Source organism: Castanea sativa, chromosome 12 (assembly GCF_040712315.1).
Source record: "Castanea sativa cultivar Marrone di Chiusa Pesio chromosome 12, ASM4071231v1".
Taxonomy (NCBI): domain Eukaryota; kingdom Viridiplantae; phylum Streptophyta; class Magnoliopsida; order Fagales; family Fagaceae; genus Castanea; species Castanea sativa.
The window spans coordinates 8,651,398-8,723,486 of record NC_134024.1 but is presented as its reverse complement, the minus strand read 5'-3'; the positions used below and the strand labels follow the sequence as shown (position 1 = coordinate 8,723,486).

At 32.6% G+C, this 72,089-nt stretch overlaps 3 protein-coding genes, 1 long non-coding RNA gene and 1 pseudogene across 5 annotated transcripts in view; all 5 read left to right on the top strand.

Annotated features, from left to right (window-relative positions):
* Positions 1-2,403, top strand: part of LOC142621269 (uncharacterized) — a 2,422-nt gene extending 19 nt beyond the window's left edge. Inside the window, exons 1-2 of the long non-coding RNA XR_012841739.1 lie at positions 1-196; positions 2,186-2,403. The exon at positions 1-196 is cut by the window's left edge and continues 19 nt beyond it. This is a non-coding gene — a long non-coding RNA (uncharacterized LOC142621269). The remainder of the gene's footprint in view (positions 197-2,185) is intronic.
* A 12,360-nt stretch (positions 2,404-14,763) lies between these two features.
* LOC142621326 (cyclic nucleotide-gated ion channel 1-like) lies at positions 14,764-21,673 on the top strand. Its single transcript, XM_075794644.1, has 6 exons — positions 14,764-15,204; positions 16,591-16,803; positions 17,225-17,508; positions 19,240-19,351; positions 19,727-19,975; positions 20,986-21,673. Exons 1-6 carry the CDS (start codon positions 14,797-14,799, stop codon positions 21,454-21,456), a joined length of 1,737 nt encoding a protein of 578 aa, XP_075650759.1. The 5' UTR covers positions 14,764-14,796; the 3' UTR covers positions 21,457-21,673.
* Positions 21,674-24,104: 2,431 nt separating this feature from the next.
* Positions 24,105-56,168, top strand: LOC142620129 (cyclic nucleotide-gated ion channel 1-like; annotated as a pseudogene).
* Positions 47,626-50,379, top strand: LOC142621223 (uncharacterized). The gene is made up of 5 exons (XM_075794543.1): positions 47,626-47,837; positions 47,956-48,048; positions 49,170-49,271; positions 49,343-49,795; positions 49,896-50,379. Exons 1-5 carry the CDS (start codon positions 47,661-47,663, stop codon positions 49,914-49,916), a joined length of 846 nt encoding a protein of 281 aa, XP_075650658.1. The 5' UTR covers positions 47,626-47,660; the 3' UTR covers positions 49,917-50,379.
* A 3,203-nt stretch (positions 56,169-59,371) lies between the features above and the next one.
* Positions 59,372-69,505, top strand: LOC142620018 (cyclic nucleotide-gated ion channel 1-like). 2 transcript variants are annotated; one of them, XM_075793455.1, is made up of 8 exons: positions 59,372-59,572; positions 61,050-61,182; positions 62,018-62,462; positions 64,286-64,495; positions 66,054-66,331; positions 66,565-66,676; positions 67,825-68,112; positions 68,714-69,505. In XM_075793455.1, exons 2-8 carry the CDS (start codon positions 61,142-61,144, stop codon positions 69,227-69,229), a joined length of 1,890 nt encoding a protein of 629 aa, XP_075649570.1. In that variant the 5' UTR covers positions 59,372-59,572; positions 61,050-61,141; the 3' UTR covers positions 69,230-69,505. The 2 variants fall into 2 exon arrangements, with proteins under 2 accessions (XP_075649570.1, XP_075649571.1); XM_075793456.1 differs by lacking the exon at positions 59,372-59,572 and having other exon boundaries at positions 59,701-61,182.
* Positions 69,506-72,089: the final 2,584 nt, after the last annotated feature.

Sequence of the window (72,089 nt, the reverse complement as noted above, 5' to 3'; positions counted from 1 at the left end):
TTTTTTTTTTAGCGTGTTTCTTTGCCTTCTTTCTTTTCATTTCCCATTTCTCTCTCCCCTCACACCTCTTCTCTCCCCTCACGCCACCACCCCTAGCCATCGATCTGCTCTCTCTCCCATCACGCCGGAGTCACAATCCCAAACCACCACCGACTTGTAAAGCCCCTCACAGCCCAATCGATTTCAGGTTGTTCAGGTAAGTTGAAAAACAGCGTTGTCATTGTCTCTGAAACTTTTTACAGTTCTTCTCAGTTCTGATTCTAATGTTGTTATTATATTTGATGATATCTGGTTTGTCTTTGTTTTGTTTGGATCTGAATAAATGTATTATAAGATTTTGTTGGCTTTAGATGATACGCTATCTCTGAATGTGTTTCTCATCTGATTAACTGTTGTTTTGTCTTCCTAGATTTGCTTTCTGGGTTTTGTTTGGTTTTGTCTCTCTTAGTTTTTTTTATTTATTTCCAAAGTTTATGCGGTTTGTAATTTGTGACAACGTTGTTTACTATGTCTGTCATATATGTATTATTGGGGTTTATTGGTAAGATCTGCTTAGGTTTGATTACGATGAAGGCCTTAGGTGTAAGGTCAATGAGTTGTGTAGTAAACCATAAAATCGTGTTATTGTTATGAGTTTGTTAATGGGATCTTGATCTGGTGGCTAGTGTGTTTTAAGTCCTTTTGACCTACTCAATTATATGATAATGACTTGGTGCTTGTGTATACAATTGTCTTTGAACTTGTTGATTGAAGAAACCTGATGATAGTTTATGGTTGTGGGCCTTGTGGCATGTTTTCTTAATATCAATATTCACTGGAATGGTATGATTGTTGAATTTCATTGTGTCTGCCAGGGATAAGTTTGCTTAATTCATATTTTTTGGTCCCATGGATTACCAATACATCTTTTTACCTAATACAATTTTCATTTCAACTTTTGTTTATTCTCATCATCATTATCAACTATCAATTACCGTAGATTTATTATGTTGTGCTTTTATTTTATTTTTCTTATTCTTATCAATGCCATAACATACAAAGTTTAACAATATTTTCTTTTTTTGTTTGATGTTTCGAGTGCCCACATGTTGTTTGTCAAAAGTTCTGTGAATAAACCTATGCCATTTACTTTCAAATGTACCATGATTATTTTGCTTCTTACAAGAACTTGTGATGGCAACTGACTTTACCATTTTTTACTACCTCACTCTGCCCGAGTACATTAAGTTTGGCAATAATTAAAGACGTTGAACAAGTTTGGAAAAAAAAAAAATTGAAGCTTGATCTATAATGGGATCAGTTTCAATTGATACCCTAGGATACTAGTAGTATGCCTCATATATCAACTTCTCATTTTTATGTATATTTAAATTTCATTAGCACTTGTTACTTTCAGAATCATGTAGACCATAGGGGTGATATAATTTATGCACACCACTTGTTTGACTCTCACAGACTTTTTGGGCTCCCTCATGTTCTTATGATTGCCTCTCTCTTGAATAAGACCGTAGGAATTTTTTTTTCTTGACCAAAATATTTAACTGATTTCAATTTATGCAAAATGTTTGTTAAAGTTTCTGATTAGTGGTGTTTAGAATTTACAAGTCATAATAATATTATATACTAAATTACATGTCCCTGTGTATGCAAAATGTTTGTTAAAGGTTCCCCTCTTTCTGGGGATTCTGTTGACTGGCCTGAATTTATGAGTTCTAAGCTGGTTCAATAAAATTAGGCTATAAATATTTCACCTCATTTCCCATGGACACTTCACAAACATGGGATCGACTGGTTCTCATGTTTTTTAAAGTTCTTGCCCCCACCTAGAATGATGCCTAATTGCATATATTTTATGTCATTAAAGAATGATTGGTTAGTGGTGACAAGTGAGATTTACTTTTCACATTATTTCTTCATTATTTGTGGTTTACATTTTTCACAATTGTTATATTATTTTAATTTATATTTAATTTTGATAGTGGTTTAAGTAATCAAATTAAGTTATTATTAATGTTAAATTAAAAAAAAAGGTTATTACAGTTGTTTATGATATATTATATGATTATATTTGATATAGTAATATGTGTACTTATTTATTGAAGTATTGATACAAATACAAATTCACTTTAATTGTTTCATTTTAACTCATGTTTAATGCTTTTTTTATTTTTTTTTATTTTTTAAGGACTAGCAGAGATGAAGAGGGCAACTCAAACAATAACATGGAGGTCGAAAACAACTTGGAGGATGACTTAAAGGAAAACTAATATAGATTTTGTCATAATTTTAGTTGTTTAAGTTTAAAACAATATTTTTATGTCATGGTTTAATTTCAAGATTTCTTTGTATATTCTATATTTTAAAGTTTGAACTTATAAGAATTTTTATGTTTCGATGGTTCAATTTTTAGTAATCATTATACTATTGTAATAGGATAATTAAACAAAAATAATATAAAATAACTTAAAAATAAATAAATAATAAAATATTATCACTGATGACATAAAAATTTAGTCATAAATAACTTTATAGTGACGGCAAAGTCCCTTGTAATTTATAAAATAGCGACGCCACTTAATTCCTTGCAAAAACATTTTAAGTGATAGCTTAACGTGGTCACTATTATTTCTAACTAATTGTGAGGGGTTAAAAGCCCTCACAAATAATTTTAACGACGACACTATTTGTCTCTAAAAAGTGTCATCAATTTGAAATTCACAAATAATTAATTGTGAGGGTATGAAGGTCTTCACAAATAGTTGTTAACGACGACTTCTTTCCCTCACTAAAAATAAGTCGTCAACTTTCTCGTCGTTTGGTAATATATTTGTGAGGGTGGATTTGTTCAAAAATGACGGTGAATTGCTCTCGTAAATTATCTATTTGTGAAGGTATGGTCGCAAAATCTCTTTTAACAACAAAAGCAAATACGACGGCCTTCGAGGGCCATATGCCCTCGCTAATAATCTTTTGCGACGATATTTGAATTTTTGCGAGGGCATTTTATCCTCGCTAGTAGACTCTTTTTTTGTAGTGAGAATATATTGAATTTTTTTTAACTGTGTTCATTCTAATTTTATTTTTTGTATTTTGTTGTACATTCTTTTATGTAGGATCCATTACAACAATTCCAAGAAAGTTGATGTACAAACAAGTTTTGTGTCCAAGAGAATGGATTTAGAAGTAAATATTTTTTGGTTATATAATGTTTAAATTGTGGTGGATAGACATAAAACCATCTTCCTTTTTGTATTCCCAACGTAGAGTCCTCTTCTTTGTATATTGAACTATGACAGGTTTTATCCTAGATGAATGTATTCTCAATTAGAAATTTCACAAAAGAATTGTGACAAATTTTATTTCAAGATGCATGGTCAATCATATGATCTTTTATGAATTGAATTGTAACAGGTTTTATTTCAGGTGAATGTATTCTCAATTAGAAACTTTTCTAAAAAAAAAAAAATTTAATTGTGACAGGTTTTATTTTAGATGTCTTTGTAATCTTATATTTCTCTTTTTGTATTCTAAATCATGACAGGTTTTATTCTAAATTAAATTGTGACAGGTTTTATTTCAATTTTTATTCTAAATTGAGTTGTTATTATGTCAAATTTTAGTTTGTATGGTACAGAAGTATTAGTTGGCTTATATTATTTGGAAATTCATGACCTGTCTATGAATCTAAACAAGTATCCATGTAATTTTGATTCTATAAAAGAATTGTTAAAATGTCTTTTATTTTGCTTATTTTACCAAATTTCCGTCACAATAAGTGCACAATTAGTGATACAAAGTCTAGTAAGTGCACAATTAGTGATACATATTTAACAAGTGAATGATCTCATGTTGAATTTCTTTTGCAACTTTTGTATAAGTGATAAGAGGTTTTTATGAATTTAACAAGTGAGATTTTTGGTAGTAACTTTTGTAAGCTCTGAGGCCTCTTTGTAATTAAGTCTAGTTGTGGTTTAGATTGGTGCTAGTCCTTTTATTTTTCCTTGCTTCTGAATCTGCTGTGTTGACACCATCGCACACTTTTGGTGTAGTGGTCACTCCACAAATATAAGTGCTTGTGGGGTGTGAGGGGTAAGGGCCGGGGTTCAAGTCTCTAGGAGGAAGTTTCACACACATATACACTTAGATTAGGTTAGAGTAGAATTCTATCTTATATAATAAAAAATAAAATCTGCTGTGTTGACTAGTTTTGTATTGTTTCTTTGCTGCTGAATAAAATTCAGTCATATCTCAAAAAAAAAAAAAAAATTATGTTGTTTCCATTCATGATTTGCATTGAGATTTTTCTTTTTATGATCTTTTGCTTCAAAACAAGCTATGAACCTGAAATGTATCCTAGTTCCATATATTCAAATGTACAAAGTATACTCAAAACACTAGTACACCATTACCAAACCAATTGATATATAAATAATCATTAAAGCATTTGTCCACAACCTATGTCAAAGATTACAAAACATGAATCTAAATTAGAAAACATGTCAAAGAAGTTATAAGAATCAGAAAACCAGACCATAAGAAGAAATGATAAGAGCACCTTCTGTAAGCCTTATTATTTGACATGTGATACAAATTTTTTTTTTTGTGGAGGTTAAACAGCATAAATTTTTTTCAAAACAAAGCAAACTATACACTAGGAGCAAACTTGCTCAATACAATATAAGACACCTCCGATTGAAAGGCTTTTGAAACAATATCAAATCTCTAGCATACAAGACATGTTCTAGAGCATATACAATATCTTCCTAGTCTACCATATATTTGTCTATCTATACAAAATTAAGAATGAAAGGGGGCATTCCTCCACCCAAATTCCCTTAGAATTTCTCTTGAGAGCTTCCTTTTCTATTACATGAGCTGCTTGATGACATAAAGAATTTGTAAAACAAAAAACTTTTCTGAAGTGTGATGCCATCCACTGGATCTCTTCAACCAATGTTCCAAAAGGGGTAAAGACATTTCTTTGGATTTTGTAGAGCTAGGAATAGATCAGTAGTTACCTTCAAGCATGAGATCATACAAACTCAAGTCAGCAGCAAACTATATTAGTAAACTTATTATTTGACAAGTGATACAAACTGTATTAGTAACAAGAATATCTATATAAAAGCAACATACATTTTTTTTGGATAAGTATATACAAGCACCATACATAGACTCCCTCTAAATAATCACAAGCTAAAATTCAAATTATTAACAAAGTCTACATAGGAAGGGATACAAACACCACAAAATCTAGTAGAATAGTTATACAATTACGACAAAAATAAATATTTTAGCTCAAGAATTGATAACTCAAAGCCATTAAATGTGTGGTTACTTATCTCTATTGTTATTGTCCATTTAAGCAAAGGGTTATCCTAATAAGAAACAATTATATATGAAAGCTCATTCAAGTTGCAACTATGATTCTGATGATTACCAAACTCACATTAGGCATTTAAATCAACCAATATTCTAAAATTTGGAACTTACTCTCGGTTAATGCCAAAGCCAAGAGACCTATACACAAACCAACTACAAGCAGGTCACTTTCAGTTCAATCACTATACATTCGACCATAGCCAATATCCCAATTTTAAAACCCAAGAAAAATCAGCAAGCTTTATTCTTAACAATAAAACTTAGTCATCAGACAGATCAAAATTGAAACAAAATGAGATCCAAGGGTTCAGTAAACAAAAATAAAAATTAAAGAAAAAAAAATCACAGAGGGATTCTTAACACCAACTATAGTTACCACAAATCTATGGCAAGGAAGAGAAACAAATTAAATTAAATAAGAGCATAATATTTCGTGCTATAAATGGTAGAAAATGATGATCTTGGCAAAGACAACAAGAAAAGAAAGAAAGCAAAACCATAAATTTGATATCACAATTTCCTTTAGAAACATGGGTAATGTCCCCAATTGTATACATCCTATAAGCTTGGGTAACTATTTTTTTGGTATCAATAAAGTTCCATTACTTATCCAAAAATGGCATAATACTAATAGTAATACCATAACAAAATAAGGGAAAAATACATAAACCCATGTGGTTTCCATGTAAAACACAGAACCCCATTTCCATTCATTTCATCCTTTTTCCTTTCCATTACTTAAATCCATTCTACTCCATTATGATTTAATAAAAACCAAGCAAACCCGATCAACAAAACCCCCCAATCATTCTATTCTAGCAACAAAAACCCCAACAACCCAACCAACAAAAACCCTGGCAAATCCAATAAAAAGACATTAGAGAGAGTGTTGCTATCAGTTAGTTTGATGTCTAATCCAAAAATTTTGTATTTTTTTTACCAATATATTGGACACCTTACATCATTGTAGAAAATAAAGCATTAACATAATGGGAAAGAAAAAGGGGGGAAAGAGTGACTGAGAGTCAATTACAATGCTCAACCACAAGACAGAAAATCAAAAACCCCTAGCACAAACATTGCAGCAATGAAATCAGATTGTCGGCCAAAAATATTGCCAAGAGCATTTATTTAGCAAACATTAAACAATCTAAAAACAGGAACTTAAATTTTTTTAAAAACCAACACTTTCCTAAAAACTCGCCATGGGGGAGGGTCGAAATTTAAGTTTTCAAACACCAATACTTGCCTAAACAGTCATTAGACATGATTACCTATTGCGAGCCAACATTTTTTAACATACTGAAATCATATAACAGCACTACATAATTCAATTGTTGCTATTAGGACACAAAGAAGAGTGAAGTGTGAAGTCATACAACAGCACTACATAACAAAATTGTAGCTCTTAAAACACAAAGAAGTGGATGGGAAAGCCAATAGGAAAATGAACCTCCTAACCAATGTTATGGAAATGAAACTATACCCTGGTTCATAAAAGCTTCTGAAAATCACACCTAGCAATAACAATTCAAAGACTAATAATTCAAAACACAGAAAGTAATCCCAGTTCATAGATTCAAAGAAAAAAAAAACCCTCAAGCTTCTTCTTTTTTTGAGGAACAAGCCTCAAGCTATTAGTAATGAGCAATATTAGCTCAAAACTAACAATACCCAGAACCCTTAAACTCTAATTCCAAAACGCAAAATCCCAATCACAACTGTACTGATCCCATAAACCCAGAAAACAGAAAAACCAAAATAATTCGAAATCCAAATTGGGGAAAAGTGAAAATCATGAAAAACAAACCTTTGGATTGTGGCTCACAGCCGCTCTAGTATGTTTCCAAGCTCCATGCATAGCTCCGGTGACCTCTGTGGCAGTGAGCTTTGGTGTGTGGTGTGGTGGAGGTTTGGGCAAGCAAAGGATAGCACAACCCCAGAGGAGGAAGCAGAGGGCACATCGAGAACTCTTTCTTCTTCAAAATTGTTCTGCTCCGGTAATCTGTGTGGTGATAGTGGAGGTTCGGTGTGAAGGAAGCAGAGGTAAATGGCATGAAGGAAGCAAAGGCTGTGAAGGTGAACTTTTTTTTTTGAGGTCATTCTGTTTCTTTAAGCGATGGGCCTGACGTGGCAAACATCTATTGGCTGGCGTAAAACTAGTGTTTTATGCCACAGCCTGATAGAATGTTTTCTCAATGAAATAAGCTTCAATTTTTTTTTTTTTTTTGGGTGGGATTTGCGTAGGACCCATGAACAATAAATAAGTTAAAAGGAAAAAAGCAAATGCCAAACATGCACTGATTTTTATTCGCTTATTTTGTTAAAATTGAAATTTTTTTACTGAAAGTATTGTAAATAAAAATAAAAGTTAATTGAAATAGTACGATTGTGGGGCCCATGAATAGTAGTAAAAATAGGCTGGTCTTTTAATTTGAAACCAAACACACACTTAGAATTTGTTTGGAATATGCTTATTTTGTTGAAACTGAAAACTTTTTGGTGAAAGTACTATAGATAAAGGTAAAAGTTAGTTGAAATAGTACATTGAGACTCATGAATAATACCAAAAAGTGCAGTGGAGCCCATGAAAAGTAGCAAAAATAAGATAAATAGTAAAATAAGCTGACTTTTTAATTTGGAGCCAATGCACGCTTAGAATGTGTTTGGATTCAAGGCTGCGTTTTGCGTTTTGCGTTTCAAGCTTTTTTTTTTTTTTTTTTTTTTTAAAGCCGCAGATTTTGACCAGTCGTGGGGTGAACGTGCATCCGTGCTATTTTCACGGACCCACAAATTTCACTTTTCAGCCACTTTTTCATTAAAAATGGGTCCCGCGGTACTATTCACACATTTTAAAATTATTTTGCTACAGTGTTTTCAGTTTTCAGTTTTCAGTTTTCAGCAATAAGTTCTATCCAAACAGACCCTTAATGTTGCATTTGGATAGATTATATTTGGCAACTTATTTTACTATTCAGTTTATTTTTATTACTATTCATGGGTCTTACTGTACTTTTTGGTACTATTGATGTGTCTCATTGTACTATTTCAGCTAATTCTTACTTTTATATACAGTATTTTTAGTAAAAAACTTTTAGTTTCAGCAAAATAAGCAGATTCTAAACGGACTCAAGTTTTAATTTTTAGCTTTTAATTCTTATATTCAGCTTTTTAAAACTTCAATTTTTTTAGCTTTTTCTTACTTCTAAATTTTTTTTCAAGGAAAAAGTATAATTTAATACACCTGCAAAAAATTTTCAATAAAAAACTAGATAAGTGTGAGTTTATTTGTTAAATTTTTAGTTTTTACCTGCTAATTAAAATCTCACATTTTTCATTTATTTAAATACAAGTATATTTTAACACGTTTTTAGTAAATTTTTCTTTTAAAAAAAAAATTAAATAGCTTGTTCTCAAAAGTATTTAGCTTTTAGTGCTTGTTTGAGAATTGTTTATTTTGAGTAACTTATTTGAATAATGTGAAACAAAAATTTAAAAGCTAACTTATTTTAAAAAAACTAGAATTATATTATTTGAAATAAATTTGAGACAAAAAAAAAAATTAATGTGAGACCCACAAATAATAGAGAATTTAAGCAAAATAAAACTGGCTTATAACTTCTTCTTTCTTTTTTTCTTTTTTTTTTTTGCATTTTTTTTTTAAGAGAAAGCTTTTGCTTTTTTCTCTAACCAAACAATTCCAATTCTTCATCACCAGTAAGATCTAGCCGACGCTGTCTCTGCCGCTGCCATTGAAGCAATCGCCGGTGAAAGGTCCGCTCTTCAGTCTCTCTCTCTTCACATATTTTGATCATTCTCTCGTATCCTTCAGATCTGGTACTAGTTCCTTTAGGTCCAGATCGGCCCATTTACTTCATCTCCTCCCTTGTTACTCACAAATTAGAGTTCATATATCATTCTTTTGCTTTGTTGTTCTTGATATGCCATTGTCGTAGTCTAAAGCATTGATTTTGAGTAATTTTGCAACATGTTAGGAAATTGTAAAATCTTGTAATTTATAATGTAAGTTTTGTTTGCAACTACAGTGTTAGAGTGAGAGTTTTGAAAGAGAAGGGAGTGGAACTTCAAAACGTGAGCTCGCATTGCTCCGTCAAGAGGCAACGATCGTTCGACGATAATGAACTTGACGGTGGAGCTGTGGAGGCCAATGGTGGCTAGTGAAGATTTTAACAGCCAAGGGTAAATGTTGTTGTACACACTGTTTTACACGTATGTGCATTCTTAGGTGCTCTTAAAGTATGGAGTTGCCTCTTCTCACATGGTGGACCCCATTATGAATTTAATGAGTGGAGTACTATGAATGTGAGAGAAAAAAACATCATTATTTGTGTTCTAGAAACACTTAAGAATTACTAGTGGCATGTGTGTACGAATGTGTAAAACTGTGTGTATATAACAAACACTTCTCAAAACGGTGAATCTCTTGTAAGATCTAGAGGTGTTTGTCTTCATACACACTTAGAGTTATCAAGATCAAGATTGATGTCGAGAGCTTGGTGATCGTTTCAATTGCTACATAAAGAGCTTAAAGAAATACAAGTGGTATAGTTGTGGATGCTGTGGATTTGAGAAAGAAGTAATCCATGGATTCAGAGCTGTCACATGATAGTGGTAATAAGTTTTCTACTTGATGGAGTAATAAGATATTAGTGGCTTAAGTCGCTATTATAAAATTTCAATTTTTTCATAGTGGATCTGTTTTAACTTAAGGATAGTTAGGTTAAATCCTCCCCAAATTTTTTATTGATTTGGTTTTCCTAGGTTATCATATCGTGTGTTATTTACTTTTCCACTTTGCTTTACATGATATGATATGTTTGTGTTAACCTAGATTTGAATAATTTATCCAAGTTAATCACTTGGCTAAATAACTAGGTTAAACAACTTGTATTTAAGGGGTCTAAAAATGTACATAGCCAAAACCGGAAAAAGTTTTAAAAGCATTAATTTTAAAAACAAAACCAAACACTAGAAAACAAACAATTTTCTCTTAAAATGTTCTAGGATGAATATATTTTCTTACGAAAAAAATTTGACTCAGAATAAATCGAGCCTTAATAATATTTCAAAAAAAAAATCCTAGTTTTTTTACTAAATTTACCCACAGTTTTTTACGGTCTCTAGTATTTTGGGTTTTTAGTATTTTTAGAGGGTTTAAGTATGTAATGGTGATAATAAACAGCAGATATAGTGGTGTCATGTTGTTTATCAAGAATTGAATTTGGTAAAAAATTTGTGGGTTTATATTAGATTTCTTAAATATAAGTGGCCATAGGTTTGAAATTAAGAAGACTCCTAGAATCTAATGGAGTTTAGGTCCGAATTGAAATTTTCTAATTTTTAACAGGTTTTGGTTTGAAAAGGTTTCCTTTCTCAAACTCTTAGCTTGTAAGTTATACCAAGTACGGCGTGCTGAAACTTGATATAAAAGATGGTGAAAAACTTAGGTATAGTATATTAAAATCACTCTAATTGAATTTAAATACTTGATGTTTAATGCAGTTATATGTTTGAATTTAATTGAAAAACCAAATGTACTATATTTAAGTTCTACTCGAAAGGATATTAGGAAAACATATGTGATTTGAATATGAGGAAAAGAATATCAAGTTTCTATAAGTAATATTGTCCTACATAATTAGTAGAGCTTACAATACTCGTTATCATTTGTCTAGGTGTTAGTTCCAATTATTTTTTCACAAATGATCATCAGAGGCTCCGATAAGAATCTCCTAAGTGCTGCTATTCTCTTCCAATACGTGCCAAGAGTTCTACGAATCTGTCTATCATGGAGGAAAATTATCAGAACGGACAACCAACTTTCCCGATTTGTATTGGTGAAAGTTGTATTGTATTTCTTTCTGTATATTACTGCGAGCCATGTAAGTTGGATGTTCAATTTCTTAGTATATCCTTCCACTAAAATGTTTGGTATGCTTGTAATGGCTAATCTAGTAATCTATCAAGACTTGAAGCTTTATGCCGCAGTAGAGGATGGCCATGCAGAAGTTCTTTAGTATTTCTATATCACATTCTCCAAATAATTTATTACTAGATTTTCTCTCATTTCTTTAGAAAAATTAGTCTTGGTATGCTACACTTTCCTCGCATATAATTGTAAATTTTATTTGCGAAAACTATAGATGGGCCTAATTTTTTTTTTTTTTTTGGGTAAGAAGAAGGTGCAGAATACTCTCTTTAATTATTTTACTTCATTTTTTTGCTGCACAATCTACTGATCTCTTATTGACTTGGTGGTCTTTTAGGTACTAGGTGCCTTTTGGTACTTCTTTTCTATCGAACGAGAGACAACTTGTTGGCACATGGCCTATACAAATCGTGCTGGGATGCATCCCAAGTTCTTTTAACTGTGATCATAGTTCAGGAAATCACTCATTTATAAATGATTATTGCTCCGTAGAGACACAGAATACAACATTTTTTTTTTTTTTTTGGAATACTCCGTGAGCTCCTTCAATCTGGTGCCGTGGCATCCAAGCATTTTCTTAAAAAGTTCACGTTCTGTTTCTGGTGGGGCCTGCGACTGGTTTGAACATATTTTACTCTTTGACATTCAAAATTGAGCTATTCCACAATAGTTTTTGTTGGTGCTAATTGTTATCCATAATCAATATACACATCATGCTATTGGAAAATTCGAACATATATTCTTTGTCACAAAGAGCTTTAGTAGTCAGGTATTCAACAACTCTAGAACCCATGACAGAATGTATCAAATATCAAATAAAGAATATTAAAATATAGAGAGGTGTTACGTCCATAACATTTTTACAATAAATCATAGGTGGTGAGTTTTTATTAGTTATAATTTGAGTCTACAACTTAAATTATTTTTTTACCTATTCATAATAATCAATAACAACTTACTACCATGATTTGTTATGAATATGGATGACAATGGGGCGGGGCGGGTCCAAAGGATGGGGTTTTCACTTTCACCTTGCATGGTTTTGTTTTACCCCATCCGCTCGGTGAAAGGTTCGCTCTTCAGTCTCTCTCTCTTCAGTCTCTCTCTCTTCACTTATTTGGATCTTTCTCTCGTATCCTTCAGATCTGGTACTGGTTCCTTTAGGTCCAGATCGGCCCATTTACTTCATCTCCTCCCTCGATACTCACAAATTAGAGTCATATATCATTCTTTTGCTTCGTTGTTCTTGATCCGCCATTGTAATAGTCTAAATCATTGATTTTGAGTAATTTTGCAACAGGTTAGGAATTTGTAAAATCTTGTAATTTATAATGTAAGTTTTGTTTGCAACTACAGCGTTAGATTAAGAGTTCTGAAAGAGATGGGAGTGGAACTTCGAAACGTGAGCTCGCATTGCTCCGTCGAGAGGCAGCGATCATTCGACGGTGATGAACTTGACGGTGGAGCTGTGGAGGCCGACAGTGGCTAGTGAAGATTTTAACAGCCAAGGGTAAATGTTATTACACACACTATTTTAAACTGCATTATTAGTTACTGTGGGAATACGGAAAAATAACGTTCTTTCTTTTCACACGTGGACCTTATTATAAATTTAATAAGTGGATCCACCGTGATAACAAACACTTCTCAAAACGGTGACATCTAGGAAAAATTTGCGAAATAGCACCTGACCAAAGTTATTAGCATTATGTTTAATTAGATTGCCATAGTGCTTGAAACTCGAGTTAAAAGATGCTACATAATTAAATAACTTTGACCCGTGTTTTTTTCTTGAATTATTTCTAAAATTATGCTATTTGGCAAAAAATGACGCGACATCTATTTGGGTTAGTGGATTTGACACTTTGTATTGCTGACTTGGTGATAGTGTGTTCATACTTTGTTGTCACTTTATTATTGCATATGTGAGGGTTGACTGTTCGCAATGATTCAATAACTAGAAATAATTTAATGAGAACAGCATGAGTTCCCCTTGTTCATAACTTGCATATGCATTTGCATACTCTTAAAATCCTTTGAAAAGCCTGTGAAATGGCTGCAAGTCAAGTTCATTAGTTTCAATCCCATGTTATATATTGTTTAGTTTGGAGGTTGATTCTTTATTTTCTGACATTGTTTCTTTGAGAAGCTTTAAGTTATGAGCCTCCGTGGGCATCGGAAAGAAAATGGTGTGAGGTTAGGTTCCAATCCTTTGCTGTTCTCTATGTAGTTACTTTAAATTGTTTTGATTAATGCCATTATAAGCATACATGGAAGATTATTGTTTCACATTCTTTGGTGTATACTACTTCACACAATATCCACATTTTTTCAAGATGTCTACACTTTCCACGTTATGTAAAAAAGTATGGACACGATTGGATGTAAAACAATTATATGGCTGAAAGCCTGAAAGGAACCAACTATGTAGAGATTGACATGCTTTTTTTTTTCTTTCCTCCCTTAAAAGAATCACGTGCTCATATACAATATGTAGTGTATAAAGTGTATGTGATAAGCAAATAAACATTAAATATCCTGCACTATTTTTTTTTTTTCAATTATTATTGCCAAATTTTGGCACTACTTATTGTAATGCATCAATATAAGAAACAGGTTGGATCCGTTACATAGTTCTTGGTCATTAAAATTTTAAATGTATGATTTTTCCTGGAACTATGAGCAAATGTAATAAGGATAGAACTGAGGTATAGTTCCTTGGTATAGTACACTAGATTCCCCAATCAAATTCAACACGTAATTGTCTTAAGTTTAATTGTTTCTAGAAAAAATAATATGGCTAGTGTTTCCTTTTTCAATACAATAATTTAATTTTAAAAATGAGATGGGTTGGGTCAACTGCATGAGCTAAACATTATTATTTGTTGTCCGTGTTGTATGACATTACACACTTGTAAGATGTGCTATATGCTATATATATGGGTAGTACTATGTTTCCGATATGAGAATTAGAGTATTAGTTATTGTGTGGACAGGTAATCATATTTAATTGTTTATCACATGAGCATCTTTTTATTTTTTCTTATAGAAAAGTTTATCATATGAGTGTCAAGGTATTTTCTAGTTGAGTGATGCTATGTACTACATATTTTATTCATTACATAATTTTTAGAAAGTAATATATCAACTCTAAAACATAAAAAATTAGAAATTTATTTATGATATCGTTGATGTGATACTAATCATAGTAATTATCGCGCTAGTTTTTATAAGTTTTTTATAATAAAATTGATGATAACTTTAATATTTTTCTTTAACTGTTTTTTAAATGCATGAAAGAAAAAAAAAAAAAAAAAAAATCTGTTTTGGGGTATTCTATCTATAACTTCAATGGTGCATTTGATGATTCTTCTTTCAGATTGATGTGTCTATTTTTTGTTTCAAGATTGATTCTTTGTTTGTTTGTTCTGTTCAGGAATCATGATAATGAGAGGCAAGTTCTCATGAATGATGGAGTTGATCCAGGGAAACAAGGAACAATGAGAAAGACAATTCTTCAGAATCTTAAACTAGAGAATAAGTACCTGCAAATGTGGAATATAATGTTTGTTGTTTCTTGTACAATTGCAGTATCAGTGGATCCTCTGTTCTTTTATCTTCCTGTGATCAATGAAGAAAACAAGTGCCTAGCATTGGATAATAAATTAAAGATTGCAGCTATTTGTTTGCGATCAGTCACCGATATGGTTTATGTCATGAATATCATTTTGCAATTTCTTTGCCCTTATATAGATGAGGCTCCTCTGAAACTTGGACGAACTGTGATAGTTACAGATGCTTGGCGAATAGCAAAGAGGTACTTGTTGTCCTACTACCTAATCGACATTCTTGCTATTCTTCCCATCCCACAGGTAAGGGAGACTTTATTGCTTCTAAAATGTGTGTATTTTTTTTCCAAGTTCAACTGCAAGAAGGATTAAATCTATATTTCATGCAAGCATCTTTACTTCAAAATTTTTGAGTCCTTGCCTTAAATGGCTTTCCCTTTTTCTCCTTTTATTTATTTATTTTTAGTTGGAAAGGGGGATTTGAACTCTAGGAGATGGAAACACTTGGAGGCAGGGACGGAGCCAGAACTTAGAGTTAGGGGGGGCGGCTCTGCTGTTGGTTGTGTGCAATAACTTCGGCCTTCGAATTTGTTGCTACTTAGTCGCTTAGTTACTAGTTGTTTAAAATTTTTTAAAGGGTTAGTTTTTTGTTTTAAGTAAAATTGGCTGATCAGGCTTAATTTTTTATTTTTTTTAGTTTTACTATTGATAATTTTTGTTGTTGTACTAATTTTTTTGGGCTTGTATATTTCTTTTTTAGATTTTAGACATATAAATATTTTTTAATGGTCTTTAAAATGTGGAAAATGTTTGAACTACAAACCTTTTTACAAATTGCTAATAATGTAAGTGGTAAACCCAAATGCGAACCAATAAAAATTTGTTACCTTAACCGTCTGTAAAAATGTTATAGAAAAATTTGTGACTATAACAATACTCTTAAAAGAATCAATGATATTTTTAAGGGAGCAAAAGTGTAATTTTCTAAAACAAAATAGTTAAAATTAATACTTAATATATATAATAATAATTTTTTTTTTTTTAAAAGGGGGGGCCATTGCCCCCCCAAGTCCAAACATGGCTCCGTCCATGCTTGGAGGTGTCAAATAGTTGGGTAGGTGGGGAAATTGAACCCTAGATGTTTTATTTGGAAACACTAGAAGGTGCCAAATAGTTGACTACAAAAATTTTGCCTCTTACTCTTACTTAATTGTAGTAAATAGCTTACATTGCACTATTAATTGGTTTTTTGTATAAGCGGAGATTGAACCTTAAATATTTTATTTGACAACGGAAAATTTTATTAGTTAAGCTAATTACAACTCACAAATATAATACTGTTATTAAAGGGCTTATAAAATCTTGAACGTTAAAAATGGGTGGGTTTAGATTTCTTAAACACAAGTAATCTAAACAAGTTTAGATTAGATTTGAAATAATAATTTTTTTACAAGTTTTGGTTTAAGAAGGATTTTCCCATTACGAACTTGTGCTTGTAAATAATTATTATAACTATCTATAAATAATGATATAAAAGATAATGGCCTACCTAAGTAGAGCTCACAAGCCAAAAGCCTTGTAGATTAGCTAGTTGGCACTACCTAATGACTAATGTCTCTAATAGGTATCAAATTATCAAAAAAGAAAAGAAAAAGGTAAAGCTCACAATACTCATTGTCATTTGTGTAGGTGGTAGTGCCCATTATTTTTTCGGAAATGAGGGGCTCGGGATTCTTGAATAAAAGGAAGTTCCTGAATGCTGTTGTTCTTTTCCAATATGTGCCAAGAGTTCTACGAATCTACCTATCATGGAGGAAACTTATCAGCACTGACAACAACCTTTCCAGAATTGTATGGGTGAAAGCTGCTTTCAATTTCTTTCTATATATCCTTGCCAGTCATGTAAGTTGGATTTTCAATTTCATTGTATATCCTTCCACATAATTGTTTAGTATGCCTGTATGGCTAATCTAGTGATCTATCAAGAGTTAGAGCTTTATGCCTCTTAGCATTTTTATATCACATTCTTCAAATGATTTATTATTTATTAGTGGATTTTTCCTTACTTTTTTGGAGAAATTACATAAAATAAATTTTATTTGTGTATGATAAGTCTATTTTTATGTGAGAGGAATGTCATGTGTAGTAAATAATTTCAACTTTGGGCTTAAAAAAAAATCAACTTTATATTTTTTTTTTTGGTGGAAATAATTTTTTAAATAATTTTACTCTAATTTTTGCTAGAAAATTTGCACTATCAACTGATATTTTATTCTTCTGCTAAAATAAAATCTAATCTTTTATTGACTCCGTGATTTTTTAGGTGCTGGGTGCCTTCTGGTATTTCTTTTCTATCGAACGAGAGACAGCTTGCTGGCACATAGCCTGTAGAAATCATATTGGATGCAATCAAAGTTCATTTAACTGTCGTTATAGTGTAGGAAATCAAACATTTTTAAATGATTATTGCTCAGTAGAGACACCAAATGCTGCAACTCCTTTTAATTTTGGAATATTCATTGATGCCATTAAATCTGGTACCGTGGCATCCAATGATATTCCTAAAAAGTTTGCATACTGTTTCTGGTGGGGCCTGCGAAATTTGAGGTTTGCACATATTTAACTCTTTGACATTCCATATTATGCTATTTTTTTCAGTGTTTGTCATATATATGATCACATCATGCTATTGGAAAACTCGAACATATACATCCTTTGTCAAAAAGAGCTTTTGTAACGAAGCTTGTTCAGAAAATTCTAGATTCCATGACAAAAAGATGTTTAAAAAAAATAGTATAAGTATAAAGTTTAGTTACCAACTTAGTTGTATTTAAGGGCTATAATTTAACTCAATATTTTTTTTATTGGGTATAAATCTTGAGAATCTATCATTAGATTATATTTTCTTCATATATCCTGTATGTTTACAAAATTTCTAAAAAAATTAAAGATTAATAGTTGTGTCATTAATCAAATGTTTAAATTTTAAGTCTTGGCAGTCTAAGATTATTAATAAAAAATAAGTTTATTGATCAAATAGTAAATAACATTTAATTGCCATGAAATTTGATATATTTGTTAAAAATATATAATTCAATTATTAGATTTTCAAAATATAAAATCATGTTAATTGTTTTAGTAAATGTTATAGCTATTGGCTACAACAAAGTTTGAATCCAAACTTTATCCTTATAATAAAACATACTTTCATGTAATGCCCAATGCCACACTTTTTTGCATTGCCTATATATCCAATGGCTGAGAAGAAACTTATGTTTGGGAGGTCATGGTTAGCTTCTGTCCCATACATATATAAATTGTATAAAACTGTCATAGACTCAGCTTCAATCATTCTTTACTTATGTATAAGTATAGAACTTAATTTGTATAGGTATAGAACTTAATTTGTATAGGTATTTTCTAAAACTGATTAGTAACTGTGAAATAGATTTGGAGGATAATGTATTATTTTTTTGGTGATTGGTGGAATTTAAAAATTTTCAAAAACCATGGTTCCCCCTCTTCATGTGGACCGGTCATTGTGCTAGTCATGTTCCATCATTAGTGTAGGAGGTACAATTACATTCATTTAGGGTCCACTCTCATGTGAGACGAGATATATGGTAAATTTTTCTTGTGCAGGGTCACATTTGTTCTTTAGAATGCTGTTGGATTTTTTTTTTTTTTTTTTTACAAAACTACATCACTTTTTGAGTGATACTAAAAATATTATAAGTTTTACTACTAACTTTTACAAACTGATTTGTTTTCAATTATTAAAAATTATTTTTGGCATTCATTTATTAAGTTGTTGACACCAGCCAATTACATTCATCGACATATCAGCCTGTAAAAGATATGTAATAAAATTTGTTTATCTTTAATATTGACCTTCCTTTTATTATGCTATATTTTTAATGAGAAAAAATAAAACAAGAAATAATTGCATTCTAGGAGTTCTGCGTGTGTATGTGTGTTAGTGTGCAATATTGTAATCAAATTCATGGCAAAAAGTTATTTGATACATACACACATAACATATTATATATAATTTAAGCTCAATCACAGCTAGCTCAAACATGGATTTTGGTAAAATAATTTGCAGTATTCTATTTTTAAGTGATGGTTTTTGTATTATTATCTTCGTGTTTTAGGCTTGTGATCTTGGTCTCTGTTTGTTTTTCTTAAGGCCGACGTACAGCTCTAGTACTCTAAACTTTGACCACGTAATGATCGTTTTAATTTTATTATTACTATTAGTTTTTTACTTTGACCATATTATGTCTATAATTTCTGATATTACCATCTCATACATTATATTTGCTCCAATTTTTGCAGTTCTCTTGGTCAAAACCTTCAAACAAGTACTTATATCTGGGAAAATTGCTTCGCAGTTTCGATTTCAATCTTCGGCTTTCTATTGATTTTGTATTTCATTGGAAATTTGCAGGTTGGCGCTCAACATCTTTTTATTATTATTTTATTTTAAAGATTAATGTCCTTATTTATACATAATTATGTGTGTGAGCTGGCAGTAGAGATGGTTTCTGTATTAGATTGCGAGATCATGCAAAATGAGTTTTAGGGTTAAATATGCAGCTCGATGTGCATGAGATATATATATGGTACAAGGTCACAAAACTATTCTTTTTTACGATTCTCATAAATACTGTTGGGTATTAGAATATTAATTATACGTCCAATTAAATTCATTATTTATTTTTTGTTTTGAGAAGCAAATTCATTATTTTGTATCAACTTAAATATTTAGGACAAATAGTAATTTATCAATAGGATTTGACCAACTGAATTTGTTTTATAACAGACATATATGCAATTAGCAACTCAAAGGTCGGAGGAGATTATACAAAAGTTGAAATCTAAAGAACTGGATGTAAAGTTGTGGATTCGTAAAAACGGGCTCCCACCTGGTCTAGAATATGAGATCATGCACAACATACCACACATACTAGAAGAAAAGAAAGATATTGATGCAGAGAAGCCACTTCTTCATCTTCCCAGAGAACTCAAAAGGAAGATTAAGCACCATCTTTGCGAGCCCCTTCTAAAGAAAGTGAGTCTTCCTTTTTTTACACTTTTTAGATAGATTCAAAATGCAATTTGATTGAAGGTGTTTATATATATATATAAACAAAATTTTTTTTTGGAAGAAATGTGAAAAATATTGAAAATATTTGGAACAACATACAAATAATGGATAAGCAATATGATAAAAGTGATTAATATACTGGATGAAATATATAGGATACAAAATATGTATGTGTTTTATTTGGTTTAATGTTTCAAAAAAGGGAAATAATTTGTTTTAAATAGATGTTCATGCATTTATGTTACATATTTAATAAAAAATTAGAAAAAATTAATGTATTATATTAAATTATTTACTTAATTTACTATATATCAATGTAATTAGTACCATACTACCAGCGCGCACTTTTGATGTGATAGTTACTTTATAAGTATAAATGTTTGTGGGGTGTGGGGGGCAAGGGCTAGAGTTCAAGTCTTCAGGAGGGAGTTTCACACACATATACACTTAGATTAAGTTAGAATAAAATTCTATCTTGTAAAAAAAAAAAAAAAAAAATTAGTAACATACTTATGTTATTAGTTTCATAATACATTATCAAAACCAATCAATTAAGTTTCAAATATTTATAGTAAAACAACAACAAAAAAATTATTTATGTTCTCATATTAGTATAATTTTAGCTGATTTTATTTTTACTTATTTAAAGTCTAATATGCACAAACACATCATATATGACATCAAGATTTGCTAATCCAAATTAAAGAAAAAAAAATCTTAATACATTAAACAAAAAAATGATAGATTATAATAAAAATTAGGAAAATTTAGATGTTCATCGATATAAATAATAAGATATGGAAAAAAAATATATTGATTTTGATAATTTTATTATCGTATATAATAACACAATTTGATATAATTTGATTTTGACCTGTTTTGCCATGTCTAGACATGTCACAGTTAATTGTTTTACTTCTGGAAATTAATAATTTCTTCTTTTAATTGGTTCTTTCTCTATTGTTTGTAAGCAGGTGCCAATGCTTGGTGAAAAAAACCAACTGCTGCAAATGATATGTGACTATCTCAAGCCAGTGTACTACAATGAGCACAGCTATATTGTCCGGGAGGGAGAACCACTTGATGCGGCGATTTTTGTCACGCAAGGCATTATGTGGAGCTTTGCAACCAGTAATGGTGAGGGTACTGTCTCCTCAGGGGCTCAGTGCATTGAAAAAGGTCATTTTTATGGACAAGATCTTCTAGATTGGGCTTTGAACGACTCCCCCACATCACTTGACCTATCCAAGCTCCCAATCTCTACAAAAACTGTCAAAACCCATGCAAAAGTTGAAGGCTTTGCTCTAATGGCCAACGACTTGAAGACTGTAGTTTCCAAAAGGAAAACCGAAGCAGCTTCTGCTTTACAAGCTGCATGGCGCCGCAGCCATGCTGAAAAGAAGAATGAAAAGCCTTCCCAGTCGGCTTCAGAAAACAAAAACTAGCTTATGCTGGTTAAGCTGCTTTAAGAATAAAAATTCAAAAGTTCCTGATATTGTTGTTGAAAAGCTAGTTCGCTAGTGACAGAGTTGCTAGTTTTTTGAAATTAGATGATGAACACATTAGGCAATAACCCCGGCATGGGGACAAAATATTTGTTTTAATTGCTTTGAATACTGTTTGTAAGAGCCTTTTAAAGCTTCATTATTTTTTATTATGAGTTGAAACTAAGAGCTATGGACACCGCCTTGCAATCCTAAAAATGCACATTTTTCAACATTTTAGTTCTAAGGGAAAAATAATAATCTCACATAGGTGCAAATTACATAATTCACCTTGACGTTAAAATTATCATCACATAAGGTCATTATTGATTTAAGGGCAAAAAAACCTTTTGTGTTAGAAATAGGGCCCAGGTATTATGAAAAAACAATTTTGACTGGCCAAGAAATAGTTTTAATTACCATATGCATGTATATTTTAATTATTTTTTACTAGTTTGTAATTAATTCCATGCATATGCATAGATACACTTAAAGATATATAATAAGATGCATAATATAATTTATATATATATATATAATTTAAATTTTATTGATAGTCATTTTTATATTTTGTTAATTTTTTAAAAAAATTGTAGGGATATTATTAGGTATAAAATATAAATTGTTCATGTTTTTTTTTAAAAAATTATTGTGAAGCACTTTTTTTTTTTAAGATTTATTTATTCCAGACTCTTTGATTTTTGTATTTAATAATTCACTTTTATGAATATTAAGGATGTGTTCCCATATTTTATTCTAAAATTAAGAAATAAAATTCTTTAAAAATAAATAATTTAAGACACATGGCGTAAAATTGAAACCCTAATTTGGAATTCTAATTTAAGTTTTCCTTAACTTTACCTATTATTGTATATATATAGATGGGCCCATTTTTTTAAAATTGAAATTTAATAAAGAAATTAAATTCTATTGGTCCAAATTTTGAATTATGATAGCTATGCAAGTACAAGATAATCCCAAGAAGTAAATACTTCAATTTATTGAATTATTTAAAAGATTAATTTTATCTTGTTGAATAGTGTTATTGTCTTAATATATATATATATATATATATATATATATATATATATATATATATATATATATTGGAAATATTTAATTAAAAAAAAAAGTTGAAAACCTTGTTTTATCTTCTAAAATAAATAAGAATTCAAAATAAAATCAGAAAAACAATACCTTAAGGGTGTTTGTTTCTGATTGTTTTTGGTATAAATGTTACTTTGTTTTAGCCTTTTAGGACTAAAAATAGCACCTAGCCCTAAAACACTGAAAGGACCTCCCCCTATAAATAGGGAAATCATGAAAAAGGGATCCAGTTTTGGTGATCTATCATTCAGTTATTTTAGTGTTCTAGTAAAAGAAACCGTACTACCACTAAAACCCACAAATTTTCACCATCGCATCTATATTTTGCATAGCATAAAAATTTCATAAATAAAACACAAATCACTTAGAAATCCCTAAAATCCAATCACTAACACCACACTTGAGTTATTTTCTAAATAGAACAATCAGTATATTGTCATATTCAACGGATGAAAGCATTCGACCAAAATCACGTCTACTCTGCCAATTTCATAAGTTGTGTTCGTGAGTTTGAAGAGAATAAGGAGCTTGATGACTGAAGGAGTCCAAAGGGAGAAGAAGGGATGGTGATTAAATTTGTGGTCAAGAGATTAGTAATGAATAATTTTGAGGATTCAACGCTCACTTATGTATCGGACTGTGCATGCACAGGTAAAACATTGTCCTTATTAGTTAATTAGAGTTAATCTTATTTGAATATGATGTCATTTATGTAGTTCTTAAGTATGGATATTCATAATATCTTAAAAGGATAAAAAATAAAATAAAAATTAGGTAGGAATTTCTTTTGATGATTATAACATGTCATTTGATTGATTGTCTCTTTGTTTTAGAATGTTAATAGATTGGTTTTCCATGTTATTTGAGTCATCATCATGTATTCACATATTCATGCGTTACATCAAAACAGTATTTCAAGTGTTAGGATAGTAGATCTAGTAATTTTGATTTTCATGAACACATCTTGCATATCCATAGATCCATGTTCAAAGTTTAGTGATAAAAGTGAAGAACTGCCTTAATTAAGTTTGTCACATGAAATAACATCTTAAGGCATCATTTACAAAAATTTCAACATGTTTTTTCATTATCTGCTTTCTCACGTGCTTATGCATTTCTCTAATCATACTGATGCATCTTTCATCTCTGGTATAGATTGCATTGCATTTTGGTTCACTTTTTGTTTAATGTACGTTTAATTTACAGGTTGACTAATTTTGTGAATATTTGAAGTAGCCCACCAGAAATAGGCCTAGTCTGATCTGGGTTACATTGGAGTTGGACTTGAATCTAAAATGGGCTTGGGTTTGTATTATCTACTTCTTGGGGTTAGATTAATTCTCTGAATTTGGGTTGGATAAGCTTCAGCCTTCAGGGTTCTGTTTGAGATTTTGATGCAGGCTTCATTGTTGGGCCCAAATTGGTGGGCATTGAATTGGACTTAACACTTAAGAGACATTTAGGTTTATTGGACTAACTGGTTTTGGGCCATAGGTTAGACAATGGCAACAAGGGTTGAGGGCAGGTTTCGGTTAAAGGTTCCTTCGCTCTGATTTTTGAGTGGCCCCAATCATGGATGGTCTGTGTTGGAAATCATAATGATGGACATGCTTGATTAATTTGGGTGTGATCTAAGTGGGCTAGTTTGTGCATTGATGAGTATGTGTAAGCGTGCTAATGCATATCGAAGTGTATGCTCGTGTGGGAATAGATTAAGGTCGTGTGAGCTTCTGTGTTTATGTGCGTGAAATCAATGTTGTGAGTTGTGTATGCGGCCGTGTGCTATTTGTGTGAATCTGTGTACATGCAGTTATGGAGATGAAATGAAGAAGGGCTTTAAGGGGTTACTTGTACGGTCTGTTGTTGTTGTAGTTGCCACGTTGATGCTGTAGTCGTTGTAATTGCTGGGTGGTGGCTATTTCTCATGTTGATTTTCTATTACGTGGTAACTAGTATATATGCCCACGTGGAATAGATATAATTTAATAAAATAATGAAAAAATATTACATTTTATTATTTAAGTGATACTATTAGTTTTGTTTTTGTTTTTTTATTTATTAATTATGAGTTTATGCATGTTTCAAAGACTTAGTTAAGTCTAAATTCATATTATTAACCAGAAAATTTCATTAACAAAACTTAGCATTGTGTATTTTTTTTACAATTGCATGGATATACTTAAAAAATACACATTAAGATGCATAATATAATTTTTATATATATATATATAATATAAATACTATTGATAAATAGTCATTCTTATATTTTGTTAAGTCTTTAAAAAATCTTGTAAGGATATTATTAGGTAAAAAATATAAATTGTCCATATTGTTTTTGTTTAAAATTTAATAATTCTTAATTTTTGATATTGTGAAGCACTTTTTTCCCCCTGTTTTTGCATGCTTATTTTCTAAGTGATAATTGCCTGCTTCATAATGTTTTTTTAATTATGATTTATTTATAGGAAAACTTCATATGATGTAACGAAAATGTTATATTCATTTGGATTAAAAAAAAATTGAAATCAATATTGAAAATGAATATATAAGTTAGAATAATATTATTATAAATATTTTTTGTGCAATTTAAACGTATTTGCTTACTTGTTTTCTAATTAATAATTGTTTGTTTTTAATTTTGCGTAAACCAATGTAATTTTCTACAATTAATACTGGACATGAGAGGGGGAGAAAGGGAATTGTAGATGTTAGAGCTATGAAATAATAAAACATAACAAACAAATTTCAGTTGAATATAACTTTGACAATAATATTGGTTAATTTGGTGGTTCTGAATTATAACACATAGAACCAAGTCAAACAAAGGAATAAATTAACTTGCATAGTGTACAAAACTAACAAAATATTCAAATGAAGCAAATAATGCTTATCCTGAAAACACATAACAAAGTTTTTCTAGACTCAAACATATTAGTAGTATAAACTTAAAGACTTTTATTAAGCAATCAAAAAGGAAGAAGCACCACAAATTAATCCCCCAACCCACTCATATTTTACATGATAATATAAATTTATTAGTTCTCAATTTATAAATGGCGAAAACCACATTTTCATTTCTACATTTTTACGCAATTCTCACTTTGGTTCCTATCTTTTATTTTCACCACTTTTAGTCCCTGTTTAAAAAAACACCACCACCAAAACACCCACAAACCCACAACAACACCCACAGACCCATCAAATCTGACCCAAACAACAATTAAATCCTACCCAAACTTTGACAAATTGCCACCCAAATCTGTGGCCACCTTCGTAAACCCACAATGAACCCATCCCCACCACCACAGCAAGCCCCCACCGCCACCACCATGAACTAGCTGATGCATCGATACCCATAACAAATAATCAAACCAAAACTAAAACCAATTTGAGAGACAAAATTGGAGTGAGAGAAAGAGGGAAGAGAGAAGAGAGAGAATCAGAGTGTGAAAGAAGAGAGAGGTCGATGTTCCCAGCCACACACCACCACGCTGGCTACGCCGATCCCAGCCCACATCCACATTGTTGACGTTGATGCCCAGCCCACAACCACAACCACTCCACCACCATGCCACAACCATCAGACCATCCTACAACCTAGCAGAAACCCATGCCACAAAACCCACAACCCACCTACCCCACAACCCACAACCCTTATGCCACCACTGCCATGACCATGCCACCACCACAATGCTGCCACCATCGAGAGAGCCCTAATTTAATGAGAGAGAGAGAGAGAGAGAGAGAGAGAGAGAGAGAGAGAGCTGGTGAGAGACAAATGAGAGATGAGTTAGATGAGAGAGGAGAGATGATTATATTATTTTGGCTAAAATGCAAAACTGATACTCTAAGTTTTACCTTTTGTCATTTCAGTCCTCTAAGTTTCAAATTTTGTCAATTCAATTTTCCGTTAAATACTGCCGTTTACTAACCAAAACTACTTCGTTGCAAGAAAATGAATTAAAGCAATATTGTCTTTACTTGAACAAAACAACTGTAAGAAAGTTCATCTTTCCATTGTTGAAGAATGAACTAGGAGCTAGGGAACGATATCGTTCCCTGAGCCCTTAGTTTTTTTTTTTTTTTTTTTTTTTTTTTTTTTTTTTTTTTGTAATTAACGTTTTTCAATTTTAAATTAAGAAATAAAAAAAAATTCTTCCAAAACGATGGCAGCATTTGACGGAAGGCTAACGGAGGACTGAATTGACAAAATTTGAAACTTCAATGATTGAAATAACAAAACTGAAACTTAAATGACTAAAATGACAAAATGTGAAATTTAAAGGGTCAATTTTGCATTTTAGCTTATTATTTTTATTTGACTAAAGACAGAATAAAATATCATATTTATTTTTCCATTCGAAGCTATAGTGGGTTTTATATACATTATACAACAACCCATTGTTCATTGTTGCTAAAATTATTTAGCAATAACGACCCGGATACTGCATCATTTTAATGGATTGAGTTGTAAAATAGCAACCGGAGATATTTAAACCCTCAATACTAGTGCTCTAATACATAGAAAAAGAGAGAGAGATAGTCAGTGTCAGTCGTCAGAGATGTGAGAGAAGAGATATTACCAGTTATGCTGTTGTGGAGAGTAGATTTTGGGCGAGGCATGATGCTAATATAAAAAAAAAATGCAAAACTGACCCTGTAACTCTCACTTTTTTTCATTTTAGTTCTTTAACTTTCAGTTTTGTCAATTCAGTTATCTAACTTTCAATTTTTGTCAATGTAGGGTTTCATTACAACTCTGTTAATGGCTGCCATTAGACTCACTAAAACGACGCCGTTTTACATGTTTTTTATTTATTTTTATTTTTATATAATTTGGAATTAATAGAAAATAAGAAAAATTTGAAAAAAACAAAAACAAAAACAAAACCCACGCCACATCCACCATGTTCTGACCCAAAATATGTTTTCAGCTTTCTGCATCATCGCTGCGTCTTGCGGTGCAATAGGCTTGGAAGCCAGCTCCCCAACAACTTTGAAAACGTTGACGTATTTGATGGGTTCTTTTTGTTCTTCTTTCTCATGTTCTTGACTCGTCCTCCTCGGCTATTCTTGGCTCATCTCGGTTGTGTATATATGTTGAAAACAACTTGGAATATCTTTGAGTTAGTGGGAGTTTCGGAAACGAGTGTGTTCATATATATATATATATATACGGGTCATAGAAATTTGGAAGGGAATGGAGACGTGGCCTTTGGGAGACGTGGCTGTTGAAGAAGTGTGACAGAGTTTGAGATTAGCGGTACAAACTGCACCTAGACAGCTTTGGTGAGATCAGAGATGTATGAGTTTTTTTTTTTTTTTTTTCCTTTTAATTCCGAATTTTTTTTTAAAAAGACGTTGTTTCAGTGGGTCTAACAGCAGCTACTAACAAAGTTGTAACAGAGCCTTACATTGACAAAAATTGAAAGTTAGAGGACTAAATTAACAAAACTGAAAGTTAGAAGACTGAAATGAAAAAAATTTGAAAGTTAGGAGGTTAGTTTTGCATTTTTGTCTTTTAAATTTGTTCTTTGGAATTGATTGAACATTGGTTTTTTTTTTTTTTTGAACGCTAAGAAATGGGCTTTTTGTTTTTGTTTTCTGGTTATTGTTTGGGCAATTCTTACTGTTGGTTAGGCTATTTTAAGAGCTAATTAAATTAAAGTAGTATTTTTTTCCTTCGAAAGTGTATGAGGCCCAAAAAGTATAAATATATAGAATTTATGCATGTGACATTGCTCCCCAGGCATTGCTGCAATGATACGACTTATTTGTAGCAATTGCCCATTCTACCCTATCACGGCTCTGCCACAAATCTGTATCAGACAAAGTTTATGTTGAATATTGCTTCAAATTTTTAATTAGTTTTGGTTTGGGTTTTCTTAATGTAAGAGGAAAGGTTTTACTTGGTGTGGAAGACAAAGGTTCTCCTTGTCATAGATAGACAAATATTTCTTGTTGAAGAAGTAATGAGTATTCCTTGTGTAATTGATTAGATTGGATTGTATGAGTGTGTGTTATATAGGTATGTGTTGAATTGGTGTTTACTAAGTACATCTTGGTTATACGTAAGTGATTATAAGAAATAGTATAGAGCTGGCTAGTGTTTTCTCATACTGTTATTAATGTTATAGGAGTCACCTAAGTAACACCATATGGCTTGGAAGCATCATGTTTGAGGATGTTAGGAATTTAAGTGGGGAGATTATGATACCCCAAATTGTATGGATTAAATTGGATTGTATGAATAGGTCTTAATGCGGGTGTGTGCTAAGTCTTAAATCAAGTGTTTCCTTAGTAGATCTTAGCTATATAAGTGATTACGAGGAACCTCCAATTATAACTTGATTAGTACATTTGTGATAGCAATAATTAGTTCATATTGCCTTGATGATAATGACAGTCTTCAAACAAGAAATATGGGGTGCGAATCTCGCCTATATCAAAATATAATTGTCATCTTGATCTTATGCAATCATAATGGAATATATGAACCCCATATATAAATAGGATAAAATTTTATGCATCAATTATGTTACAAAAAGTTTGAGTGGGTTAGCTATAACCAATTAAAAAATAGATGTTAGCAAAAACTTAATTAATAATTTTAATAAGAAAAATGATTTTTGAATAAAAAATTCATAATATAAAAAGTGAAATAATTAATATTTAAACGTAAAAATAAAATATGTCATTTAAATTTATCGTTTGCCTTTTTAACGAGTACATGGAGTCACCCAATTTCTATCTTTCTTGATCAAGGAGGAACTGAATGGAAATCTGTGCAACAGTTTCGTCCTTGATTTTCCTGTTCGATTTTCCCCTTATACATGGTACAAGCTAGTATCACGGAGTTTTTTTTTTTTTTTTTTCAGGATTAATGAAGACATTGAGGGGGTGCTAAAGGTGCGATACGGGAGGAATGGAGGTGATTCAATGCTAAGATCATGTAGTTCAATGAAAATTCTTGAGCCGGAACTGGTTCTCTCAACCGTGGAGGATAATATTCGGAGTGTCGTGTGTGATTGCAATAGCAATGGACCCTTTGTTCTTTTACGTTCCTGTGATCGACGAAGATAAGAAGTGCATTGAGTTGGACAAAAAGTTGAGAACCACAGCTCTTATTTTGCGTTCAGTTTATACCAATATCATTGGCGTTATAAATATTATTTTGCAATTTCATAGTGGTTATATAGACGAGAAAGGAGTAAAAATTAATGATCCTTGGAAACTAGCAAGGAGGTATTTGTGGCCATACTTCCTAATTGACATTCTCGTTATTCTTCCCTTCCCACAGGTAAGGGAAAGCTTTCTTCAGCTAATTGTTTTTTTTTTTTTTTTTTTTTTTTTTTTTTAAACATTTACATTGCGCTAATATTTAGATTGTATCCATTGACTCTAAACGTGTTGCAATCTGTTCAGGTGATCATTTTAATTATTTTCCGAGAACTGAGGGGCTCAAAATCTTTGAATACAAGAAAGGTGTTGACTTCTATTGTTCTCTTCCAATATGTGCCAAGAATTGTTCAAATCTAAAAATCCTAGAAGGATCCTACCAAGAGAGCCGACAAATTATCTAAAACGCGGCTTCAAGAATCCCTGAAGCTACGTTTTAAAAAACGGGGCTAAAAACCCTACTATAAATATTAAATGAAAAAAATCTAAAACAGCCTAAAACAAACCTTGCTCTGTCCGAACCTTCAAACCCAATTCCCTCGATCAAGACCCAGCTCGAACTCAAGTCTGCCCCACCCGACACCGCCCGCGCCGTCGTTCACCAAGGCATCGTCACTGACCTCCAGAGCAAGCGCCGCGGCACCGCCTCCACCCTCACCCGCACCGAAGTCCGAGGCGGCGGCGAAAAGCCTTACCCTCAAAAAAATAACAAAAAACCCCCCAAGGCACCCAAGCTCCACCACCGATCGTACACACCGGCGCTGCCTTGGGTCTCTCCCTCTCTCAATCTCACTCAAGACACTGACAGGGCCAACTAACAGTAAGTTTTTTAAATTGATTGTTTTGATTTTTGTTTTAGGGTTTTGATTTTAGGTTTAGGGTTTCGATTTTGTGATTGTAGGGTTTCGTTTTTGTGATTGTAGGGTTTCGATTTTGTGATTGTGGGGTTTCGATTTTAGGCTTAGGGTTTTGATTTTAGGTTTAGGGTTTCGACTAACAGTAATTTTTTTTCCAAATTTTAGGTTTAAGGTGATTATGATCTCAAATAGAATAGAATGGCAGAAAAAAATGACAAAGCAATGCCACTAAATTACAAGTCTCTTGTCACTTTCAAAACAGTCATTTTAACTATAACAAAAAGATCACACCCCAGATCACAAAATATAAATTTTCCGCAGAAATTGTTCTCTTTTTAGTAACAAAAGCATTTTACTGTCTTTATTAACACCTAAAACCAGGAAAATAAAGATACTCAATTCTAAGATTGCATTCTTTAGATGGATAGCTTCAATCTGTAAAGTTTCGTCCTGAGTACAATGAAGAGATAACCCATAGGAACATCTAATCCTCCTAGTCGTTTGGATTACATGGAAAGGGCAACATAATTCATTCTGAATCTAAACAGTTCCAGAACCCAACCCCCCACCCCCTCACCTTTTTTCTCTATTCAAAAGAAAAAGAAAAAAAAAAATACTGACATCACTCATTAGAGCAATGCATATAAATAGAACCATAGAACCATAGAAGCATATTGTCAAAACAGAATACATATAACCCTGAAAACAGATTTGAGCACATGCACCGTATTGGGTAAAAGCATCCATGGTTTACTTATTTGGAAACTTATTTATTTAGTTTTAAATAACGCCTCACGTTACTTAGCTTTAGTTAATGTTTTGTGATTACATTGTAAGTTGTTATTGACTTATGAAAAGATAATACAAAAGATCAAAAGCGTTCCCTAATGAGATATTCTATCCACATTGTAGGGAAGGGATATGAAGTTGTTGTTTTTGCTTTGGATTGCGAGCGAGGGATATCTATTTTTATTCTTCTTCATTTTTCTCTTAAAATATATTTATTGATCTGCTCATCTACGTTACTTATTGATCTGCTCAATGTAGGATTGAAAAATTCACATATTGAGTGAGCAACCTATTTTCTTGGAAAACTTCTAATTAAAAAGAATGGTCAAAGCTCACAATGATAAATCTGTATAACTATAGGACTAAAATATATATTTTTTTTTTAAAGATTAAAGGTTTCTAATGAGATATTCGATCTACATGTTGGATATGAAGTTGTTGTTTTGTGTTTGCATCGTATATATTACTATATATTGCTGCCTGTTCAAACATGTCTAAGACCTGGATTATCTAACCCTTTTTTCCAACTCTAACAAATATATTTGTTTAAACATAGTCTTTATGAAGAATCAAAAACTTAAATTGAAGAAACAAAATAGAATAAGATGAATGTGATCATCTTTGTGCTTGCGTTGTTCGTTTTTACTTTTTGTTAAGTTTCTTCTAATTTTTTTTTTTTTTAAAGGTTTCTTCTTATTATATGTCGTCTCCAAATTACAAATTTAAAAAAGTTAAATGTAAATTTCAGTTTTTAGCGAACATTTTAATATTTTGATTGTTATGTATATCTAACCTTAGTAACATGACTTTCTTTGGGTAATAGCTTGTACAAAAATGGATAATTTTATTTATACCATAAGTACGAAGTTTAACTTTGCAATTATAAAAAAATTAAAAAATTTAAAAAGAAGAAGAAGGAGAAAACAGCATCTGGAGTTTGCATGAATGCATTAGATTCCAACGACACCATCTTCCATACATGTCGAAGTGACCTTCACCACATCCCTAATTCATCATTCCTTCATTTAAATAGAAAGCCCTGAGGCGTGTGGTTTTCACACTCCTACATAATCAATACCATTTTATTACTACTTGTATATAACATGGAATGGAACCAATTTTTTTTTTTTTTTTTTTTATAGTTTTATGTCCACGCTTGAACCAAAGAAAATTAGTGGCTGCTCTAGGGTTATTTTTATGAGGTGTCAATAAAAAACTTAAATCATACAAAATTTACAACAAAAGAGAACTTGAATACATTAGGAAAAAAAATAAAAACTAAAACTAAAATACGTAAGGTTCTATAATTGCTTTCTATGATATTTCATATTTTGAAATCGTTGCTTGATATCTTTATTAATATCAATCTTACGAGTTACATATATTTCAACTCACTTATATGGGACATTAATGGGATTTACATTAAATAAGTTCCAAAGCACAACAATGGTCAAGAAAGGACCACACGTTAAAATGTGCAGGTAAATCTTGTAACCAATAGTTCCTTTTTTTCACTGACTAGTTCCAATCGTTTTGATAGTCAGTAAATGAATAAAATCAGTGAGAATGTGATAACCTGTCATAATGGCTGCTTTGATGACGGCCATAATCATCATACTTGCCCCTTCCTTTATCATCCTTCATACTTCTATCCCTATAGTTCCTGTGATGACGGTCTCCATCTGTTTCCCTATCCCGATTTCGCTCTCTAACCCTCGGCCTCTCACGATCTGATCCACGTGAATTTTGCTGAGATAATTTCACCCTAGTCAGTCATTTGATTAATATCCATAATGACTGATTACTAAACAAACTAAGAGTATAAGAGATACAAAGAATACACTGCAAGCTAGAATAGCATAATCAACAACAACAGAGCAGTAAAACTACCAAAACTATTAGAATATGAGAAGTTACAAAATTAAATGTAAACCAACAGCCATAGTCTTTAGGCAAAAATGATCAAAATTTCACTAAAGCTGATTAAGCATGCCACACAGCCAATGAGCTCTACCTCAAATGGCACTTCCTCCTCCCATAATAACAGGATGAAGGGTGAGGTCATGCGATCACCTACTGGTTGCACGTGTAACTTACCAATAAATTTAAGGATAAAACTTAGGCATAGTACCTTAGATGCAATACCTTAGGTTCTCTAATTAAATTCAAACACATAACTAGATTGACTTTAATTCTCCTTAGGAAAGATAATATTGTTTATACAATGTACAATACAGTTTAGACGTGTTTGCATTTAATTGGAGAACCTAAGTTTTGCACTAAATTTAAAAGTTGTTGGACAAATAAGAATTGTTCCTCGAGGGGCGTAATAGCACAAGCCGTCTTTTCACACACAGTCACAGACATACATTCAACTAAATTAGGTTACAATCCAAAATCTTAGGCTGGATTGGGAAAATTCCAGCCCCATAGGTTACTTAGGCTGGATTTTGATTTGTATATATATATATATTTTTTTGAGTTTTTGTTGTTATCTGGGCATTGGTCTGATAGCTCCTATGGTATTTGCTAATTTTGGCATTTGGGTTATGATATAGCAAAGGGCTTGAATTTTTCGTGTTTTTCTTGGTTCCCAATGGCATTGATCTGATAGCTCTGATGGTTTTTGTGCTAATTTTGGCATTTGGGCTTTATGATTTTTTGCAGCATTTATAGCCGACGTTTGCGGGCTGTTTCTTCCCCTGCCCAAAATTGCCATGAGCAGGTATGATTACTTATTTCTTGCCTTAGATGCATGGAGGATCATTGTTTTTGCATTATCGGAATACAATCATTATCAGAAATTGAATAAACAGATTGCTTTGTTATCCAAGCTTGTTATTCTTTCTAGCATTTGCTCCTCTACGGACTTTCTTTCCCTCTTCAGTGGGTTGATTTTTAATGCATTTATTAGTGTTTGATCTTGATGTGATGTCTATTGTAATTAAAGTTACATTCGAAGGATCTGATTATCTGTTACTACAAAACCTTTTTTATTGAATTGTAATTACAATTAGAAAAAAATGGTTGAGTTTAACCTGGTCTGATCGTTTTTCATCTTTGAAATTTCAGAATATATCAGGAAATATTGGTGCGAAGGAAAGAATAGTGCAGATCAAACAAATATTTGGTCGGCTTCCCCAAGTTGTTAATCCAAAACTTAATGGTAATCTGGTAAATGGCCCTTTTGAAGTCCGGAAACAGCTGGATTTCGAACTGTTTTTTTTTTTTTTTCTTCCCTTCTTAGCTCAATATTATATGGGTCAAGTTCCTGTTGCCTTACTTTTCTTTTATATTAAATGGGTCAAGCCTTAATGGTGTTCCTCTAGCGGCACTTTGCTGGAATCTTAGGTTCTGTAATACATTGAATAGTCTTTTATTTATTTTATTTTATTTTTTGGCCGACGGAACTGAATAGTATAAGCATCAGTAAAATAATTCAAGGAAAGAAAAAAGTTTCAGTGTGCAAATAGAGTAGAGACAGTTGAAACATCATGTGATTACTAGGTACCTTTTGGATGTTGTTCTTCTCCATGTTTGGAGTGCATGGGTTTATGGCAAATTTAGTTGTATAGATGTTTCAGCTTGGAGTGGTGCTTTGGGGATTTGGAAGTATACTTGCATGAGGCATCCTTGAGGGGAATGACATGGTGTCAGAAGGTGTGGGGTTAATACATAGGCAACACTAAAGATGGAAATCCTGTTGATGCTATTCTTTTGGCCTTTCCAATATTTTTCTTACCTCTTCTCAGTCCTTTTTGGGTTTTCTTAATATCTTGAGCTTATGATTTTGATTGATTTGTGTGTGTGTGTGTGTGTATATTCACTTTTTTTACTTTTGTTGATTCTCTTCTAATGAATTACTTAACAAATTTAAAGAGACTGGTAGAGTTTTTTTTTTTTTTTTTGATAAGTAAAGAGACTGGTAGAGTTAGGCTGATAAGCATGTAAATAATCAAATTTTTCTTAGATGATTGCTTATAGTCATCACTTAGAGAATGAAAATTGCCCAACTGCTGAAGAGTAGAATGCATGTAAAAGAGTATGGGCAACTGCATCCTCAGGACACAGTTTAAATGCTCCATATTTGATTTCTTTTATTCTATGGGTATTCTGGTTAGGAAGAGGAAAAATAAATTTTAAACACATGTTGATTTTGTACTCGAAGTAAATTATATCAAATTAAAATGCTGATGGCAAAGGTAGAGGAGAATATTCTATGTAAAGATTTATTTTTTGTTCTTAAAGCACATCAATTTAAGTAAAAATATGGTCTTACCAAATAATGCATTGAGTTATGTGGTCTTGATTCCTAGTTTAGTTGTCTAAAAAATTAGATACTTAGGAAAATCCTAAGACATCAAGGGTCACATTTGAAGGCCTATAAGACAGCGAAGTGTGTTTACTGACTAATTACAACCCATGACCCTTAAATTCTTGTAGGCCCAAAATATATAAAATTCTTTTGTATTACTTCAAATAGGTATATAGAGCAAAACCAGCAATATACAGCCTCAAAGAATAGACTGTTTAAGATTGGTTTTAGCGAGCTCAGTCATGCAAGGTCTGAGGAGGTCCCCGTCCTGAAATTGAATTGATTTCCACGTTCTTTGCGATATTGCTTCTATTTTTTGCGCTGAAGCTTTCATCTGGATTCGCATATTTTATCATCTTAGCACATTATTCTACATAAATAGCAAATCAGGACTCGCATAAAAGAACTTTCTACTCACTGTTCTGATATTTCTCAAGTAATGGGCTATAATTATTATGGCCATGAATGATGGTCTTAATTAGTCAATGGTTACACCATGATACTTTTTTTAAAAAGTAAATAATTTTATTCAAAATAAAGAAGGGAAAGCCACTTTCGAGAGATGTGATTCTATTCCTTTCTAAAGAATACAATCACAAATACAAAAATTCTGTAAAGTCAACAAATGACATTGAGAGGATGCTACCCTAGGCAGTCATCTAATCATACAAGGACCTCAAAAGAAACTCTTTCACTACAAAATTAGGTAGCTCAACACCATCAAAATTCCTGTTTCTTTCTCGCCAAAGAGTCACAGGTGGTCAATAGATTCCCCATTCCTCTTACACATACAACAACAATGAATGGGTAATCTATTGCAACAAAGAGTAAAAGATTTTTTTTTTAGGTCCGTCTAGAAGTTTTGAGGGATGTGAACATTCTACTCTCAAGAGTAAGTCTTTCTTCTTTCATACTTTACTCGAGTTGAGTTTAGCTTTACAAACATTTTTATGTTTTTCTATTTCTGGTCTGTTGGATCATTGTATTTTGGGATCTTGATTGTGTTGCACCCTTAGTACATTCCCAGTGTACTTGGGTCTATTCTGTTTTCAATATAATTTTCATTACTTATAAATTAAAAAAAAAAAATTTTAAGGAAAAAAAAAAAGTGCCCTTTATGGATATTAGCAATAGATGAATGAAATTCTGAATTGCATTCTTCTTGATGGATGTGATTGTTAGATCCACTTTCTATGCATTGAATTTTTCTTTTTGTATAAGTTCGAATGCTATGCCTATGTTTGAGATTTTATATTGAATTAAAAAAATGTCACATCCTTTGGCAGAACTTGATCAATTGGTAGAAGATGCACCCTTGCCATTCATTTTCCAGCATACTGCCAAGATGAATTTGTGTTAGAAAGAGAGTCTCATCGTTGAATTCAGTTTTAAAATCCATACAGCGTCGAGTAGATAATATAGATCGAATGCTATCTGCAGGCATGCTACACGGTATCTATAATTCTCCCTAGTCTACCTGTTATGTTTTGTCTTAATTTTTAATAGCCAGTGAGTTTTTTGCTCTGTTGATACCTGTTTCCTCATTTTTGTGGTATAAATATGCTCAGCAATCAATGTACTACATTGCAATGACCTGCTCTGAACAATATAACTTTATGGCACTTTTGGCAATTCCTCGAGTTCTACACAACAAATTTGACATAAATCATGGAAGACACTAATTTATGGTTTGAAAGTACAATGAAGAACTGGATTTTTTTTGTTATTTTTATTATGGGTTCTTTCTTTTGGTGGTGGGTGGAACAAGTTGAAGTGGATTAGATATGAAAGAAATTTTAGAAATTCTACTAGTAGCCCTAAAATCATTGGTTTTATACATGCAAGATTGGTTTAACATCTATCCATTTACTAATTTAAATATGCTGAAATCAAGGCAACAACATTTAAAAACTCATGTCAACTTGTTATGGTAAAGTTCAAAAATGGAAAATGTAATACTATTATTTAGTGACAAAAGCACAAATCTATATTCCAATGGCTAAGTGCATATATATATATATATATATATATATATATATATATATATATATATATATATATTTTTTTTTTTTTTTTTTTTTTTCTACCTGCAATTAATATAAACTAGATTATAGACAAAAGCAATGGTGTACAAAAAAATTGTTCTAACTAAAGGTTGACAGAATCTCGGATAATCATGAGAGTACGGTATACAAACATGTTTATCCCAACTTGGTGGGTATTGAAATCAAACAAAGTAATGTACCTCTGTTTCCAGTTTCTGTATTTAATCATAAGGCATGTTTTGGATGTCTATTTACAACAGCACAATCTCAGTGGGGGTCCTTTGGACAAACTTTCAAGTCTAAATCCATCTTATCTGTTCATACATGATAGACCTATGACTTCTACCCGGTTGAAAAGAGTTAAATCTTTAGATATCTCTGTTTCCTTACAGAAATAAAATTTTGTTTAATTAGTTCATGACTTTATTCAGTAGTATTATGAGTACTACAATTTTTACTGCATTAAGCTAAATGTGTCATAAACTACAAAGAAATAATTTAAATATTCATTTATGAGTTTTAGTCTTTAAGACAAAGATTCAGTTTTAAGCTACTTTAGGATGAATTTAAAATAAGGATTCTAAGGTGATTGAAAAAAAGAAAAAGACAAAAAAGTAATGCATAAAACAAGTAAATTGGACTTACCAACAAAAATGAGGTGGTACATTGGAAGTGTTCAAAGTGCTGACTGCTGAGTTCTGTAGACTTGGTAATTGTAGATAGTTTATTTTTCGTCCCCCGAATGGAGGTTGTAGTAAGTAATGCAGGTCAATGACAACACGATTTAGGTTCCCCCAATCGGTTTGAGAGGATCACATCAGCACTTGAAGTGTACATGGCATCATATTAGGCTTTATAGTAGTTTTCATTGTTATCTCAAAGGGCACCTTAGGCAATAGGTTCGTTCATTAACCCAGCCGCTGCAAGACTAGGATTGTTGGTTTATCTGCTAAAAAATCAAGTCACGTTTTTATATGTTTTTAAGATTTAGGCCACATCCAAAGTAGATCAATTGATTTTATTGTAGAGGTCAATATTGCAATACTCTCATCCATATTTATTAGACAGGATCAACTTCTCACATTTTTTTACTTGTACCGAAACATCCATTACCTATAAAAAAAAAATAGAGATGAGAATGGTGGCAAGAAGAAGAAGTGTTCAGCCAAAGAAATAGAAACAAAGGACTAGATGAATTGCAAAGTATTAAAGAAGAAAAGTGTCAATATAAAAGTGTCAAAACTATAACAATGTATTTAAAATGTTTGTATAACGAGTCATTGGGATTGTTTTATATATTGTTGAAACTTGATAGTGATGAATGAAATACCATTTTCATGTGCTAAACAAGTTATGACATATTGGACTAGAATCGCATTTTTATTATGTTATAGCCGTCATCCATGAGTTTTAAAAATAATACAAGGTTTGTATCTGTTACAAATCCTATTCATTCGACATTGACTATTAAAACCAGAGAAAGATATAGATCACATATATCTTCTGAATTGTGACATCATGGTTGGTGTCTTGATCTCTGTTTAAAGTCCTACCTTTAAGTATTTATTACCTTTCTAACTCAAAGTTTAGAAAAGTCTTACCATCTTCATCATAGCATTTCTAAAAAGTTAAAGCAGTTTTTCTTTTAAACTATCAAATCAATAGAAAAATAATTATAAAATGTTTCAACTAATTTATTGGTAATATTATTAACATATAATTATCTTCTTCTTCTTTTTTCCTTTTTATAATACTAGGAAACCAATAGTTTTAAGTCTTATAATTCTGCATATTAATAATAATGTCATAAATTGGTCATGAGGTGGATTCACCAACTGAATGAACCAAATTTTTGTCCACTTGCATTTTTTGTGTTGCTTTTTATTTTGTAACATGAATAGGTCCACATGCATTGTACATATGTTTGGCAATCATCTCAATTATGGGCTTCCATCAATCATAGTAAAGATAGTAGATTAGGCGAGCTCAAAACTACTTCTAGATCTCATCTCCGTACAAAAATACCAATCAAAAACAGCCCCCTGACTGGTGTAATTGGTCCTTTAGAGTAGTTGTTGAGTATAGTATATATATAGTGCCTTTGCCAATTACTAATGTGGCCTAACTAATAATTCTTCATCACATCTTAATTCGTATTCAAGAATGTTAAATATATATATAATATAAACAATTCTTATATAAACCATTTGGATTGTTTTATTTAATATATGGTTCTTATATATTGTTGTGATTGTTTTATAGTTCAATGATAGAAGGGGATCATCTTTTGTGTAGGACCATGCTAGGTTGATAAGAAGAAGCTGACCATATGAGTTTCTAATGTCATGCCTGGTGATTGACCAGCAATCTTTTAATTTCCAATTGATAGTTGAAATTTATTGTTGCTTTCAGCATTGTCTGCATCGTGGGTGGCCATCTTTTTCTATAGTTCATTACAGTTTTTTTTTTTTTTGGTCGTCAAAAGCATCATAACTTAATTAGCACATGCATCCTAGCGTCTTTAACGAAGAAATTAATCTAACGTTTAAATCTCAACTATCTCAAAGATATTTAATCTAACGTTTATAACACCACAAAGATATTTAATTAAGTTCACATTGCCATGCAGAACTGGATACTGCAATATCTATTACGCTGAACTATAGAAAAATATTGCATAGATTTCTAAGCTACTTCCAACAAAAAATAGCTAAATAAAATAGCCTTATAAGATAGATCCTGGTTTGAGTTATTTATACATGCTGACGAAATTTAAAAATCTGTTAAGGGTAGGTCATAAGGCTAACATCACTCAAGCACAATATCTACAAATAGTTTTCGGTTATAGAGTCATTGCCTTTGGAATATATGTTATAGAGTATTTTCTCTCTCTCTTTCTTTCTCTAACTTTGATTCAGATAAAACCCATTATATTTTTTTGCTTGTTCTAATGACAACAAATCAAAGACTATAGCTCATATACATGTTTTCTTTTTGCAGATCTCCAAAAGACTACAGCAGAGTGACATCAAATTCTATCACAACCGCAACAACACGTGTACATGTGACAGCCTTCAATGGCCTACTGAATGTAAACTCACTCTTCACAATAGCAGTCTTTGTGGGTTTTTCTCTTTTTAATGTAGGCTGATCACGTGAGTTGTAGTTTCGCAATGACAGATTGCACTTGTAAGATTCCAATTGTAAGATTCCAATAGTATAAAAGTAAAACGAAAATGGGAGGATTTCACTATATGTTTCATAGTAATTGATTTGCCATTCAGGGAGTGTTCTATAGAACTTAGATTTATTATGTTTTAGCCCTTTAGACTCAACAAAGCATTACATGTTCAACCAATGAACAAGACTTTGGTTTTATGTGGATAACGATTGTACAAAGCATGCCTTCACCAAAATGTTGTTGTCATCTCGTTTAATACTTATGGAGTAATAACAACATACCCACATATATGATGATAATAACTCATATCTGTGAAACACCATTTATGCATTCACTCTTCTACATTAGTTTTTTTTGTTTAATGCAGCCAACAATTGTGCTTTATGTCATAGGTATTTTTTGTTTATAATAGTTACTAATTAGCAAGTGAAAGACTACTGAATAACAAAGGATGGGCACCAAGTCATGAACCCTATTATTAACACAAGAAATTGATTATTACTCTTATTTTCGAAAACTCATCTATAGCATAGAATTTTAAGTAGCCTTATAAATTATGCCATTTGTACTTATAGAAAATGGGAGGAGAATGTTAATCATATTTCATGTGAGAAAAAGAACCACTTTGTGGACCCCCGAAAGTAGTTGTAGTTCTAGGGATGCTTAAACTTAGTAGAGACATAAGACCATTGGGAAGTTAGAGACATTATTGTCCTATATATATATACATATTAATATACACACACACGCGCACATACACGCGCATTCCACCTACCACATCCCTATTTGTAAATGCAAAAGAGCCTTTGTTGTTAAACTTGCTTCAATTGGATGAACCCTTGCTGACAGTAATATGTGTGATGGAAATTTTGCGGATTGCAGGTTGGGGAAAAGCTTTTTCGTTTGAGTTAGAAGAGAACAGTCAAGTGGTATGAACTACTTTCCTTCTCAACACCTGCAAATTTTTCTCATTCATTGGATGTGATTGCATTATTTACTTCTGTGATGACACTGTGTAAAACAGAAAGCAAACAACATGAGTCCTTTATTTAGGCATTGTTGATGGATTACGTTCATATAGGTCATTTTGAAGTACATATTTCGTATGAAACCAACATCACACTCTTGCATCCAAAATTTTTTGAACTCACTTTTGACCAATGACCCAAGTATTTAAGTATCGCGGTATGACAGAGTTAAAAATTGAGGTAGTAATAATTATTACAATTACATAGTAGAGGATGTTTGTTAATATATTTTTGTAAAACACTTATGCTTAACTACTTTTAGAGTTTATCACACTGATACGCGTCTACGATAAGCGTTATGTGTTCTAAGAAAATTTAAGCATACTTCGGTATGTCTGTTCTTAACAAATCACAAATGATATTATATATAATAATTATTACCTTCGTAGTAACAATTCTTGGTGTAGGTATAATTTCATAAATATTGTGCTGCAATGGATAAAAGTTGGATGGACAAGAAGAGGGGTTCAAGGGAATATTTTGAAGGTGTAGCAAAATTCATAGAATTTGCCTCTTTATCTGCGCGCAATGGGAAGATCTTGTGTCCTTGTGTGAAATGTGTGAATTTGATTTCAGTACTGCCAAATGTGGCACGTGATCATTGTTGGGGTTCGGGGATGCTTAACAATTACAAAGTTTGGAAATTTCATGGGGAATCGGCGGCTACCACGATGGCTACCGTATGTGGGAGCTCTCATGTGCAAGAAACCCTAAATGAATATGGTGATTTTCATGGGATGTTGCACGATTTGTGCCCCCCACATGAAATGGCACCCGAACCAATGGAAGAAGGTCCAACTGTGCAACATGCGGCTGAAGGGATGAATGATGAGGCCAATAAGTTTTACAAGATGATAGATGATGTAGAGAAACCTTTATATAAAGGTTGTACAAAATTTAGCATTTTCTTAGCCATTGTTGTGTTATTCCAGTTGAAGACTCTGTGTGGTTGGACGAACAAGTCATTTACTATGTTGCTTCAAGTTTTGAAGGATTTACTTCCTTCAGATGCCAAGTTGCCAAAAGACCATTATGAGGCTAAGAAGATAATCCGAGACTTGGGTTTGGGTTATGAGAAGATTCATGCTTGTCCTAATGATTGCATGCTATTTTGGAAGGACAATGTTAACCTCGACGCGTGTCCTTGTTGTACCGCGTCAAGGTGGAAAACAAATGAGACATCTGTTGCTAGTAAAAATGCTTCATCCAATAAGGGAAAGAAGAAAGCTGCAAAGATCCTACAGTGGTTCCCTTTAAAGCGAAGATTGCAACGGCTATTTCTTTCACCTGATTTGGCTAGTTCTATGAAATGGCATGTTAATGGTCGTACTGATGATGGGGTTATGCGGCATCCTGCTGACTCCGAGGCATGGAAAATGTTTGACACTAAGCATTTAGAATTCTCATCTGACCCTCGTAATGTCAGACTTGGATTAGCTGCGGATGGGTTCAACCCTTTTGGAATTATGAGTACTAGTCACAGTACATGGCCTGTCATGTTGGTCCCTTACAATCTCCCACCTTGGCTGTGCATGAAACGGTCATCTTTGATTCTATCAGCTGTTATTCCTGGTCCTACCTCACCAGGGCTTGCTATAGATGTGTACTTGCAACCATTAGTAGAAGAACTAAGGGAGTTATGGGATGTTGGAGTACAGGCATACGATGCATCTTCAAAAGAAATATTCCAATTGCGTGCAGCATTGATGTGGACTGTAAATGATTTTCCTGCATACACAGATTTGTCGGGTTGGAGTACCAAAGGTGGGTTGGCGTGTCCATCTTGTGCCATGGAGACCGACTCTCGGTATTTGAAAAATGGCCATAAATTCTGTTACATGGGACATAGGCGATGGTTGGATCTTGACCACAATTTCCGGGAAGAAGGTATGTTATTTGATGGATCTAATGATACACGATTGGCTCCTGTACCACCAGTCGCGTCACAAATTATTCCGGACACTGAACATTTAGTTGGACGTTGTCTGGGAAAGAAATGTCAACTTGCTTACAATAAAAGAAAGAGAGGGGAGGCAGATCGAAGTGGTTGGAAGAAGAGAAGTATATTATTCACCTTGCCTTATTGGGAGGATCACAAGTTGCGACACAATCTTGATGTGATGCATATAGAGAAGAATGTGATGGACAATATACTTAGCACACTGTTGAACTTGAAGGATCAAACGAAGGATAATTACAAGGCACGCCTTGACTTGGCGGACATGGGGATAAGGACTCAACTTCACCTACAACGAAGAAGTGATGATAAGTATATTATACCACCTGCTTGTTTTCATATGAGTTCATCGGAGAGAGATGGTTTCTTGCAAGTTTTGAAGGATGTAACAGTGCCTGATGGGTACGCATCCAATATCTCACGCCGTGTGAATATGAAAGAACGCAAGATTTCTGGTTTGAAAAGTCATGATAATCATATCTTGATGCAGCAACTTTTTCCCATAGCATTACGCGGGTCTTTGCCATCTTATGTTACTAGGCCTTTGATAAAGTTATCTTGCTTCTTCAGAGAGATTTGTTCCAAAACCCTTACTGTTTTAGATATTGCGACTATTGAGGCAGACATTGCAGTGACGTTGTGTGAATTGGAAAAAATATTTCCTCCATCCTTCTTTACAGTGATGGTACATTTGGTCATGCACTTAGCTGCTGAAGCCAAGATTGGTGGTCCAGTGCACTACCGGTGGATGTATCCCATTGAGAGGTAAGACGTATGTAATATTATTGATCAACTATGAGCTTCATGTGTGCGTTCGAATAACCATGGCCAATCATTAATCTTAATATTTTGTTATAGGTACCTTGGACGCCTTAAGTCTTACGTACGAAATAGAGCTACTCCAGAAGGGTCTATTGCTGAAGGATACATAGTAGAGGAGTGCTTAACATTTTGTTCACGGTATATGGAAGGAGTTGAAACTATATTCAATCGACCGACCAGGACGATTGAGGAGTCAACAGGGGTTGTTTCAATCGTGACACTAAGCAATAGAGAGTGGACCCAAGCCCATCGCTATGTTTTATTCAATTCTGAAAACATTAACCACTTTCGTGAGTAAGTACTACAAATTCGAATATGAGTGCACGTCAATCCATTGTACATTAGATCTATTAACCCTAATACAATTTCCTGCACAGGATGCACAAAAGATTGATGGAGGACGAACTCCGAAAAGGCCACCATCGTATATCCGAGGCCATTATATATAAGCACCACATGGAGAACTTTTGTAGTTGGTTTAGGTGTCATGTACGTATGACTGTTTCAACTTCTTAAACAAATTATGAGTACCATGGTTAGTTGTACTGATATGAATAATTTTGTTTTGATATGTTAGGTGATGTCATTGACTAGTGCTGATAGGGAAAGGGAGGGAGTTAGTGATACCCTTGCTGCACTGTCCAAATGGCCATATAATTATGTAAAGTGGCTGAAGCATTATGTCATAAATAGCTTAAAATTTAGGAGTGTAAAAGATGAGGTAAACAGAAAAATGCAAAATAGTGGAGTCAGTGTCGCTACTGATGGTGGCATTACATACTATGGTATTTTAAGTGATATAATCGAGTTGAATTATTCTGAGAATATCAAACATGTGTTATTCAAGTGTAAATGGGTTGATGACCAAAATAGGAGAGGATATAAGACTGATGAATTTGGGTTTCCTATGGTGAACTTTACACACTTCATACATGGTGGGGATGAAATGATAGATGAACCGTATGTCTTGGCATCTCAAGCTACACAAGTTTTTTATGTGGAGGACAAAAGACAGAAGGATTGGTATGTTGTTGTCAAAACTAAAGCTAGGGATGTCTTTGATGCCGGTGTTGGTCCCCAACGTGACGAGGACACATATAATGTTTCTGAGAATGTTCCGTACAATGTAACTAGTAATGAGGTTGTGAGTGACAACCTTGGTTGGGCTCGGGATGATGTAGAGGGAATGACAATTGATGCCTCTATCATTGCTCAAAGAGATCGTCATGAAGTAGACAACTTAGACGATTGTGAGTTTATTGATGATGAGTCCAACAATGAAGATGCCAACGAGGACGAGTACACCGATGATGAGTAGTGTAATTATTTAGTAGTGTATTATGTGTTTGGATGTTACAGTTATTAATGAAAATGTATGCCGAAATACCATTTGTTGGAATGAGTCTGTGTAGTATTTTATTTCTTTGTTAATGAAACATTAATGTTGTTAATGTCTTAAATTTCTACTTATTATGCATCTAATTCCTAGGTTCGGTCACTATTGGATTTGAAATTCATTTGTTATGAACTTGGATATATATTCATGTGGTGTTAGGGTTTCCTTTTGTTGTTGTTAAAGTGTTTGGCAAGGAGAAGCTCTTAAACTTCGATATGTGGCTTGTATATGTTGTTAGATATTAAAATTAGTTACTTTACTTTGTAAGCAATTGATTGTTGTCTATAATTAACATTTTCTTTGTGTTCTAAAGTTGTTGAACGCAGGAATGGGAAGAAAACGTCCATTGAAGTTTGTTCATGTTGGCGAAGGATCGTCACGTTTGAGACAGAGGAGGGAGGAGGAGCTGGAGGCCGGCTGTACTGCTGAGCAGTCAAGGGCCGATGCAAGTGCTAATGGGACACAACCCCTAGGTAGTGGACATGTCTTCAAATGTAACGTTTGATATTTATTACTAGACGCATAATTATGATGTTGTTGGCTGCAGTAATGAGAAGGGATCGTGGATTAACGGTGGTCGAAGTTGGCGAAGGAAATGGACGTTCACGACAAAGCGTGCAGGAGGAGCTGGACGCTGCCTTTGCGGCTGATCAGGCAAGAGGGGATGCAAGTGATGATGATGAGACGCAACCCCCAGGTAGTTTACATGTCTATGGACAATTTGAATTTGTAGTGTACAAATTTCCTTTAATATTAATAGTAATTAATACCATGGTTCGTTTACATGGTTTTTATTATGTTCTTCAGATAACAACGATAGGCTGCCCATTGCTTCTTTTGAATTTTTGAAAATATGAACTTTGTTAATTAACTTATTGTACTGAGTAATAAGTAAATTAGCAAAACGAATGGAAAAAAAAAGATTCAGTAATAATATAGTATGAAAATGTCCACATTTACCAAGAGCATATTCATGTTACTTGAGCACTTAAGCTATATACGGTAACTTCTGTAATTGTGAACTTAGAAATTTCATTCGTAATGGTGGTTTTTGAGTGTGCAGATGATGTAGTTCAAGAAACCCCAGCATCCAATAATTTGCGTAAAAAGCGTGGGAATACGTTACTTACGCGAATATGGAGTCTTCCACCTAACATGAAAATTGAATGTGAGTTAAATGCACGCGGGCAACCAATTGGGGAGAGCGGAAAAACATTCAAAAGGTGGTTGGGCACTTTTTGCCTCAGCCACGTCTATTGCCCACTTGTGCCAACTGCTTGGACACATGTCCCGACTAGCAACAAAGTAGATTGTTGGACGGAAATTGAGGTAGTATCAAATTAAGCTATTTTAAACTGTTATGTATAATTGTGTGTGTGGGAAGTCTCTGATTTTTTAGTAGGGTGGACTATTGTACTATGCTAACTCAATTTTTACAATGCAGAAATGGTGGATCATTGACCCAGAAATTATCCAACCAGCTGATCAAATGACTTGGGCAATGCACCAGCTGGGGGAATTGAGGAGGAATCGACAGGGCAAGTTGAAAAGGAAATGTTACAAAGATGATGCGTCGAGAGAAGATGTCATTCAAAGCAGACCAGATTGGGCTGACGAGACGGAGTTTATTCAGCTGGTTGACTATTGGTTTCATGAAGACACGCGGGTATGGAAGTTTTCTTGCTATTTTATCTATTAGTGGTGAAATGCAATATTTTAATATTTGAATTTACCGAGTGCAGTTTACGAACACACTGATTGTTTTTGTTTTCTTTTATTCGTAGACATTAAGTAGTACGAACAAAAGAAGTCGTGGTAAACAGAAAGAGATTGCAAGATCAGGGCCTATAAGTTTTGCCCAAACTGCAGACGATATGGTAAGAAATGAATTATATAACAACTACCCAGGGTTTAAATATTGTATAGAATTTTATATTCAAATGTAACGAATATAAAGAGTTTGATGAAACTAATGTACAGAAGAATTTTGAGCATTTTGTGTGAATTAATATGAATTGTTAGCCTTGCTTGCCTCATTAGTAGAATTCCGTAATAAAACGTCCAATACAATTGGCATGCATATGTTTGGTAGGTGCCTGCATACAACACATAGGAGTGATTAATGCAGAGTGATAATGATACACTATGTTTAAGGTACAATTGTAGGATGCTAGTTGGTGGTTTTGATTGATAAACATAGCTATCACACGATTGATTACAAAACTCATACTTTCATCTAAACTTAACTTGATTTAACTTGTGCATGGAAGAGAAAAAAAAAAAACAATGCATGAATGTACTATGAAAGTACACCTATACTTTTTTGAAAGTAAGTTTGTGAACCATTTTCCTACAAAGAAAGTAAGAATAAGTGAACCATTAAGTGTTGTCCTTCCTTGTAACATATTAAAAGAAAATTTTGTTTGAAAAAATGATTGTCATAGTTGAGTTGGAGGAATGTATTGAAGTTGATGAACCATTACGGAATATGCATCTGAAAAGTTGTGTACATTGTCATTTATTTTTAGTTAGAAACTTAGATTTTATATTACAACGGTGTAATTCTAAGTGCAAAATGCATTTTACGTAATATTGATTCAATGACAAACCATACAACTTGAGTGTATTAATAATTTCAATGAATATAAACATGTGTGTAATATTTACTCTTTTTCTTTAACCAGTTACACTTTGCTTCTCTACAATCCTTGTGTCATATGTATATTTACATGTTGGCCAAGGAATTAGGCAATGACATAGAACACCAAAGCTGGCTTCTATGCATAAAGATAGGGACCAAAACCACTTCATACTAAGCATTCGCATGAAGATAACAAAACTTGTCTTCTTCAACGTAATAATGTAAAAGTTTGTATTTTATTGTACATTATATTGCATGTTATGAGTGAAATTCTATTTGCTAAGTTTGGTTGTCGATTGCCGCTTCATATCACCAATGTAAATTTTTACTATTGCAATGAGAATGTTGAATATGTAGGCAAAAGAAACTGGGCAGGCAGTGGAGCGTGCCGTGCTTTTTGCGAAAGTATACAGCACCAAAGAAGGGCATCCTGTTACTCCTGATGTGGGGGAGAAGATTGTAAGTCGTATATCCTAACCTATTTCTTTTGTATTTTGTGCGGGAATTGTTTAGAGCAAGTACTATAACAGAAACAAATGACTGAAATTTTAAATCGTGGGAGCTCACTACAAGGATCACGGCACGAAGGAATCTTATGGTCAAAGGATGATACTTTTGCCCAAGTGATGGGGGCTGAACGCTCTGGACGTGTTCGTGGGGTGGGTTTTAGACCAACTCCATCAGGAAGAAATGGGTCTAACCGTTCATGCTACACACTTCCACCATCGTCCATTGAAACAGCTCATAGAATGACTGAATTGGAAACTTCGCACCAAACTTTGAAGGACCAACTTGCCCAGGTAGAGCAGAGGCATCAGGAGCAAATGGCGGACTTACATGAGCGCCATAAGGCAGAACTGACCTCAGCAATTGCCCAATCAGAAGCAAAGCATCAGATGCAAATGGCAGAGGTGATGAAAACAATGGGCGACATGTTACGTGATTTACGCCCACTTATAAGTGCTTCACAGCTGCAGTCTCAGGTACTAAAAATGCAAGTGTTTAATTTAATTTAAAGAAAATAGTGGTTTATTGCAATGATTTATTACGTTAGAAATAATACGATGTGTTTGATGTATTCAGGATAACACTGCATCTAAATGAAGACTCTTCGTGGATATTTTGTGATTGTATATTGTATTATATATAGATTGACAATATTTTGGCTATTCATGAAGGAATATGGTAGACATTATTATCATTTTGATATTATACACCGGTCAATCATGTCATTTGAAGATGGCCAATATTTTTTGTGCACAAAAAGCCTTGTAGTTGTATCTATTGTATATGTAGACAACTACATTGATGCGTTAACAACATGGAAGATCGACCAAGAGGATTAAATAGTGAAGCCATGCATTCTCATTGTAAGTTTGAAATATGAACAATACAATTTCGTAATTTGTGGTTTGATTTGTTTTCTTTATTGTTATTTTAGAACTTTTTGCTGGTTCAATTTGTGTAATTTTGTTGGATAGAAAAGTTTTCATTATTGCTCATGTTGATAATGACAAGTCGAGTCTTTGCTGATGGGCTTTTGGAGCGCACTAGGACCATTAAGAGAAAACATGGTCAGCCTCAGTACCTTCACAAGTTGCAGGTATGTCGGCACTTTTAAAAGATTTGTAAAATTTGTTGTTGTTTAGGAAGAATTTGACCTTTGGTATTCAAAGGAATTTGTCTTGCTTTCGAGTGGATTTGTTTAAGAGTGATGAGTGAAGTTTATACTTGTCACGTTGTGTAAGAAGAGACATGTATAGGGAATGATATGAAATTAATAGTGCTTTTGAGTGTATGACAACTGAGAAAAATTGGGTAAAAAGTTGCAAACCTTAGCAGTGCTTCAAAAAACAATAAAAATCTTCGAAACTATGTCAATTTTACTATAAATAGTTTCCAAATTAATGTGCAAGAGGATATAATTAGTGTCACATTAACAATAATTTGACAAGGGTGTGTTGAGCATTCCAATTGACATTTTGATGTTGCCAAGGAGTACATTTTCTACATGGACGTGCCTGGTCTGTCCAAGTCTGATATTCAGGTGTGTCTATCTTTCCCACCTTCCTACATTGCTATAGGGTTTTATTTTACAATATTGTGTTTATTGAATGCTGTGGTTGGACTTAGAAGTTTGTGGAATTTGATGAATCAGAGGTACAAGGTTGAAAGAGCTTGTACTAATAGTTGCACATCCCTTCGAACTTAAAAACTTTGTTCTAGTGTATATGAAGAAAGCAGTATTATTAGAAGATTTCATAGTAATTGTGGTTTGTAGTTTCATAATTTTGTTGATAATGGCACAATTTGCCACATTTTATCCTTATGTAAAGCTTGCTATGTCTAGTATAATGGTCTTTATGGCTAGCAAATGTTCATTGCCACATTTTAGAGTGTCTGTATTTATAGATGCAGCTGCTAATCTTGTCTAACTGCTGTCATTATATTTTTGTAGTGCCATTGAAACGTAAACTGTGTTCTACCTGGAAAGCAGCTTGGAGATGGGAAGGAACCCCTAGAAACATCTGTGTAATGTTTGTAGTTGAGGATGGTTGAAAATTCATATGTTAATGCTTGTTGCAACGTTTTTGCTGTATTGAACTGCATATTCGTTGAAAGTTGATAATTTTCCATAGTCTTTAAAGTTTGATTGAGATTGTGACAGGTTTGAGATTGTTATTTTGTTGCATGCGTTGGAATTTTGCAGGAATAAGAAGTTGGAATTGTGTATGTGACAGGTTTTATATACTGCGTTTGTAAAATTTATAGCAGCGTTTGTAAATGCATTTTACATTTTTTTTTTTTTAAAAAAGGTCTATAGCCGCGGTTTAAAAACGCAGCTATAGATAAATTCAAAAATGATACAAAGGTTATAGCCGCGTTTTTAAAACGCGGCCATAGTAATGGGCAATGGCCACGTTTTTATAAACGTGGCTTTAGCTCACCTATAGCCGCGTTTTTAAGTAGTCTTTGGCCGCATTTAAAACGCGGCTAACCTTGGTTCTAGGCATTCGGAAATTGCCCTATAGCCATGTTTTAAACGCGGCCATAGTAATGGGCAATGGCCATGTTTTAAAAACGCGGCTTTAGCTCACAACTATGGCCGCGTTTTTATGTAGTCTATGGCCGCGTTTTAAACGCGGCTAACCTTGATACTGAGCAATCGGCAATTGCCCTATAGCCACGTTTTGAGCGTGGCTATAGGACGTGGCTATGACCGCGGTTTTGAAACCGTGGCTAGAGTAAGTCCTATAGCCACGTTTATAAAAACGTGGCCATTGGTCCTGCCTATAGCCACGGCTGCAAAAAAACATGGCCATAGGCCTATAGTTACGCATTTTAGGCCATGGTTAAAAACGTGGCCTAAAAAAACGCGGCTATAGACCAAATCGTCCTATAGCCGTGTTTTGTTGAGCTATAGCCACGTTTTAAAAACGCGGCTATAGAACCATTTTTTTGTAGTGTGCATTCAACTTCTCTCTGTACATCATTGCCAGTCATGTAAGTTTGATTTTGTATTGATTTTATATTCATCAAAATTTTACCTTGACAAGTATCGTTTTAAAATCAAGGTTTTGTTGGTTTGCCTGTACTGTACACCTTTTAGATTTTAAAAGTACCAAAAAAGAAAAAAATCAAAAGCATTTATTGCATAAACACAAGAAGATATATTATTGGGTACTTCAGGAGTATCATAAATGCGTACTCACCCTTCTCACATAACTATGGATCTCACTAATTAAATTTATGGCGTAACCCACAATTCATGTGAGAGGGAGAAGTACGCATTTATGGTACTTCCAAAGTATTCAATAAATTTCTTTAATGCACTTACAATTACTAGTAAGTATGTGTTGCCTCTTGAGTGAGAAAATTTTAGATGTAATTTTTTTAATTATCAAATTATGTATTTAAATTTAGAATATTTGTTTAACATATGAGTATCTATTTAGCATGATAATTTCTTAGATCCTATTTACTAAAGATAGTATCTACTTACAATTTTTTTAATAAGAATAATAACAAATGCCGTCATCTTCCAATAATAAACAATTAAGTTTTAATAAAACATTGTCATAATATTTAAATTTTCGCAATAAATGATCACAGATTTTAATGAACACCTTTTTAAGAAAGAAAACAAATAAAAAAAGAATAAAATAACAAAGACATATGTCATTGAAGTTTCTATTAGATAAAATTATAATTCTAGAAGATTTAAACCTCTAATAAATTAGTGTTTTTTAGGTAACAAATAGAATACCATAGACGACTATTTTTACTTTCTAAGTATGACTAACACATAAAACTCAAAATTCACAAATAAAATTTTTGGGACATCAAAATTTAGCGAGGAATTTTAGATACTGCACAATGAAATATTCTAGAAATCATAATATTTTGTTAGGATTTGATTAAGACAATAACAACATGGACTATATGCTTGTCTACAAAAATATAAAGGATGAAATTATTCAACTTTAAATAATTTTTTGTTGTGGGGATGAAATTACCCCAAACGTATAGGGTGAAAGTACTTTTTTTTAATTATATTTTTTTGTTGGTAAAACTATGTGTTTTTTACTTTAAACAATATGTTAAAAAAAATTTAAAGTTTTGTTGGTTTTCATGAAAAAAGTTTAGATTTTAAAAATAACAATTTTAGTGAATCAAAAGAATTTATTTCGGAAACACAAAAAGAAAAATATTTAGATATAATGATCATAAATTGTGAAATAATTATTTTTATTCATTTGTGCAATTGAATGGATTATATATCTTGTACAATTGTATGAATATTATTGTTATTATTAATGTTTTTGTTTTACAATTATTATTATTATCTGGTTTGGATAGATGAGGAATTAATTGATGTTCAATGGCTCACTGGTCTTTTAGGTATTGGGAGCCTTTTGGAATTTTCTTTCTATCCAACGAGAGACGGCTTGCTGGCATAGGGCCTGTGTAAATAAGGAATGTAGCGAAAGTTCTTTCCATTGTGATCACAGTTTAGGAAATTACACATTTCTAAACGATGTTTGCATTATAAGTCCACCAAATACAACACCAAATACAACCTTCTTTGATTTTGGAGTATTTCTTGGAGTCCTTCAGTCTGGTGTTGTGCAGTCCAAAAGTTTCTCTGAAAAATTCTTTCAATGTTTTTGGTGGGGCTTGCGAAATCTAAGGTTTGTAGATATTTGAGTCTGCTGTTCCATATTTCTATTTCAGAATATTTTTTTACTATTAAGAATCATATGCGTATTGCATTATTCGTAAGAACTTATGGTACTTAATTTTTCAAGAGTTTCAATACGTTCCTCACATTAATTTTATTTTAATAATTTCCTTACATTTATTAAACCATAAGTTTATGGTAAAAATTTTGGTGTATCTCTTGGAAGTTTCTTCTCTTCCAAACTCATTTTTAACCATGTGATTTATAATCAATTTATCATAGGAGGTCCTGTACATTTTTGTTGTATCTGCTCATTTCTCCTCTGCCAGTTTTTTTTATATGATGTAAATAATCAATAATATATCATATACGAGGTCCTGTACGAATGTGTCATCACCCGTGTATACGTAATACAATATGTGTAGCATAAAATTATGTGATACGTATTCATGAAAAATTAAAGAAAAAAAGAAGAAGAAGAAGGTTATTTGATATCACTTAAGTTCAATATTTGATTGTTTTAGACCTAAGACAAAGAGGACTCATACCCGCTATCTCCTACTTATTGGGTTGGAGATGCTATTTATCCTAAAGGTCATTGGCTTGTTATCTCATTTTAGTTTCCTTACCTATTGCCTAAAATAGATATTGTCTTAACTTTTTTTTTTTCAACAAAAAGTTTGTAGATTAATTCCTACGTTTTTTATTGCACGTATGATTAATTTTAAGATAATTAGTATATCTAAGACATTATGGTTGCTCCGTTTTGCAGTTCTCTTGGACAAAACCTCCAAACAAGTAACTACGTCTGGGAAAGCCTCTTTACAATTCTTATTTCTCTCTTTGGATTAGTAAATTGATGGTTTAACCATCCAGGTGCAGCGCACTCATGCCTCTATATATTATACCTATGAAATTTTTTGTCTTGTGTCTTATTTTAAAGTTAATATGAGTTAATCATGACATTCATGACTTTATTAAGAATCATATGTGAACTATTTTTAAAAATTATTAAAATTAAATGAAAAAATATTAAAATTAATTTATATGATAAAAGCATATTAAATACAGATAAAATTTTATTGAAAAATAAAAATTTTCAAAATAATTTAAAATAAATAATGAAACTTTTTAAAAATTTGTTGATATTTTGATAATTGATCAATTTTTCGTTGGAATGAAATTTTAATTTTTTTTAAATATTTAGAATAAAGTTTTGTTTAATGACAAACCATGTTAATAATTGTAATGTACTTTACGTAAATCACATGGGCAAATTATGCTATTCAACTTATCATAACTATAATACACAACCTAATGAAGGTTCCTATAAATATATAAATTTTTTATAGAATTTTTATTTAATAAAAAAAATTAAAATGATGATATGGAAAATTATGGCCTTGCAAAAAACTTATGCAATATGAGGAAGAAATCAAAGAAAAAGTCAAAACTTTTCTTGCCTATAATGTTATATTTTATATATATTAGTTGCATATGTGATCTCATCGATCGCATTATTCATCTGGATTGTTTTACTTTTTGAGCCAGGTGCCGGCGCTTCAAAATATGGATGAGCAACTGTTGCTAAAGATATGCGACTTTCTCAGGCCAGTCTACTACAATGAGCAGAGCTACATTGTTCGGGAGGGAGATCCAGTTGATGCGACGATCTTCATCTCTGATGGTGTTGCATGGAGCTATTCAACTAGTAATAATGGTGAAGCAATCAGTGGCTCCTCTTCACTCGCTGAGCGTCTTGAAAAAGGTGACTTCTTTGGAGGAGAACTTCTTGAACTCGTGTTGAAAAGCCCATCCTTGCCCAAACTCGCCATTTCTCCAAGAACCGTCAAAACCCATGGACGAATTGAAACCTTAACTCTAATGGCCGAGGAATTTAAGAATATAGTCCGTAAGAACTGGCTGTGTGTTGTCGAAGGGCAATTGGAACCCTTCGCAGCTCATGTGGTGCAAGCAGCTTGGCGCCGCCATAGTGAAAATAAAATTCTTGAAAAGTCCTCACAGGGCGGCAGATAATTGCTCGGGCAAGATTTCCATGTATCATGCATGCTGTGTAAGGAATTCTCAACTGGGTCTTTCAGAGATTGTAATTTACTAGCTTGTTGTTTAGAGTATTGAATGAAGGCTAGACTAGGATAAATAAATATCTTCTAAATTCGAGCTAGTGTTGATGTAAGGTTGAATTGCCTTTTCTTTCTTCCCAAGAAAATGGATTTATTTGCTGGAAAAAAAGAAAGAAAGAAAGAGGTTTTCATTTAAGTGCTTGTTCCCTGCAACTTCAACTGTGGTCTTCTTAAGGTCAAAATGTAGTGACGTCTAATATTTTGGTTAAACTATTTCATTTTTTGTTTAGGAAAAATTTCGAAAATTCCATGGACCAATATTAAGAGTGTGAAACATGGAATATAATCTCAAGTTTAGGACTCCCTTTAAGTTTGTTGAACTTACCGTCCAAGTGTTTCCAATTTTCATATTGAATTTAAAACACATCTAATGAGATAATTAGTTCCAGACTTGCTAAGAAGCTTTTATATATGATGGTTGAAGCCCAAAGTCAAAGGCATGACCGATAAAAATATTGGAGCTAATTTTATTTGTCTTGAGATGGAGTTTTTTAATGCTAAATTCTTCCAAAATTAATTTTTGTTAAACTCGTCTTTCTAAATTCAAGTAACAAGGCCCACGTTCATTAACAAATAGGACCAAAACCAGTAAGATTTTAATAAAATAGAGGCCCAATTCGTTTTGTAGTGTTGCTTGGTACTTTTAGATTAAAACTTATTAAAAAAGAAAAAAATTAACTTGGGTTGTCCTAATAAAAACCAAGACAAGTTGAATTCTAATATCTATATCATTTTTTTTTATGAGATATCTCAAAAACTTCCATGAGGTGAGTGAAACTTGAAATCTCAAGATTTACGACACATCTTTCAAGTCTATTAAACTCACTATCTAAGTGTTCTTGAAATCATGTTTTGTATTGAATTTGAATTAAAACACAGCTAATGAGATGCTTACGTAGTTCCATACTTGCTTAAAGGTTTTAAATATGATGATTGAAGCCCAAAGTCAAAGGCATGACGGATAAAGTAAAGATGTTGGAGCTAATTTCATTTGTTTCTTTCTTTTTTAATATAAACTTGCTTGAGATGGAGTTTATTAATGCTAAATTCTTCCAAAAGGAATTTTTGTTAAACTCATCTTTCTAAATTCAAGTCATTAACAAATAAGGCCAAAGCCAATAAGCTTTTAACGAAAGAGAGGCCCAATTACTTTTGGAGCGTTAATTAGTAGATACTGTTAGAAATTTCGGGCACCCATGGGTATTTCACACTTTCTAAAGTCATGGCATAGCTCGTTCTTTCGAATCGTCCTTATGAATAAGTTTTGTCTTTGAAGTCTCAAGCATGCTACAAAAGTTACGCCACCACTTTATTAATGGGAACAGCTACAGCACTGGCGGCTCCACATGCAAGCCAGGTGGTCGCAAGCCAGGTGGTCGCAAGACCACCTCACTTGACACCACCTGACTTGCACCTGACTTACAAAAAAAAAAAATATATATATATATATATATACACACACACACACATTTGCTAAAAAAATATCATATGCTAAATTAATTTATTGTGATCACTCTAATAAAAATGTTGAATACCTGACTTGAGGATTACAAAAATTTGGGTTCAACAAAAATAAGAGTAATGTTACATTTGCAATATTTTTACAATAATTTCACAACAAATTTAATGTAGTAAGTTGTATAAAAAAAAATCTCAATGTAGTAAGCTGTTACTAATTCTAATTTGACCAAAATACCGATATTATTTTTTTACCCATCAATAATAGTTTTTTTGCATAAGATTTATTATAAAAATATTGTGGATGTAGCATTACTCTAAAATTAATTCTCCTCTCCTGCCCAAACATAATTCTTAATCCCTTTTATAAATTATAAAATAAATCTTAAATATAACAACAAATATAAACTAAACAAAAACAAGACAAGATCAAACAAGTGAACAAATTGTTCAACAAAAAGCCTATTATAAAATAAAAAGATAAAAATCACTAATCATTTAAAATTATAGATCGTTCAACCTATTCAATAAAATAATTTCTAATTTCATTTTTCCTTAAAAAATGGTATTAAGAAAAATATTGTAGTTGTGAATTCTCTTTGATGGTGACAATAGTTATGTTCTTTTTGGCTTTGCAATCGCAACAATTGTGCTCTCCTTAGTGACTTGACTTGTAATTGTAGCAAATATTTAAGTTATCACTTTATTAAATTTTGTATAATTAAGGTTTCTTAGTAATCACCCTAAAAATAATTCCTCGAATCGCCTCTACTTTTTTTTTCTTTCAACGTGGAACTAAATTTTTCAATAAGATTAGCGTTCTTATTATAAAAATGTTGATTATTTTAAAGTAGTGTGTCACAATACAATAATGCTAGTTTCAGTTTAGCCCTTTTGTTCTGGATAAGTTAGTGGGAAAGGGTCCAAGTAAGTGTATATCTGGTAAACGTTCAAAGAATCAAAGACCTTTTACCATTTGTTTGTTTCCCCCCTATTATTTAATTCGTTTTCTAAAAGAAAAATGAAACCGAAGAAATGTCAACCTAAAGGAAATTGGGATGTTCAGATGGAGGGTTTATCCACGACACAAGCATGGTTTCTCGAGAATCATGATTTGTTACATAGAGCTTTGGAGTTTCGGTAATTTTTCTTCTCATTCTCATTCACATTCACACCGGTTGACTCTTATTTATTTAACAAAATAAAATATTATATAATCTCTAAACAATATTTTATTTGAACGTGAAATTATGGTATACGACATTGTTAATTATAGGATAATGCCAAAATGATTCCGTTTTGTAAGTCACTCCTTAAAATTAAAAGAAAATTGATAGCGAGTTGCTGCCAATGCAGAGCCTCATGGACAGAGACAAGATAATTGTACGAGTTTCTAGTACAAAATTGAGGAGAGTAGTTAGCTTGTCACACATACAACTAGCAATCATGAGGCTTTTATTTAATACTTTATCTTTCCATTTCTTACTTTTAATATCCTAAGTTCCCATTTGCATTTGCGATTTTTAGGTAAAGTCAATTAGCACATTGCAAAATATACATACTTATATATATATATATATATATATATATATATATATATATATTACAATTTTATTTTGCTGCAAATTTGTGCAGTTGGATTTTTTTTTTATCCGAATGTTTACACTGTCATGCAGAGCTGGCTGAGTGGACTTCGGAATATAAATTAACAGTTCATCAGTTGGTAAGAAAAACAATAGAATACTATTAATTAGTGTAATGCTTGAGGAAGACACTAATTAAACAATACAATACAATACCATTAAGCAGTTACTAATTATGTGATGGACAAGAGCTTGCTTTTTTTATTACTTGTAACTTCATCCACAAACTTTCAAAATCCAACGACAAAGCCAATTTCAGCCACTTTTTGCTTTCTCCAAATCACGGTCTCTCCTGCTCTGCCTTGTAAAATGCCTGCCACTCAAGTTTATCAGGTTCGATTTTGTTATATAAATTCTCTTTTTTTTTCTTTTTTTCTTTTTGGGTAGGGGATACTTCTTTAGAACTATTTATTGTTTTTTTTTTCATTACTTTCCAAAATATAATTAGACAGTGTTTTTATTTTTTATTTAATTTTGTGTGCTTCATTTTGACAATTAAATTAATTATTTTTGGAAATTCAGAGCTATCTTGTTAACAAAAACAACAAAACAGTAGAGACAGGGATACCAAAAAAAAAACCGTGTCTCAAACAATTCATCCTTTGTCAGAAACTACTCTGCTTCTACAACACCAATAAAACTATATACGGCAAAAAAACCACAGATTTTCTTGAAGGAAAAGATAAACTCCAGCCATTACATAGGTGATAGGACCCTCTGAAGAATAGAATTCCCTATCTTGGCATGACCATCATATCCATTCTTGCTTTGATATCCAATCTTATATATTCTTTTAATCAATTGCTCTTCTATAAGGAACCCTCCATGGACTCTGGTTTCTTTGAATGCAGACATGGTAGATGAAAAGCCATCATGCCACTTTGTAAGGTTGATCAGAAATCTGTACCCTTTAGATTCCTGATCCCCCATTAAACCACTTCATCTTAATCATCAGAAGCATCAGCAACTAAGCAAAGTTCCATCAATTGCCTCCAAAGTCTTGTAGTGAATGAGCACTTGAAGAATAGATGTTCCTTGCTCTCAATACTGTTTCTATAGAAAACAGTCAAACACAAGCACAGTCTCCTTTGTAGCACCATTGCAGCATCCTTTTTCTAGTTGTCAATCTATTCCTCAAAGTCAACCAGCCAATAAACCCACGTCTTGGATTAGTTTCAGGGAACCATATCAATTTCCGCCATGGAACTTCATTTTCTTTATGTCTGAGTTGCTCCCATGTTGCATCACAATTCAATATTCTTGTAGGAGATGTGATCCAAACAAGCATGTCCTGTTCACCCCATCTGATGAGGCTAAGTTTACTTTGAACGATGACCAAATCATCAGATCTAGCTGGGGACACCAGTTTTGCCTCAATGGTGCTTGCTGCATCATGCACCATTCTATACCCATAAACTTGGTACAAGACTCCATCTAGATGCCACCAATCCAGCCAAAGGAAGATATTTTTACCATCTCCTACTTGAAACTTCAAGAATTGCCTACCCTCAATATTCCCTAATTTGAGTAAATTTCTACAACCCCAAGTGCTTTGTTGTGGAATTTTAACATTCCAAAAGCACTTACCCTCCAAAGTCTTGCTATTTTTATTGAGATAGGAATAAGTAATTTTATAAAAATCTTTGCTTCTTGATCTCATGATGCACAGTTTCACAATGACTATCTTTATTGCTTCTGGCCAGTCAAAAGAAAAAGAAACAAATGTCCTAGGGTGCACACTGTGGAAAGATTACACTTTTGAGTAAATGAAAAAAAGGGAATTTGTTTAATCTGGTTCACAACTTTTCAGGAATCAAAATTTCTTTGGTAAGGTTCGTTGGGATCTATAGTTCAGAGATTGATTCTTTATTTTGGACATTACGTTATTGATACAATTTCGTTATGAGTCAGCTAGTGCATCGGCGAGAGAATGGCCGTCAAAGGTTAGTTTTTTTTTTTACTCTTTGCACCATGTATGCATTGAGGGGCTTTAATTGTTTCACATCCAACAGTATCCACACTTTTTCACATCATATGTAAAATGTGGACAACTAATGTGAAAGTGTGGATATTGTGTAAAATATTTTACGTCTGAATAGGTGAAACTTTAAATAATTACCTCCATTCAAATATGTCAGTAATTTGAATTAGCAAATTCTTCAAGTCGATCATTCATGTTTAGCTAATTCTTCTTATTCTTCCTTTTTTTTTATTTAATTTTCTCCCAGTGAGATAACAATGGCTTATTTCTTGTTTGACTATTTGTGCTAGCTTATTTAGATGCATTTATATTGGTTATTACCATTATAAACATGGACAAATAACACTTGAGGTCCTTAACTGCTAGTTTGGAATGAGGGGGAGGGGGTGAAGTAGAGTTAGTCAGAAATCACCTTGGTTGAATATTGGTGATTTCCGGTCAATTCTACTTTACTCTCCCTCCCACCCTCTCAATCCAAGCTGACCATAAAATTGGGCTAATTTCTTAATTGTTTTACAAAAAGCCTTAGTCCCAAAACTTAAAATTTGGCTATGGTTCCTCAACATGCTAATTAGGATGAGCTATATGTTTTCTTTCTGCTTTGGACATAGACTATTGGGCTAAACCACATCATGAATTATGCTTATGCTCTTGTACTATCTATCCTCTGTCCCAACATCATTTCTGACATTCTCAAAAACCTCATATTTCCTTTATGAATGGTGCGTTTGACGTTTCTTCATTCGGTTTTTTTGTTTTCTATTCACCCCATTTATGTTTTCTGTGTTTTTGTTCAGGAGTCATGAAATTATTGAGCTCGGAGAATACTCGAGGAATGGAGTTGAAGCTGAGGGGCAACACTCCATTAAAAATGGAGCAGATTCAGGGGAAGGAAGAACACCGCCATTGCCAAGGACAATTCTTGACCCCCAGGGTCCGTTCTTTCACCTATGGAATAAAATACTCCTGGTGTCGTGTGTGATTGCAGTATCGGTGGACCCTTTATTCTTTTACATCCCTGTGATCAATGATGCTAAGAGGTGCCTTATGTTGGAGAAAAAGTTGAGGATCGTAGTCTTAGTTTTGCGGACAGTCACTGATGTCATTTACATAGTGCATATTATTTTGCAACTTCGGACTGCATTCATAGACAAGGTAGTCGAGGAAGGTGCAGAAATTACTAATCGATATTCTTGGAAACACTTCATAATCGATATTCTTGTCATTCTTCCCATTCCACAGGTAAGGGCAGCTTTCTTCAGCTAATTTGTTTTTATAGGGAAATGCTATTACATTCATGATGAATGTTTTCTTTAGGTAAAACTCCATTTAGTCCCCTAGCATGCATATTATTATGAGCTGATAGTTTGATAGATTATATTTTTATAAGAAATTGAATTTTATTCCCCTAAACTATCCCCATTATATACTTACCTCTTAAACTATAAGAATACACACTAATCCCCTAAACTGTTAGCTGCATAACTCTTACCTAGTCCCCCCCCCCCACCCCCCCCCCCCCATTATTCATGTAATACTATGCTACCATGAGTAATAGTTTAGAGAAGTATGTATTATCATAATTTAGAAAGGTAAGTATAAAAGGAGTATAATTTAAAGATGGTAAAGTATGCATTTTTGTAGTTTAGGAAGTAAGTGTAAACGAGAGTATAGTTTAGGAGAATAAAGTGTAATTTTCCATAACTTTTTATTAGATTGATATTTCAAGAATCTTACAGTTGGATTACATATATAATTCTTCATATCCTTAACATACATGTCAAGTTTCGTGACAAACAGATTCTATTTATTATTTGATTTAGAAACTCATTTTTTTTTATGCACAAATTTAAGCACAGAAACACGAAATTAAATATTTGATCAATGAAATTGTTATTGATCTCAGATTATTTTAAAATTTTGCAAACATTTAGATTAAAAAAAAAAAGCTAATCTAATTTAACAGTAGATTAGTTAAAATTCACATCCAAAAAAAATATTAAGTGGTATAATATAACTTTTACACTAGCTGTAAGTTATTAATTTGACACTTAATAATTATAAACTTCTATATATAAGTTGTGGATTTTATTATTTTTATTTTTTAAATTTAATATGTGAAAAAAAATCATATTTTTTTTAAAAATATTTATATTTTTTTTTATTGAATATTATCAGTTTATAAATGTAATATGTACTTGATTAATTATTTATAATTTTAAAATTATAAATTATTTATTTATGACATCACTAGTTCAAGCCTAATCAAACCAAAAAAACCAAGAACCACTCTCTTTCCAATATTTTTATTTATCCAGTATTTAAAAATATGGTGCAAATAATTGAAATCGTGACATCTACATGGAGTGTGCACCCTACCCGCAAGCCTGGGTTTAGCAGGTTGGGTGCCACTATAATTATACCCAAGTGGAAGACGTCAACTCAAGTTACTCCCCCTACCCTTATATTTTATTTTATTTTCATTAAAAAAAAAGAATTACCTTTGCCTTTAAAATAACGTAAGCATTTTCTTTTATTTTTTATTTTTTAAATTTGAAAAACGGCACAAAAACGGCTTTGTTTCACTTTTTTAACAACAAAGTTGAAACAGCCAGTAATGGAAGGAAGGACTTTGATTGATCCCTTGAGTACATTTATTGTGTTTTGTCAGCCTTTTTCTTTGTTTATTTGGTTGATTTTGCTACGTATAACTTTTTAACATAATAATATAATAAATTTTTTGTTTAAAAAAAATTATTATGGGCATAACTGTATGTTTGTCTAATTTATTTTTAAACAAAATATGTTAAAAGAAAATAAGGTATACCAAACCAATCTTAAGAACCAATTAAACCGATAGCTCCTATATATACAAACTTAAGGGGACTAAATTATATCATAGTTTTACTTTTTATTTAAATTAGTTTACGTTTTTCTTTTACAAAAAACTACATTTTTAGAATTGGTTTTATCCAGTTTAGTAGAAAAGAAATAATTTTTTTAATTATTTTATCCTGCATGACTAGATTTTATCGTGGACTCTAAACTTGTTGCAATCTATTCAGGTAGTACTTCTTCAAATAATTTATTCTGAAATGAGAAGCACCAGATCTTCAGATTCTATAAGGTGGCTGAACGCTCTCGTTCTCTTCCAATATGTGCCAAGAGTTCGTCAGATCTACATATCCTGGAAGGAACTTACGAAAAGTAAAGGCAAATTTGTTGGATGGGTTAAAGCTGCGTTCATTTTCTTTCTGTACATCCTTTCCAGTCATGTAAGTTTCTTGAGGTTTTGATTTCATATTTATCAAGGGTGAATTATAAAATTGCTCGATTTTGTTAAGATCTGGTTCAGGAAAATTGCACCACCCAAAGTTACTATTCAATCCAATAAGATGTTACACCAAATTGCATTTTTATGGAAATGATGTAATCTAAGAATCGATTTGTCAAAATTTACATACAATGAAAATTTTTAGTGTATGCGAGGTTATCCCATATCTCTTATATATTCGATAACAAAAGACTTTATCAGCTAAGTTAACTAAAAGTTGCCTTAAAGTTACACAATACAACCCTTTTTTAATTTTTATTTTTATTAAGCTTTTGCTAGAATGACTTGCTCTTTCATGTTTTTTGTTCATCCTACATTCTAAGAAAACAAAATTTTGGTGTGTTACGATAAAAATAATTTTGATTTGGTTTTGACGTTAAGACTAAATTATGTTCTTGAAATTGAGATCAACATGGAGTCTGATATCAAGATTACACGTTCAGACCAAAATTACTACATAAAAGAATAATAAAATTTAGTCCAGCCCTTGTATATTTCTTAAGTTTTCATTTATGAATTCACATTTAAAATCTAAAGATATCTGACATTAAATTAAAGTATAAATGTATAATAAAGACTCTTGGTGCAAAAATTAAAATATAATTATTGTAAGTGCACAATTGCACCTGGACCCAAAGAAGATTATGGGCTCAGACCCAATGAGCCTTAAACAATAAAATTTGTAGAGTGTGGACTTGAAACCTAGGTTAGAAGTGCTGGGAGCTTGATAACAGGCTTTTATAAACAAATACAGGTAAATAACGAACGATAATTGCAAATGGATCTCCTCGGACTCGAGCCGAGGACTACTTCTTTATTATTTTTCTTTCTTTCTTACAGGTTACAAACCTTAATTTCTTGTCTTTTTCTTTAGAGAGAGAGAGAGTAAGCGCGAGAGAGAAAGAAGAAGATCCCCCCTCCTTTTGCATTCCTCCCCCTTAAATACCCCTTTTTTAGATGCCCTTTGGGACCCTGACTAGAAGTTTCTGCCCTACTGTTCAGGGGTCACTTCCCTATTAATGCGGCCAGGGAGGTAGGTGCAGAGTCTTTAATGCGGAGGTGGCAGCCTTTGCTCTAGATATTTTCCTTAACACTGGTGTATCGAGAAGGTTCAGGGTTTCCCCCTTTTAACCATTAGTCTTTCTAGAGTTGTGCTTTGACCTTCATAATGAAGCTTTGAATTCTCTTGGGCTTGTCCGAGGAGAAGCTCGTCCTCGGCGGTACCCTTGTATCCTCGGCGTATTGGCCAATTCGTAGAGTTCAATTTTGGGGCAGGTCGGCCCTCCATGCTACAGTCCACAGGCCCATATGCCCATTTGGGTCCTTTTATTCCCCACAATTATAATTTAATTGAATTCATGATTGAGCTACCTTTAATATTACAAAAGTGAAAACCTACTCAACCAGTTTTGTAGGTTGCCATGATATAATAATTACATTTTTTTTTAAAGAACATAAAAACTTGATGAATGATTTTTAATGTCATGTTCGTCTTTCAGGTAATTGGAGCCTTTTGGTACTTTTTCTCTATTGAACGAGAGACAGTTTGCTGGCACAAAGCCTGTGAAAATCAAATTGGATGTGGCCGAGGTTCTTTTAGTTGTACTCACTCGGGAAATTACACATTTCTTGATGATCTTTGCCCTATAAATGCACCAAATTCAACGCTATTTGATTTTGGAATATTTCTTGAAGCCCTTCAATCTGGTGTTGTGCAGTCCTCAAATCTTCCAACAAAATTCTTTTTCTGTTTCTGGTGGGGACTACGAAATCTAAGGTTTGCATGTGCTAGACTGACCATTATTATATATTAACCAGTGATCTTGATTTTTGTTTCCTTATGATCATACTATAAAATGCTTTTATGGTCTTTCTTGATATATCAAGCTCCCAAGTAGATTTCTTCGTCTTAACTTATTATTTCCCCAAGAGTTTGTACTTCGTAGATTCTTACTTTATAGTCATTCCAGTTAAAATTCTAAGGTTAGTATGTTTGCGCCATTTTTGCAGTTCTTTTGGTCAATACCTCCAAACAAGCAACTATCCCTGGGAAAGCTGCTTTGCAATTTTTATTTCTCTCTTCGGCTTGCTGTTATTTTTATGTTTCCTTGAAAATTTGAAGGTAAACACCCAATTCTTTCTTTTCTCTCCTTTTCTTTTGTTTAAAAAGGTTTGAGATTGTAGTGGTGGTGGTGTGGTGTTGTAGATTGTTAGCTGAATTGGGAGGTGGGACTATTCATCTATGATTATGTGAAGATTTTAGACCATAAAAATCAGCTTTAATATATAATGCATTATTTTAGAGGTTAAAAACCATAAAGGGTTTAGAATCTTTCACATCCTGCAATGTCCACTCTCTTATTTTTACATCACAAATAAATGTGGACATCTGATATGAATGTGCGGACATTGTGTAAATTGTTACACATCTTGTGTGCGAAACAATCAATAATTGGAGCAAAAAAAAAAAAAAAGCTAGCTGTATTTAATGCAATCTTGGTCAAATTTACCTCATCAACTTCTTGATAAGTGAGTACTATTTTTTCCTCTGTTTTCTTTCATTCATTGTTTTTAATTGATAAAGGTACCCTCCTTTTCTTGATCATGCTTTTCTTGAAACAACATGATGCAGCCACTCTCTATCCTTAGGCCAGCAAACCAACCCTCCCTCTAGCATTAGGACTAACAACTAGCCACCCTCTACAAGCCAAATAGCCAGCCAACCTTTCTAACCTCTTAGGACAGTCAGCAACCCCTTATTTTGACTTTTCATATTTGCCATGTATCCTCTTTAGTTACAACTTTGATTTATGTAACTGGACAGAAACTTGTTTCTCCAGTTTCTTTGTAATTCCAGCTTAAATTCGTAACTTTAATGCAATTCTAGTTCAAGTTCTCAATCAATTGATCTTGATTTCCAACACAACAGATCCAATTTAATTCTTGACTTTTCTTGAAAACGTATATTTAATTAGATTGTGAGATCAATCTCAGTTTCTATTTCCCCCCAAAGCATCCCTTATTTCAATCTTCTTCTTCTTCTTCTTCTTCTTCTTCTTCTTCTTCTCTCTCTCTCTCTCTCTCTCTCTCTCTCTCTCTCTCTCTCTCTCTCTCTTATAATTGTCCCAGTGAAAAGAGAATAATTATTGAACTACAAGTGCGACCTAGAATTAGTCTTAATCCTAGGGCAGCGAATATGTACATACTTTATATATGCCAGATATTGTAAGATTTGAAGAATTCAACTTCCTAATAATGGGACTGGAACAGAATTATATACAGTCTGCAACTGAAAGCTCAGACGAGGATCGTAAGACATCAGAGGAGAAAAGATTGGAAAATCTAAGAAAGAGTAGACAAAGAATAGCAAGAGGAGAAATACAAGTATGGGCTGAAAAATACATGTTCCCTGATGAAAAAAAGCAAGAAATTATGAATATCTTTGATGAAAATTGGAAAGAAGACATACATGTTAATGTGGAGAATCTTTTCCTCATTCTTCCTCCAGAACTGAAAAGTTATATAAAGCACCATCTCTGCTTTCATATGCTAGAGAAAGTGAGTTCCTCTGGCTCTATATATTTCCTAATTAACTTTTTGTCCCCACGCATGCATGATGAGTAAAAATAGTACTTAATTCATATATCTACACTCCCCCAAGAAAGAAAGGTATCGTTAAAAAAACCAATTGACGGTCCTATTTATGTGAGAGGAGCAACTGCATGCCTTTATGATTGATTTCCATTTTTTGAAAAAGAGTTAGGAATATGTATTAATTAGAATTTTAAATATATATTATGGTGATAAATGAATAAGTTTTATTAAATTTGGTTCAAATAAACCTATAGTAAAATCCTACTGAATTCTGTATCTAAAATCAAATACCATACTTGAGAAAACAAAATGTTTAAAATATATTTAGAATTTAATGATTGTGTGTGAGAAAAAAATATATAAAGATGAGATAAAAATAACTTTCTGAATGATAGTATGAAGTATTTTTATATACATGCATACATCATACTCTTAGGGGGAAAAGAACTGTACTTTAATATGATTTTTTTTTTCATGCTCACACACACACACACACACATATATATATATATATAAAATTTCTTGTCATTATGGCATTATTCATCTCGATTGCTTCATAACTTAGGTGCCAGTGCTTGAAAATATGGAGGAACGATTGTTGCATACGATATGCGAGTCTCTGAAACCAGTCTCCTACAAGGAATACACCTACATTGTTCGAGAGGGAGAGCCAATTGATACTACTTACTTCATTACACGAGGCATTGCATGGACCTACACAACCCGTAATAATAATGGTGAAGCAACTGGCTCCTCACACGCTGAGTGTCTTGAAAAGGGTCACTTCTTTGGAGAAGAACTTATACAATGGGGATTGGGAGAGGCCTCTTTGTCTAACCTATTCAAACTCCCACTTTCTTCGAAAGTAGTTAAATCCCATACAAAAGTTGAAGCCTTTGCTCTAATGGCCGATGACTTGAGGAATATAGTCTCTAGAACAAAATTTCATGTTAGTGAAGAGGAATTGGAAACTAAGGTAGCTTCTATGTTTCAAGCAGCCTTGCGCAGCAAGAAAGAAAAGTCTTCCCAATCTGGTACAAGCGGCGGGGATGAGAAGTTACCAAGTTCATCAGGTACATAAATCAATTAAAGAACTGCTCGTTCAAGCTGAGACCTATTATCGTTAGGATATTGTGACTGTTTATTGACATCTCTTCATCATGAACAAATGTGTCTAATTTTGAAGAGTTAATCGGTTAGAGAGTAAAACTAAAGTCATTGTTTTGCCACAACGTTACAGTCTTACAGATTGTAGTGCGTGTATTTATTGAATCATTGTATCACAGGGGGCAACCGTTCAAAAGTTCAAAATCACTTATGATGTTAAATTACCGATTGTTTTAAAAATTTAAACTATTGAGATACAGTAAATTTTTTCATTTAACTACATACTTTTAAATTCTAACACCCCCTTACATGTGAGCAGAAACTATATTTGATAGGTGAGGCCCAACACAAAAGTTTATAAATGAAAAGTAGAGTGGATGAGATAATAATCGAACTTAAGATCTCTTGCTCTGATATTATGTTCTAGTCTTTATTATTACTAGTTAATAAAGACTCACATTTTGTTAGAGAGAGTTTTAACTTATGATATCCATTTCTGATGATAATTCTTTATCATCAAATCAAGACACCAGTCAGTTTTTTTTTTTTAGAGAGAGTTCAAACTAACTAGTATTTTATTTATTATATATATTTTCATTTTCATCAATTTCAACGAATTGGACTTACTAGACTAAACTGGACTGTAATGGACCGAATAAACCAAAGTGAACCAAATTGGACCTAAATGGAACAAGTTGGACCGAAGTGGATGTTTATTATCTTTATTTCTTGAAATTGATGAAAATGACATATGGTTCTCTAAGTAGGAGCGGAATTGGACCATTTAACTTGACATTGAATACTACATTAGCATACAGATAAGAGTACAATGGTGCAATTGGATTTTTTGTGCGATAAATGGAATCCAATTGCACCATTTATTTTTTGTTTATGGTAAATAAATGGAATCTCCTTCCAAGATGTTTTTATTACATGTATTTTCTATTATAAGTTACATTTAGGTTCTAGAATGTGTAAAATTATGGTAGATAAAAGTGATAGTCCTATTATAATTGGTAAATTACAATTAGTTTTGAAAATGTGTAAAGATATATAATGCATTATTGTAAACATTAATATATATATATACAGTAGCAGCGCCACGTACAAGTCAGGGTGTTCCCAGGAACACCCTGACTTGAAATTTTTTTTTTTATATGTAATAATTAAATTTTTTTATATATGAAGATATCAGGAACACCCTCAAATTTTTTTAAAAAAATTTATTTGTTCTACTTTCAAGCAAAAAAAAAAAAAAAAAATTTGTAACAGAGACAGAAGCAAGCCCACGGCAAGCCCATAACAAGCCCACGGCAAGCCCACAGATTCTCAAAAAAAAAAAAAAAAACCCACGGTCACGTCGCTCGCAGAGCAAACCAAACCCCAATATAGACAAAGCAGACCAAACCCCAAACTCCAATACAGATAGAGCAAACCAAACCCCAAACCCTAATACAGAGCAAACCAAAGTACTAGCTCGTTCGTTGTCGCCGCAGCTCGCTTGTCGTCGTCGTAGCTCATTCGTCTTCATCGTCACTCATCGCAGATCGCGCCTCATTGTCTCATCGCAGATCGCGCGTTGCTCATTGCAAATTGCGTGTTGCTCATCGCAGATCGCACGTTGCTCATCGCAGATCGCGCCTCATCACTCATCGCAGACCGCAGATCGCAGATCGAGATCGCAGAGCTGCTCTGGTCTCAGTGCTCGGTGCTCGGTGATCGGGATCTCAAGGTCTCTCTCTTTTTCTCTCTCACTCTCTCGCAGTCTCTCACTCTCTCTCTCTCTCTCTCTATCTGAAATGAAATCTATGAAATGAAATAAAATTAATGAATGAGCTTTTTATTCTTTAAGAGTCTAACTCTCTCTCTCTTTTGAACTGTAAGTTTGTGATTGGTAGATTTATTAATATTTTGTTTTCTGTCTTTTTTTTTATTTACTTTTTAAATTTGGCTTTATCTTATTCTTATCCGTTAGTGTTGGTCAATTTGTGTTGGTGTTGGTGTTAGTGAGATATGTGTAATGTGTATTGTAATTTGTGATTGTGAAATTTTCTGATTGGCAGTTGGCTATTATAATTGGGGCATCAGGCATGAGGCTTGTACCAATGTGCTTTGTCTCTTGAGTAGGGTGGGGGTAGATGGGCACATGGGGTCGAGTTACACTGCTTTAATTATTGTGCTGCACATGAGATGTGTAATGACTGGCTCTTTTAGTGTAATATGTATATGAGGCTAAACAATATAATAAATTAAAGTAGTATAATTAATGACAAATAAATTAAAGCAATATAGTTTATTGTTACGCTAAACAACAATAATTAAAGAAATATAATTAACCAATACATTATAAAAGACAAACAAATTAAATTATGTTAGACTAAACAACAATTAATAATTTTATAATTAATGAAACAACAATATAACAAATTATAATTTATAAAAAAAAAAACAAATTAATGAAACAAATAAACAACAATAATTAATAATTTTATTAATATTTCAAATAAACTTATAGTTTATTATTTATTCTTTTGCTAGAATTATGGACAAATATTTGATAAGAAAACCACGCACCCAAAAAAAATTTTCTGAGAAAAATTTTTAGGAACACCCTGGGAAAAATTCCTGGAGCCGCCACTGAATGTATATATATATATATATATATATATATATATATATATATATATATATATATATATATATATATATATATATATATTGAGAAGAAGCTTTTAGATATATATTATATAGGTTACATTATCCTAGTTTCAACTGTTATAGTATTTCTAACTTTATTATATATAATTAATATAACCCTAAGTTTAATCTTATTA

Coding starts and splice junctions, on each gene's coding strand:
- LOC142621326 (XM_075794644.1), top strand. CDS start 14,797: ATGAATGATGGAGTTGATCCAGGGAAACAAGGAACAATGAGAAAGACA. Junction 17,509..19,239: donor TGGGGCCTGCGAAATTTGAG/GTTTGCACATAT, acceptor CAATTTTTGCAG/TTCTCTTGGTCAAAACCTTC. Junction 19,976..20,985: donor GCGAGCCCCTTCTAAAGAAA/GTGAGTCTTCCT, acceptor GTTTGTAAGCAG/GTGCCAATGCTTGGTGAAAA.
- LOC142621223 (XM_075794543.1), top strand. CDS start 47,661: ATGACTTGGGCAATGCACCAGCTGGGGGAATTGAGGAGGAATCGACAG. Junction 47,838..47,955: donor GGTTTCATGAAGACACGCGG/GTATGGAAGTTT, acceptor TTTTATTCGTAG/ACATTAAGTAGTACGAACAA. Junction 49,272..49,342: donor CTGATGTGGGGGAGAAGATT/GTAAGTCGTATA, acceptor GTACTATAACAG/AAACAAATGACTGAAATTTT.
- LOC142620018 (XM_075793455.1), top strand. CDS start 61,142: ATGAGTCAGCTAGTGCATCGGCGAGAGAATGGCCGTCAAAG. Junction 66,332..66,564: donor TGGGGACTACGAAATCTAAG/GTTTGCATGTGC, acceptor CCATTTTTGCAG/TTCTTTTGGTCAATACCTCC. Junction 66,677..67,824: donor GTTTCCTTGAAAATTTGAAG/GTAAACACCCAA, acceptor GGACTGGAACAG/AATTATATACAGTCTGCAAC.